At 34.2% G+C, this 72,089-nt stretch overlaps 3 protein-coding genes across 3 annotated transcripts in view; all 3 read right to left on the minus strand.

Annotated features, from left to right (window-relative positions):
• LOC128547491 (CD209 antigen-like protein E) overlaps positions 1-1,756 on the minus strand; it is a 2,983-nt gene extending 1,227 nt beyond the window's left edge. Inside the window, exons 1-3 of the mRNA XM_053520426.1 lie at positions 1,645-1,756; positions 1,106-1,191; positions 830-914 (exon numbers count right to left, since the gene is read on the minus strand). Of these exons, the coding sequence (XP_053376401.1) occupies positions 830-914; positions 1,106-1,191; positions 1,645-1,756 (283 nt within the window). The remainder of the gene's footprint in view (positions 1-829; positions 915-1,105; positions 1,192-1,644) is intronic.
• A 27,784-nt stretch (positions 1,757-29,540) lies between these two features.
• On the minus strand, positions 29,541-36,076 carry LOC123533102 (uncharacterized). The gene is made up of 6 exons (XM_053519240.1): positions 35,680-36,076; positions 32,902-32,989; positions 31,321-31,497; positions 31,016-31,092; positions 30,571-30,664; positions 29,541-29,965 (listed from the first exon to the last, which is right to left on the minus strand). The coding sequence occupies exons 1-6, from the start codon at positions 35,986-35,988 to the stop codon at positions 29,745-29,747; spliced, it is 966 nt and encodes a 321-aa protein (XP_053375215.1). The 5' UTR covers positions 35,989-36,076; the 3' UTR covers positions 29,541-29,744.
• Positions 36,077-51,937: 15,861 nt separating this feature from the next.
• Positions 51,938-55,008, minus strand: LOC128547492 (lactose-binding lectin l-2-like). Its single transcript, XM_053520427.1, has 5 exons — positions 54,879-55,008; positions 54,362-54,447; positions 54,110-54,197; positions 52,146-52,280; positions 51,938-52,047 (listed from the first exon to the last, which is right to left on the minus strand). The coding sequence occupies exons 1-5, from the start codon at positions 55,006-55,008 to the stop codon at positions 51,938-51,940; spliced, it is 549 nt and encodes a 182-aa protein (XP_053376402.1).
• Between the last annotated feature and the right edge of the window lie 17,081 nt (positions 55,009-72,089).

The raw sequence follows: 72,089 nt of genomic DNA on the forward strand, positions 1-72,089 counted from the left end.
GGACCAGTCCATTTCAGAAATTTAGCAGGGTAAAGGTTAATACCTACAACCAACGTTTCATTTGATTAAATAAATTATGGAGGAAAATAGTTTTCTTATTTTAAATTGCAGTGACCATGACCTTTACACGTTATACCAACCACACCTTGTTTTTTCTTAAAAATGTCATTTTTCATTTTTTAATATCAGTCAGAATTATTTGCATTATGCCGACTCCATTTATTTCCTATATGTTTTGATTTACTCTTGGTCACAACCTTGTTTATCGTGAATCTTCTATATCTCGTGGCTGCCCTTGTGTTTTTCTTTTAGGTATCTCGAGGGTACGAAATAATTAATTTATTTTTATCCGGTTTTTATTTGTTGATATCTCATAGCTACACCGGACTTTTTATAATTTATAATTAGTTGCCTCAATACAATATTAGAATACAGCCGCTTATGTTTCAATTACATGGGACTTATGTTAATATAGAAAATCAATTATTTAAATGTTACATACACCGCTTTTCAAGTAATTACACACAAGTGTATCATTGAAGATTTCATGTGAACCGCCGTATAAACACGTCTGCGCATGTCTCTAAATTGTTTTTGTACTTGCAGATTGTGTAAATGTTGAGCTCTGCTCAACCCAGGGCTAGAAGGCGTGGACGGTAGCATGCATTTCCACTATCGTCCATGAACAGGCTGAATCAAATCGAGCCTGCAGCATTTTCATTTATGTCGTGTTTAACGACCTGTGGAGTTTCCACTTTAGTATAAGACAGATTTTCAAACTCAACATGGGTCCACAAACTAACACGTATACATATAGAAATATACTAACCATGTACAATATTGTCCGTTATAAACAACTGTTCTTCCTGGTATTTGATGTCAACCAGATGTAAACCCATACCGTCACATGTCGCCTGCAATAATTGAAATCTGTATGCTTTAAAACTAAAATCATTGGTACAATTTTATTGAATTTTGCATACATTCTTGTGCTCTTGTGGTAAAACTATGATAATTAATTATGCGCCTTTACATGTTCCTTTTATAATTAAAATATTATTTTTTCCTTTACATGTTCATTTTATAATTAAAAGATTACACTTACCTTAGCAGATTCCCAGTCCTGTTCCATCTGGACTAGTTTGTAGTATGTGTTATTGAGTTCGTAAATGTCAGTGCCAAAAACAGCTTCTAAATAAGGTACAAAATGAAATGACTATAATTATGTCATACCTTAAAAATAACTTATTTTTATGAATATTATATTATGCGAATTGAGTTATATCTTCAATGTTTTTACTTCGATTCTCCTTAAAGAACTAGCTCATGCTTGATTTCACATATGATATGAAGAACATGATATTGTGGTTTGATTTACTGTTTAATTATCGATGTAAAAATATAAAACTTATTTTTGTTCTACACTACGAATTCCGACCGAAATTTCGCAGTCACTTTGAAATTGTGATGCTACCATATAACGGCTTAACAAAGCTTTCATTTAGATTTCAATTTTTAAAAGGTAAAGTTTCAAAAATATATACATCAAAATTTCCCCTTTGATTCACTTATTTACTTTTAAAAACTAGAGTTTATTTTCTTGGTTTATAGAATTAAAAAGGAGGAACGGCTAGATCTACCTACCAGGCAAACATGTTAGCTCAACTGAACTCCAGGTTCCATTGTCAAGGCATGTTGATGTCAATGGAACCTTATTTTTCGTTTTGTAACCCTTCATGCATATATACCTGATCATGTTCCCGATTGAGAACATGTTTCCGAGGAATATCGCATTTTCTTTGTTTACGGGCGGTTCACATCCTGAAGTCAGTGTAAACGAATGTTTCAATCAAAGTAAACGAATGTTCAAATCACCGTTTACGAATGTTTAAATCATTTTGGAATTCTATTTATGTAAAATGTATTTATCTTTGGGGTTAAGTTTGCTAGAGTTTAAGTCAGTCTTTTTTTTTAAAGAATTTTGAAATTATGTATCTGATGTCATGTTATAAAACATTTATTAAATGACTAGCCAGTCTTAAGTAAAACTTATTTGCTCTTTCGTCTTTCGGACGAATAGTTTCGACTGTTGAGCAGTAGATAATTCAATATAAGTATAACAATCTTTGACGCTTATATAGGAGTATACGGGATATATTTTCATTTTCATCTAATCACAGTGCAGTTCAGTAATTTAGCTTATATTAATGAATTTTATATGATTCGCTCACAGATCACAAATTTTGTCGGGCGAAAGTGTAAATTAATCAATGTATTAATAAATGAATAATAAATACAGAACAACTATTTAATGTTATTTGACTTGCTTGAAATTAATTCATTTCACATTCACGTTGACCTTACCGGAAGCGAGACAAATATCATTCGGATAGTCTTTGTCTTCTACATTGTTGCAAACTCCCTGTCTGTTACAGCCTTCACACACAGTGTGCTCATCCTGCAATTTGAACATATGAGCCGTGCCTTGAGAAAACCAACATAGTGGCTTTGCGATCAGCATGGATCCAGACCAGCCTGCGCGGATGCTGTTAGCTAACGGTTTCTCTAATTCCAATAGGCTTTGAAAGCGAACAGCATAGATCCTGGCCAGACTGCGCGGATGCGCAGGCTGGTCTGGAACCATGCTGGTCGCAAACCCACTATGTTGGTTTTTCCATGGCACGGCTCATATGTAAACAAATAAAATACCAAACACTACATAAAACAAAAATGAAATTTACATAATTGTATACATAATATACATAATGTCAGACGGATGACAAATAATCACTTTTTAAATCGATATCAGAAATAATTGAAAACAGGAAGGATTAGCACCGAATTTCCTTGCGATGAATCTACTTACGTTTAAGAAGGAAAGTGCAAGACATAGGTTTGGCAAATAGGTCATAACATTTATTTACGTACGTGACGTATGAGTTAAAGCAGCATTTATTTATTTTACCCCCGTAATGTTTTGAAACAAGTTGCGCACAATGACTGTTTTCTAAGAGCAGTAATATCACGTAACAAGTACATTATTTTCCAAAAAAAAATTCTACGAAATGATAAGATGATGAGGTGTTTGTTATCGCTATGAAAACAATATGACTAACTTTAATATGGGACCGAGACCGGCCAAAATGTTTGTCTTTGATGGCTTTGAAAAAAACGAACCTACAACTTTGCGTCCTTGGTGGGTATAAACGAAGCTGTGGATTTGTTACAAGAATTATATGTCAACACTTTTTAATATGTGAATTATTGAAATATTAACGCTGTTTGATTCTAATTTGTTTTTATTGCATAAAATAATTATTGACTAGGTATCTCGTTCTCCTTATTACTTTTGCAACTGTAAACAGTTTTGTACATTAATTGTCGGTGCATTCTTCGTTTGTAGTTATTGATAATGTTTTTCAATTGATATAATTTTCATAGGTACATAGTTACACTATGAGACGTCTTTGCATTCAAATCAACCAATTAAGCACATAGGTAATGCATCTACAGATAGTCTCTGAAAGGCAGGTCAGAATTTTCCTATTCTGTATAACAATTGCTTCACGCAGTTGGTAGATAGATTTCAAAACTATTTTAATACTAACAATTGTGTTTAATTTAAAAATCTTAAAACAGGTCAAGTACCTGCATTTGAAAGTTGCCATTATCTTTTTTTAAATACACTAAATACATCTGAAGTCTTGAAAAATCAAACTTTAATCAAATCCTACGTTGAAGATTTTATTTTCACCGGAACGTGCAGAACTACTTTGATACTGAAATATCTACATATATTTTGATTTGGTATTTGCCACGAAAGTCAGTCAAACTTGCTATGTTCTTCGTTCGTTTAAACGCTTTGATATTTAAGCAACACAACTGAAACGTTTTCATATTTAAATATTCAAATATATTTCAATATTCATATGGTAAAGACCTCCTTACCATATTCCATTCCCTTTTATCTCCGGAATAGAAACCTGGTTTCACCTCCAAGTAATTTTCATTTGGTAGACTTTCTTCGATCCTTACACCAATAAGATAGCATACTTCAGCTCGATGATGATAATTGATGAATTTACAAAGTGTTCTCGTCTTACACGATTCTTTACAGTCAGTTAGTCCTTTTTCTGTCAGAATGTCGAAAATGTATGCATTTGTGTTTACAGTATTGTCCGTTTTTATCCGCCTGGCAAAATGAAACTTGTCCCTTTGCTCTTCATAAGCAAAAGAAATGCCTAAAATCCAGCAAATTGCAAAAATGAAAACACTCATTCTTTTTTTACTTCTGTCACTCTTAAATGCTTCTGCAGAAATATCGTACTCTGAATCATTGAAAACAGCCATCAGTTCGCTCATTGATGCAGTAACCTACTGTCTAATCCAAAGTTTCAGTAACAAGATTTTTCTTGATTACTCGTTAAATTGGCAAACGTTTTACTCTAGATCATTCTAAAGAATTTTATTAATGGTAAGAGGAACTTTAAATTTCTTCAAAATATTTTGATCAATTTTGAAAATATTGGGAAAAAAAGCGCATTTTCCATTTTAATTTTAAGTCAATGTGGACATAAAAACGTTTCAGATTTTCCCAGTAGATTGAAACAAATGGACTTGTCGCGGAATCGTGGAATGTACACGTTCGTTTGCCTTGCTAGGTACGTTGCCGTATTGATGCGGAGATTCTTTCGTATACATTCTCATTCCTACATATATTTATGACATTATTTTATAAATAAATGAATAAAAGATCCTAAAACTACCAATCTAGCATAATAAACAACTTGTTTTCTTGCATGTCAGACAGGATTTTCCAGTCCTTTTGCAGGTGCAGGAATAACTCGTCTTACACCCTAGAGTGTAAGATTACTCGCGTGCTGAAATTTATGAATGAATGCGTAAATTCATACGATACTATAAATAGAATAGTGATTAATTGAAAAGCCTTCATTTTTACTTCTTTTTTAATTGAAGAATACGGCATGCAAGTAAAAGAATCTATCACTAGTTGAAGATGCAGATCGAAATATCTGACTCTTCGGTAACTCGGCAGAGCTGCGTTACTGCCTAACCAGTTCTCCTTAAGCCAAATATTTTTCTTCCACACCTTCAACCTGCGAAAGACTCTGATAACCTAGATAATACAAAATAAAGCCGCAAGTACCAGTGAACGAAAGCCCTGTTACGGATCTTGTGGATCACACTGTATGAATTAATGCTTCACTAAGACATTAATAAATATTGAATACATCTAATTTGTTGGGTTCTTTTCTGTTTCAGGGTTCAGATATCGTATATGACTGATATCAGTTATTCTTTCTCATCTTTATTCAATCATTATGTGTAGATTAATCAATATTTCTTTATTCCAGGAATAAAATATCCACAAATACAATTATGTTGCTTACCAAGTAATGGCGACCTTTTAGACTTCTTGTTTTTGCTTTAATTGCTTCATGATTATTAATCTTATGCTGCATTAAAGTACTACGAAATGGATCGTTCTATGAGAATAAACAGCTATTCATTTTGTGATTTGTTTTAAACAAGTACTGTAGAGATATGAAGAATTAGTAAAACATCTTATGGATAATTTTACTGTGTTGAATTTGTTAAAATTGCACATACCCTCTGGCATACTATTTACATTCTACACTGACAAACATTGGCCTCCATCTTGTGGTGTTTCATAGTTTAATACTAAAGTGCTTACTTTAAATGGAAAACCTACGGGTCAAGATGCAATAGCTCCATTCATAGCAAATTATATAGTTTTGTGAATCTTTTAATAAATAAATAAATATAACACAAGGCGACTGCTCAGGTGATTCTGTCATCCAGTAAAACTCTTGCGAAAAGATAAAACAGAACAGTACAAACATTTTGATTACAACCTAAATTTATCAGAAATTCTGTTAAAACACTCTTACGCTAGAATGACGTCACGTTAACGTGCGATGACGTCAAAGTTTGTGTTGCGACCAAGAAAGAGCGCTGTCCTGTTTCAAAACGACTTTACTGGAAACTAAATAGGCTAAATGGCTACTAAGGATCAGAAAATATATCAACACTTCTCAAAGTCTGGAGAAAATACTATGTTTTGGCAGCATGGTTTTTAAAAGCATGATAAAATCTACAAACGCATCATTCAAGAAACAAACAATTGATAGAAGAGAAGCCTATCTCGATGAGGCTAAAGTATGTTTAAAAATACTTGCACCCCAAAATTCATAATAATAATTCATATAATCTTATTAATCCTATTGTATAAACATATAGCATGGTGTATTTTGTCATTTTGACGTGTTGATATTAAAAAAGTATGATATATGAACCCAAGTGCATAAATATACAAATATTTGCATAACAAAGAGTTATGCATGAAAACTACAGACTATTAAATGAGCTACCACCAATTTCAACTTATTCCGTAACAAAGCAGTATCAGCTTATCAATAATTCATAGCATATGGAATTTATGTGCACATCTCGGTTGCAAAAGCAGCAATTAATGAGTTATTTTATTACATATTAAGAATTACAGCATTAAATAATAATATGTTATTAGATTTGTATCGAGAAATATGCACGAGTTCCGCAGCGAAAATATTGCGCGTCTTCAAGAGAGCGTAATATCATTCCGTTAAAGAACGAGTGCATATTTTTCGATGCAAATCTAATAATCTTTATATTACATACGCATCTAAAAATTACACATGTGAGTTTTATAGTTATGATTCAGATTTGTTCTTAAGCCTGTGTGAAATTGAAAATATTACCATTATAGAACTTTTAAACTCGACGGCATATCACAAATGACGTCAAACACCCGATATGAAATTTGAACGTCGATATGGAAAAATATTGACGTTCCAGATTCCAATATAAACTTAACGGAGTTTTGAAATGAGTATGTAATAATATTTTTTCTAACTTGTATTCGTTCAAAAATTCAGGCGGAAATATTTTCCTTTCAAAATCCACATAACCTTGGTTCTGTGGAAATATCCAGGTTTACTGACAAATGATTTTTGCATAATATTCTAATAATTAAGTAAACAGAATTCTAATATGACTGACAATCAACCTTGTTTAATAATAGAGATATACTTTTTCATATGAATCTATTTCATTAAATCCTTTTTAGAAAGCGGTATTACAAGCATTAGAATATATGGGATCGGAAAAAAGCAATTTATATCAAGTAATCAGATTTTCCAAAAGCTAAAAAAAAGGGTAATTGGATATCTGAATGTCAGTTGTAAGAAGTAGTATTCAGCAAAGTATTTATCTATTTAAAGTCAAATGAAGGACCAAAAACAGCAATAGCCTTTTTTAAGTTTAAAAATCTTGAACTTTGACAAATGGGTGTAATTGGTACATTTCTCGAATGCAGTACGTGATATAATGAAACAGTTTGTATACTGTGATAATAAATCCCATCAAAAGTTGAATTGAAATGGGAACAAAATTTAAGTCTTTCCTCTCACAGTTGGACAAAATTTGGATGACATTTATAAATCTATTGCCCTCGAGCACGGAATATTTTCAATGGAGATTTGTTCACAATGTTATTTTCACGGAACACAAAATTATCTTAATGAACAATCTAACGGGTTATGCAACATATGTAAAACGAAGATGGAAAATTAAACATCTTTTTTGGGAATGCTGTGATATTAAACGATTATGGATTTTGTAAACGAAATATTCATTTAATTCTGCCGAGGAGCACATTACTCTCGATTATTCAGATAGCACTAGGTATAAGTACATTTATTCGAAAAACTCTAACGTTTAAATACTTTCATTTTTGAAACGAAATTTACTACTGGAACACAGAACGAATTAAAATTTTCAAATGTTAAGCATGGAAGTGCTGTGATGGAAAAAAAAATATATCAAATGTAAAGATTTATTTAAATTTCAGATTTAACAAAGAAGATATAAAAGTTCTCAAAGAATCAAGTTGATATGATTAAAGGGAAAACCAAACAGCTTGACGAGTGCGTGCTATGTTGATCTTGCATTCTTTCGGTATATATACACATGTATCTAACTTTAAGATCCGTATTTTATGTTGATCTGCATTCTTTCGAGTATATGTATTTGTAAGAGTCGGTACTTTAAAACGCACCAGGTCAATATATCTTTTTTAAAACTATCCTAAACACAGAGATCTGTTTCGAACTGTATTGAACTCTATGTTAGGGAAAGATTTTTTGTTGTTGATTTTTTGTGTGTTTTTCAAAAACAATCACAATTAATGTTACCATATGTACGGGTAGTAAGAACATTCTTGTAATCTATATGATTATGATGCATTGTGAACGTAAAACCTTCATAATTTGCATGTCATGTTATGTTACCTGTTGTTGTAAATAAAATAAAATAAAAGTAAAAAAAAAAAAAAAATATGACTGACAATCAGCACAACGATATCTAGCTCTATGTACGCATCTAAAATAGTACTTTGAACTTTGACCAAATGATTTACTTAATAGCATATTTAAAACGAAACGTCATACATTGCACAACTATCACACCCTTTGTGGCTCTCTTTGGAGCCATATTCTCCGTATATAGCTCCCTTGCAAAACTTGGAGCTATAAACGGAACATATTTACTCCGTTTCGCATAAGCTCCCCGGTCCTGTTTTGCAACATTGACCACGTAGTTGTTAATCCATTTAATTACTTTAAGATATTAAATTGATTTCTGAAAATTGACTTAATGTATAGAATAGTCCGTATCCACAGTCTTCTTTCAATAATGTATGACGATTTAGTGAAAAACGAATACAGAGCGACAATGCCAATCTCGGCTATCCACTTCCATTTTCATATGAATAAACATGAAGAAAACAGAGCTGGAATGCCAGTCTCGGCAATGGAACTTTAATCTTTCATAGTAATCTTGAATGCGGAGTTTAGCTACCGGCACCTGAGGGTCATGCTCAATGTGTCGTCAAGACATTTTTGTTAGACATAATTTGTTCGCATTTACAGATAATGACAGACCGGTTAGAAAGTTTAAGTTAACGTAACGTTGAAATATCACGATATCGTAGATGCATCATCGCTTGTTCTTGATCTTCACTGGAGCAGATATTGGCGTTATTCCTGGGCAAACACACATTCAGGATTTTTCTGTAGAGGCCTCTACACATACAAATCTAGAACTCTGTCGATAAAATACGAGTGCCTCCACTTTGTCACTTTTTTTCACAGAAGTAATGCATTGATATTCTCTTTTGAGAACTCGTGAAATTTGATTTAAATCTGGTAACTGTTTACACAATTTCGCATATGATAATCAGGATAATCAAAAACTATTGGAAGGGTCGTAAGTTAACTACTCTTAGCCAGTCAATACTTCTGTACAGTTTACCACTGATTTCTTCATTTCGTCAAGGGATTTAATTCTGTTTGTTTGTTTGTTTTTGGTTTAACGCCGTTTTTCAACAGTATTTCAGTCACGTAACGGCGGGTAGTTAACCTAACCAGTGTTCCTGGATTACCTGTTCTCCGCAAGTAACTGCCAACTTCCCCATATGAATCAGAGAGGGAGGACTAATGATTTCAGACGCAATGTCTTTTATCAAATAATCACGGAGAACATACGCCCCGCCCGAGGATCGAACTCACGACCCCGAGATCCCTAGACCAACGCTCTTACCTACTGAGCTAAGCGGGCGGGCTGATTTAATTCTGTAGATACTGGTCCGATACAAAAATAAAGTCGTCATTTAAACCTATAGTAGTCGCAACTTGACCTCGATGGTTGACCTTAGGCTGATTATTCATATCGATTATTTCATTGTAGAAATAAAGGGTGCTTGGGTAGCCGTGTATATTTATATGGAATTAGTTTGTATACAGTGCAGCATCAAAGTATGTATACTTAATTTTGATCAGTTAAAACTTTCTAATACACTAATTTATATTTACACAAATTGATATTTCCATTTTCTCATGCAGGTCGTGTTTTTTCAACACTCCTTTTCAATAATAGATTTTGCCTCATTATGTATTATAATACAAAGGTCAACCATCGGGGCCAAGTTGCGTCCACTATACTTAACATTTATTTCAAATTAGGTGACTTTCACATAGTCCGGATCAAGTATGTATTTGGACTAATCAAGTGCTACAACTGGCTGTCCAGATACAAAATAAATATTAAACCAAGGTGCCTAACTTCATTTTCAGTTTTGTAAAGTTTGGTGATTATCAATCAAATGGTACCAATTTTTGCGACGTTTGCACGCACGTACGCACGCTCACTGTCTTGCTCATTTGTACACACGGACAGAGAAGAGTAAATCTTTATGCCTTCCTCGCTTCCCAATGGGGATGTAATTAGACGTCCAAAATAATACTCTGCAACAAACAAATGTTTTGTATATACTAATTGTTATAGCATTTTAATCCATATTCAGATCTGCACATGTTTGTGTTCCTACATACCTTCTCTATAGCAGGGAGCTATATACGAAAACGTAATCCGAATATAACTCCCCGGGTAGCTATAGCCGAAGGGAAGCACATAGGATGTGACACAACTGTCTTGATTAATTTAAACACATACTGAGTTGGTTATGCGCTTTGCAGAATAATTCGCCATCATTTAAGCTCAAACTGAACTCTTCCGCAGGACGTTCTCATATTACCATTTCCGGTCCTGTCGAGTATAAACAAAGGAGCGTGACGCCCTCCTGAAGTTATTACGCCCAATGTTTTACCACCCATCGCGTATAATTAGTATTGAAACATGGTTTGGCTATAACTTATTAAAAAATGATTCTGAAATTTTATACAGAAATGAGTAAACCGTTGCTGTTACTGAACAACCCTTTTGAAAAAATAGAGAAAATCAGAACGGTTATTGTCTTAGTTTCATTCACTTTATCATTTTACAATACCATATTATATGTCAAACCTTCTACAGCCTTTACACACTATGTACTCTTCCCGCAAAGAGATACTGTATGCAAATAAAATATATATAACAATGCGTAAGCTGCATTACAGTATATTGGAAAAGGCAGTTTGCATAATAAGTGTTCAAAACAATTGAAAACTTGATAGCATGTTAAATATGTAATATGATATTTGCTGTTGGAATGTTTTTCATTACATTTTATTCCGATTAAGTCTTTCGAAGGCAAAATATTCTAAATAGAGGTCAAAATGCACGTATACATACATCACGAATTTACCGGACTTTGCTCTTGCAAAACGGGCTCTGAACCAACGTTTTATCAGTCTATTCACCTTTATGACATAGAGCATATGTACAACTATAAACGGTTCAACTGTTTGGTGAGTAATATGTCTGCATTTTTCAAAAAAAAAAAAAAAATAGCTACTTGTAGGTAGTGTTAATGTTCATTTTACAAGTACATGTACGTATGTGGTCGTAATAGTGATACTGTATAATAGTTGCGAATATAAAACACATGATAAAAAACAAAATCATGTAGTTTAATGCTCATTTTAGTATATTTTACATTTTTATTCCGAAGCTGACGTTTAAGGTCCGTACTCCTTACTGGATCCCTAAACTACACAAACCCTATTTAAAGCTCGATTCATTGCTAATTCAAGGTACTACTGTAAAAATAGTTCCTTTCTTTTGACATTTTGCCTATCAGCAATAAATGACCGCTTGCAGAATTATTGCTCTAAGGTATACAGGAACCCAGGTGTTAATCTATTTTTGTTCATCATGAATTCGTGAGATGCTATTAAAAAGCTATTAAATAAACACTACAAATGTTCAGCTAGAAGTATATATCATTTGTCTACCATATAATCATCTGCTAGCTTTAACTGAAAAAAAAATTGCAAGAGAGAACGCTAATCATTTAATGAAACTAGAGCATATTTTTCTAACAATAAAAGATAACAAAAACACATTGTGATCAGGTTTTTGAAGCCCTGTGGCTTTTGTTAGATTACATATTTATTAAATTTGGCGATAAAACATACAGACAAGATAAACAATTTGTATCCATACGGGAAAAACTGCACCCCACCCACTGCTCATTTATTCCTCTACTCTAATCATCGATATTTCATGTGAGACACAGTTTGACATTTTTAAGCTTTTAATGGAACATCGAGGTACCTTGATGATATTTATATGGACAGAAGTTGTGAAACACACGTATCCAAAAGCAAAAGAATTACAACTTAAAAAGACTAATTCTTCGGATTTAGAAACGCCATTTTTGGGCTTACATTTAACAATCGTGAATGGTAATTTAGAAAACAAGTATTCTTATGATAAAAGAGACTATTTCAATTTTGAATGTTCTCCTACCTGGATGGGAATGTCCCTCCAGCGACATTTTACTGTGTCTATATTTCACAACTTACTTGTTTTGCAAGGGCTTGCTTAAAGTAATAAGATTATAATCAAAGAAATCTATTACCAAAAGGTTACCGGTATCATAAACTACAGAAGGCTCTTACAAAATTTTAGAACAGATCGTCTGTACCTTTAAAGCCTTAAAACACTTCCAAAACTTGATATTACACACTGCTTAGACTATGATGATGTCGTGTATAAACTACGGAAATATAAATATAATGCTTATTTCAATCATGTTAATCAAGTAATTGTAAAATATGGAAAACAAGGACATATATCAAACAGGGATTGCCATGCTCCAAAACCTTCGCCCCCCCCCACACCACCCGCCCCCTCGCCCACACACACACGCACACGCATTCAATGCAAACACGAGGACAAAACGAACTAAATTAAATACAGGAACACAGTGGGGCACCGCCTTAAAACGGTCAGTTGCAAAAACACAACTGGGGAGCTTAAACCGGTTTATGGTGCGCACCCAACCTCACTTTTACCTCTACCATGTTCCAAAGACACGGGTCTGTGTAAATAAAATTAATCCCCGCCAGGAGAATCTCTAACACACGTAATAGAAACAAAAAGGCATGTAAAATACAAAAATGCTGCTGTATAAACATATAAAAACAAACCTTAAGAACAAGTAATGTATGTACTCAATGCCTTTACAGAAGACAGAGCAACAAGAGAAACATCCTAAAGGGCCCGACGAAGCAGGCCAGAAGACAAGTATCAAAACAGTTCAGGCCTGGTGGGATTTAAAAACTGCTTATCATAGAGTTCTCCCCCTCTTCCGTCAGACGCAATCAAAGAGGGAAGCGTAGTGTCCAACTGTAAACGGGTTGAACACTAAACATGCGAATCATATAATGCGAAAATCGTGTTTGGTGACTGGTCCCTCTATAGCTAGTTGCTACGCTTTCTTGTGCGATGATGCGTGCGCCCGTATTTGCGCCATTGTGGTTTGTTGTGTACAGGCTGCATTTTTGGAGCTTAGCTTTTCTTGCTGAATATTCATCATTCTCGTCGTTTTTCAATTTCCCCACACACCTGACCCAATTCTCTACTACTTACTCATATTTTGTATATTGCAGATAAACAAAAAAGGCTTGTTGTTTGGTTTTTGAAACAACACGTCTCCTATATCTGTCCAATAAAGTTTCTTTTTGTTGCGGGCCTGCTTTAGAATGCATAGCTCTCTGACAGAGCACCCAAGTACTATGTGTTTCTGGAAAACCTACCCCTCTGTTTTAATTCAGCGATTAGATCATTTTCCTGTCAATATCTATTGCATTGTATATCTCAGAAATACATACATGTATAGATCTAGTTTGATGGACAGCCATTTATGCGTGTATATTATAATACGGTCTTGTTACAAAGATTAAATGAAGAAGCAAGACATTTGCCATAGGGTTGATAAGAGACAGATGTATATGTTCTCCGGCCAACATGCAATAGTATTTTAGTTGATTTGCTTTTCTTGTCTTTTTTTCGGTGGGCGAGCGGGCGGGTTAGTTATGTCGTTTTTCTTTTCATAATCAACAAATAGAAATTTGAAATAAAAATACAAAATAATTCTAGAAAATATTTGAATTGTAATTTAATGCATAACTTCTAAACAAATGGAAACCGATAGTTTTATACAAATCTGGACCTATTATAAATTACAAGGACTTTATTTTACGAAATACTCGCAACTGGTTTCAGCATCAATGAATGCGTATATTTAGTAAATAATTTAACTGACTTACATCTCGGTATTTTACTGATAACGTTTTTCGTTATCAACCTAACTGTATCATATTAAAACAAGCCGTAGTTCTGCTTTATAAAGTTTAGGGAATATGACCCAAGGCGAACGAATGAAAAATGCCTAACAGTTATAGGGTAAATGAAGCTATTGATTGGCAATATATCAAATGCGATTTCAATTTAATCACCGACCATAGCCTATGAATTTTGCATAAGTATTGCTGTTCACAACAAAGAATAACTTAAAGCATATCACAGATTTATCAGTAAAGGTCGGTGACCCTGAGATAAAATCAACAAACTGTGTGAGGAGTATCGGGCAGATTTTACACTCTGTTGAGTAACAGGTGAACTCTATACATAGATCTGAATATGCACAATTCCGCATAATATAGTACTTGGCCAGTGTTGCCATCGCAATCTTTGTGAATTGCTTGGTTATATTATGATTAGAAATATGAAATGCATTGTTAGATGGTATTCGAAAATCATATAAGAAACACTAGAACATATTTAGAACCCGGCAGCTTGCATTATACTAGTAACTAGAACGTCTCGCTATAGTCGTAATAATCCTGTACAGAAGGAACTCTAACACATTCCTGACCCACTCCTACAGGATTCAACAAAATGCAAATAAATGACATCATTACGGGTTCTTTGTATCAAGAAAGAAGACAACTTGCAATTCGCTTTGTTCCTTAGTGGTAACTTCATTTTGATAAACTGGGGAAAACAGCATACATTGATTAACCCTGATCATACTGGACACGGTTGATTCCGCCTTTGCGACTAGTGTAGATTCTGATCAGCCTGCACATCCATGCAGTCTGTTCAAGATCTGTACTGTTCGCCATTCAGTAAGTATCTTTTTTGATAAGCACTCATTTTAGCAGTTTATGGTACTGCCTTGTTTGAAAGATGGACAAGTTCATTATAGAAATTTAGCAGGGTAAGGGTTAAACTTGTACTTGTATATCAAATAGTTATTGTATGATGATATGGTAAATATCCCAGTTTATAGACCTGGGGCTCTAGGTTATATTCACCAAGGTCAATAGGTCAATGTTTATTAATTAACTATTTGAAATATTTCTTATTGATTAAAACAAATTAATAAAAACTTACTTAAAACAAACTTTTTTACTGGGTAGCAGCCGTTTTATTTTTTACCTGGTGGCGCAAATTTATTTACCAAAAGGCTAATACAGGTTTTTAGAGGATGTTGCGGCATATATATATTTTTTGAAAGTTTAGTGTATCCAGAGCAAAAACAAAACGAAACGACGAAAATGTACAGTGTTGTTGGAAACTTTTATTACATAAAATGTGCTAATAACAAGTTAAAATATGTACAATTTCAAACAGTTTGCCGTGTATTCTTAAATTTTTTTAACAGTAATGGTACATATCAAACGTAAAAATGTTGATATTTAACATAAAAACTATTGATATGGAAAGAAGCTGGTATTATTCGTATATGTTTTGTTTATCAAATCATCAAGGCCTTCGAGTGCTTTGTCGTCTATTTTATCATTGTTCAGAGTCCCGTTGCGCAGGAAATGAGGCACGACGGCGCTAGCCCGAGTGATATCTAAGCATCTGAACGATGAACCGTGGTAAATAAGAGGATAAAGCACAAGAAGGCATAAAAATTGTTTGTTTTCATTCTTATAAGATCATTGAAATTATTGTTGGACTTCATTTAGCCGAGTAGTAAAGAACCGCACGTAATGTAGCAATTTGACGTTTTAATGCTCTGTTACCGGTCTGAACGTCAACCGTTGTTTATCATTTAAAAATTCAAATATGAAAATCCATGCACATTTCCATTAAAACACGTAAAATATGCGTCTCGCCAATATATCATTTGGTGCCTTACAGGCGCCGAGAAAGAGTGTTACCACATTTGATCCACTAATTTATAAAAAAGACGTTTCAGGATCAAAATGATATAACATACATGTGCTACATTTAATTCAAACATACTATATCCATCAGCAGGCATGCAGAATAACTTACTAAACGGCTACGCACTCTCAAGTTATTACGCGGGATGTGTTACTTCCCGTATTTTATTACTGTTAAAACACTGTTACGTGTAGACGTCACGTCTACCTTCCGCTTTTGGCGACACACATGGGCCATGAAATAGAGCTTCAAATTTCAATCTGCATGTATTTGTTTACATAAAATACATATTAGAATCGAAATATGATATAGTAGAACGGTGTTTAATCATATCTCAACAATATGAATCGGTTATATGCCGCATGTATAATTCACTCGGCAACGCTCTCATAAAATTATTCCTCAAGCGTATAACCTCATGGAGTTGTTTCGATATGTTAAAACATAACTCTGCTATTTATTATTTCTTAAATATACATAGTTTAACATGCAACCAAATAGAGCCATGTAAGAAACTGCCTTGTTGTAGATAAACGAAACAAAATTATACTGTTTGATTCACCTTATCCGTGATAAAGCTTGTCCTTAATTACTCTTTAAAATGTCATTTAGTCTTTGAAACATCTTAACATTCCAACTTTGCATTTATATGTCTGTGGATTGTTATAAAAAATCAGCATATCTTAATTAGCAACAAATGCAACAGGTTGATATGTACAAACTTTGAAAATTTCGAAAAATATCAATTCACACATCAAAAATTAAGGTATTCTTAGCTAATAAAATAGAAAATGTCAAGGTATTCTCCAGAATTCAAGAAGACCTTACTACAAACCACCATGCCTTTAAATAGATGTATCACTTATACTTTAATCTTGTAAAATAAAGTTGCAATTAACAACAAACCCTTTTACGGATTTGATGTTTAAAACAATAGAGGCAGAATTCCTATACAAAGTGTTCGGTGCAATTCTAAGTTAAACACAAAAACAAGAGCATTTTGCTAGCTGTATAATGTAGAACAATCTAGATGACATCAAAACACTATTAGATACTTCTGCTGTATCCTTTGTAAGAAAGGTAATGACTAGAATCAGCTATACAGTCAACAATAATTAGAAAGAAAAGGGATCTGTTTTATTGACAATTTCAGCGGTTGCAAACCATGCATTTCATATTAGATCTAAAATTACACAACCTTTTCCATTTCCGTTGTATGAATTTTCTTGATACATAAATTTCACATAAAGTATTTAGATGGTAGCAAACCAAGAGCAAAGGTCTTCCAAGAACGGCGCCTTCCCTAATCGAAATTCAGCAGTAGTCCATGTATGGATGTGTAAATATTTCCATAGTTAAAGTGTAACAATTACACAAGATAAAAGGTAAGAGTAGATTTCCCAGAAGCACAGAGCACGCCAAAAACAGCCATATAGCCATGCTTCGCAAAGTAGGCACATAACAAAAACATGCTGTAGCGGAAAAATATTATAGACGGGCTGCTCCAAAAATCTAACAAGAACATTTTAATTATATGCAAAAACGAAACAAAAAAGAAGTGGGGATGGGTAAGGGGTAGATAAAAAGGACGGATGATGGGAGGAATGTGGAGCAAAGATGAATATTCAAAAGGGAAAGTCACATTCCTTAAACACAGTAACCCTTCAACGTAAACTACATCAGCGATAACATCCACGTACAAAAGACAAACACACACACAAACAACTAACATACTCACAAGAAAGAAAAAAACAACATTGTGTCACAAATAAGAAAAAAACAACACTAAGGGGCACCGTCTAACACACACACACACACACACACACAAACAACTAACATACTCACAAGAAAGAAAAAACAACACTGTGTCACAAATAAGAAAAAAACAACACTGAGGGGCACCGTCCAACACACACACACACACACACACACACACAAACAACTAACATACTCACAAGAAAGAAAAAACAACACTGTGTCACAAATAAGAAAAAAAAACAACACTGAGTGGCACCGTCCAACACACACACACACACACACACACAAACAACTAACATACTCACAAGAAAGAAAAAACAACACTGTGTCACAAATAAGAAAAAAACAACACTGAGGGGCACCGTCCAACATACACACACACACACACACACACACGCACAAACAAGCAGGAAAAATGGCCAAACAAACAAATAAAGAAACACATTAGCGCACTGTCATTGAACGGACACTGGCAAAAACACCCCTGAGGGGGTTTAAATCTATTACTGGTACGGACAAGACCTCACCCTTAACACGCACTATGTTCCAGAGATAAATAACGTTGTAAATGGCATATAATCCTGCCAGGCGAATCCTAAAAAAAGAGTAATTGTAACAAAAGTCACGATATGAAAACCATAACACATGTACGCTTTTGTATGCTTGTGTAAAAAACATACATGAAAGAACTTTGTATATAAATATACTTAATGCCTTTGTATAAGGCTGAAAATACTGGACAAACAACGAAAAAAGGCCAGAAGATAAACGTCAGTCCAAGTTGGGTTGTTGGCTTAAAGGAAAGACCATTGCATCTTCTATCTCTTACTACAGCAATAATTAAAGAGGAAAGCCCAGTATCCACTTGTAAAAGGACAGAACACCAAACATGCGGTGTGACTCAAAATAGTCTGATCATAAACTCTTTAATATTTTTACGCTTTTGCCAACTAAATTGGAATTGAAAAATAACCCAGAATACTACAAAGTTTTAAACATCATTTCCACAATAGTAAGGTTTTAATATGCTCTGATGCAGCAGTGTCTTTAGATTACTATTAAATTTCAAAACCGCTATCCGAATTTCGATAATAAAAATTATTTTCACTTATTTGAACAATAAAGAATGGCTATTGTTATATACATACTGTATAGGATATGCTAAACTAAGAGAGTCAAGGACTTGTGTTCAGGCGTTCTACATCTTCTAGATATTTTCATCCTTCATACGTTTATATGTCCATTATAAAAAAAGGTCAGAATTTTGACGTTCATTGTATTTATAGAGTGATTTGATAAATGTTTTTAGATGAGAGTTTAAATTGCATCACGTTTTTTTATCATAACACACAGATAACAAATAAAAAATATTAAAATATGAACACTTCTTCTGTTTTGTACGATACCGTGTGTTTGTCAGCTATTTTTGATCCACAGGAATGTTTTGCAATATGAACCATTTTGCCTCGATTTAGTTTCATTGTTTACATGTTAAGAAAAGATTAATAAACACGAAAATTGCGGATGAATATATCTAATTCTAATATGATCATATCAATGCTTTAATCATCACAACGATATTATGCTGACGTCAGGTCGACGTAATGTTTATCGAGAAATAGCGCCTTCAAAATCGTTCAAATATTTCATATTTTACTTAAAAGCATATTTGATAAAACTGTCTTAATTAATTTACACACACACGGAGTTGGTTATTAGCTGTACATTAAAATTTGCCATCATCTGCGCCCTAATGTATTTGATAAACGACATTGTGTCTGAAATAATTAGTCCTCCACCTCTGATTCATGTGGGGAAATTGGCAGTTACTTGCGGAGAACAGGTTTGTACTGGTACAGAATCCAGGAACACTGGTTAGGTTAACTGCCCGCCGTTACATAACTGAAATACTGTTGTAAAACGGCGTAAAACCCAAAACAAACAAACTATTTCGCAACACGTATTAGCGGTTCCGGTCCTGGCGTGTATATACAAAGGAGCGTGACGACCTACTGTTTGGCGCCATACATGCGCCAATAAACAGTTCTATCATATTTTACCTAAATTTTACAATAAAAGATATTAGAATCGAAATGATTTGTAGCGAAACCGTTTTTGAACACTATTTATCACTCGGGCGGTTATACGTCGCACGAAATAATTTCACCAGGGCTGCGTCCTCGTGAAATTATTACACCGACACGGTTTTGCTATAAATTATTTCTTGAATGACAGGGTATAGATACATGTCAAATATAAAAATATGTAAGTCATCTGTGAAAATCGAACAATTATACATGACGAAAATGCTACGTAATGCTTATAAGTAAATGCTATGTAATCAGTTCCGCAGCAAAATCGCGCATTAGCAGGTCCACTTTCAAAGTAATACGAAGTTACCAAGTAAAGGATCCTACTTTCAATAAAGACAAAACTTTACTAACAAAAATCACATTTCGTTTTTTTTTTTTTTTTTTTTTTTTTGTTGTTTTTTTTTTTTTTTTTTTTTTTTTTTTTTTTGTTGCTGAATTGCTTAATTAATATAAAGTAATTAAAACAAACGTTGTTTTTTCATTTATTCATTGTTAAATTCATTGATGCATTTCGTTTTTGTGTTATTTGATTTATTCTTGATAATATATGTCATACAATAAGTTTAAAAGAAAACACAGTATCGCTTTTACACCAATAAACACAATACATGTTTGTGTTTCACGATTACACAAAACTGATACACAGTTCATTACAATCTCTATGATTTAATAATAACAGGAGATATCACAGACTACAAAACTAAACTGTTACTGTAAATATTTTGAACTTGATTTTACAACTTTGAAAAAAATAATTGACATATATCACAGGTTGACCCATTAAAGTTTTTCAACTTATTTCCAAGGTGATCACTTTTTATAAAAGTGTCAAGAGCCCAAAACACATCTACCAAAATGCCAAAACCATTCACAATGAACATGCACGCGTACCTCTAAGGATTTCTCAAGTAAGAAGTTTCCGCCGTTACGTGACTGTACTCAGATGGTTCTCACCCTTGGAATTTTACATCTTTTAGACTAGTATGTAATGTTTCTTTTTTCAGTCTAAAAGTAGGTTGATTTGAACAAAGGCAAAAGCTTTTGCGCCGACATTTGACTACGAACTATATTACAGTAGTAAAAATTGACAATATCTAAATTGAAGAATTGCGGTATTAGCGGTTTTTTGAAGAAATATTTTAATTTGTCTAAAAAAAATCAAATTATCACACTACTGTTTTGCGAGTTATTCTCTCAAAATCACAATCTGTAAACACTTGCTCCAACTTCTTTTGGAAGTGAGTTAAAAAAAAGAGTTAATGATACTTTCAAGGCGGCACTAATTACCGGAACTATAGGAGTTCTAAATGTATTCAAAGAAAGAGGTGACTCGTTGCAATATTCTTTAATTAATATGGCTTCATGTGTTAAATAATTATGCTATCAAACATGCTCAACAAAATCAAACCTGAAGAGATATATGAACAAACACAAAGACAAAATTCTCCAGTGTAAGAAATATAATAAATAATTCTACTGAGCTGTTGAGCTGATATTGCAAAAGGGAAACCTTCATTGAACAAGGAACCCAGTGGTATGTCCGAAGTGTGGAACGCTTTTTTTGAACATACATTAAGAATCAGCACTGATTTCAAGTTCTTAGATAAGTGGAAGCCGTCCTGCTTGTGCATGTATTCAAATTTAATATACTTCAGTTTAGTAGCAACATAAGGTATCTTACCAGAGTTGAGCGTCAAACATCTTTTTTATTATGCTGTTCTTATGGTTCGAACTTCTTATCACTGTTTTGATAGATAAATAAAGTGAATAAAGGTATGTTTCTATTGGAAGTTGATCTAAACGAACACAGAAGAAAATCCGAAGATCCTGCGTTACTGCATGTTGCAGTCGCTGATCCTTTAACTCCAGCGTTACCGATCAGTTCGGTCATGAATCGCCATACATCGGTCTTCAAAGAAATTTGATTTATCATTTATGACCAAAAAAGAAACAAGAATGAAAACATGTAACAAGAATATGTGAGTTAATATTGGGAGCGGTAATGTAGTTAATTTGCCGGATAACGTTCTGGAAATATTGCTTTTTTCTGAGTCACGGCATTGTTTTCCTGCTATTTTCGCATGATTTTCCACAGTAATTGAGAAAAGTGCTTAGATTTGCTGGAAAACGGATGGCAACGAATATTTTACAATGTTCGGAGCACATCTTGCGCTGTATGCCGTCCTTGACAATAATTTCTAAATAACTGAAAAATACAATCTTCTTACCCCAAATCACCAAAACCGCTCCTTTTGATCCGAGATCATGCGTTATTGTTCCGGTTTTTCAAAGTAACGATAGTACGCGGTAATAAAGCTTCTTTTAACTGATTAAATTGTTCATTAGTAGTTGATGCGGGTGGTCCTTTATTCTAGTGGTAACACGCTTGACTGTCAGTCCGAAAGTCCGGGATTCAAATCTCGGTCTAGGCACTGGAAATGTCTGTGATACATTTGAGTGTCTCCCACCTAACTAAGAGGCCAGGACTAGTTCTTACAAGAAAAGACGGCTTCGAGCGTTAAAGAACCAGCGCATTTGAACGTGTTTATCATGAAAATAGTGCTATATATATATCATATATTAAATAAGTTCTTTACGTTGTTCTAAGTTACTGTAGTTTTGTCTTTGTGTATTTTTTCTTTTTAAATGTGCAATTACTTAGTTTTTTTTCATATTTCAGTTGGGTTGTAAGTAGTAGCATGATGTCTGTCTCTATTTTGTTTTATTTATTTATTTATTTAGTTGCTATTTTATTTCCTTTTGTTGTCACATATCACACTTTAGGTTTATAAGAAATTAACTCTGCTTAAAAAACTCCTAAGCTTTCTCGTACTTTTTCTCAAAATACGTTTTGAAGTTTTTGTCCAAGTATTACAATTTTTTTATTTCAACTACTTTCAAATGATTTTTAACTTATGATATTGCAAATTCATTAATATTCTTGAGTGGAGTAATTTTCGTGGGATTCAGAGTCAATACACAAAATTTAATCCCAACAAATAACTGAAATTACAACTCAATGGCTGAATTTTATGAATTTGTAAAAGCCAGCTTAGAGTAATTCCGCAAGTGCTCACGAAATTAAGCAAAAATAAGTTCTTGTCAAAATACAAAATACTGTTAAAATCTTAGTTGTCTATCCCATACATAAAGCTTTCTGTCAAAAACGTAACTTACGAGTATTTTATGTTATTTTTTTTACAATGTATGCTGCTAATTATTTCTTGAAACTTTTTTATTTTATGTGTAAAATAAAAGGTTCATTACGTTACATTTGCTTATAGTTAATTAAGTTATACTCTTAAAATATAGTTTTCTACTTCAAACTTAAAAAGTCTTTGAAAGCCATCATTGAATAAAGAAATCTTGATTTTATGTAGATATCTGTTTACAGATTACGCGGCATTTTCCAGAACACCGCCTGTCATTCCATTTGTAATCAAATTTAGATGAAAGAACCACACAGTTTTGTTTGTTCCTTGCATTGTTGGGTTGATCGGGTCCCCAGTGTATGTCTTCATTGTCAATAACTGTTCCATCTAACCATATGAACCCACCATTGCTTCGTGTACCACCGGTCCAGTAATACCTAAAGTCTATAAAGTAAAGTTATTTCTAAATGAAACAATTTCATCAAGTTTTTTTACCAGACTGTTATTATTACCAGTGATACGTTTAATATTCTGTTTGTTATGTGTAAATTCAAGCTTATTCTAGTATTTGTTAAAACAACATTTTTGGTTTAGTAGCGTGAAAAAGTCGGTTTGATAAGTTCAGTACCAAAAGCAATAGAAGTTATCGCACTAGTTGGATATACAGAAACAAACATAGTGAACAGTTAAGATAATTTTTTGTGCCTGAACAACAAGCTATAATGTAGACGAGTATTTAGTAATAAATAATGTTACAAGTTTTCGTGATCTCTTAAAAAAAGATGATAGGTAAGGGTAGAAAACATTGTTTTCTTACATTTCCTTTCAGGGACCCCAATATCTCCTTTGGCTTGGCAGACTAATAAACGAAATTACCTTTATTTCTCACGTGATGCTTTCTATTGGCTTAGTAGGTGTTCTGTCTTCTTACTATGGAAGTGAATTCAAATATATGCATCTTAGGTACATGAGGTTAACAACAAAAATAATAATATCTAGCAAAATATGATCCACCATAAAAACCTCGTAGGAACTTGTTGATACCTACGGACTGTATTTGTCTATCAAAAGCATGAGCAAAACATTCATTCGTGTGACAGTTCTCTCAATAGAAAGCATGCAAAATGCCAAAGATTTACAGCTACAGGAAAACGTGTAATCCTTGTGAATTATAGATGGCATGATTAACATTTTACAACTTCAAAAACACCTGAGGTATTTAAGCATCTCAAAATGGATTGTGCATCACCTTATGCACACGAGAACACACGCTTTAAGTTACACAGTTAACGTTTAACATGAGGTAAACATAATTTTATAGACTTTGCTTTAAAGACGCACGCTCAAGATAACTCTGTTTAAATCCAGTCTGTACCATTTGTGTGGAATAAAGAGCAACAATGTATTAAAGTGTTTGATTTTTACCTTATTTGGCATAAACGATAAATAACTATATAATGTACGAATGGTTAGTTGTCTTTAGTAGCACGAGAGTCATTTAGTATGGGCGGTGCCGGTTTTGCTGGCTTGAATAAAATCAATTCCAATTTGTGACTATTGTCACCTTCCCTAAAAGTCCGTCCACAGAGGCACAAGCAACGGCTATTAAAATCGACATTATCGAGCTTCTTCAGACATGATTGCTATCACAGTGAAAACAGAAATATTTTTGAATAGAAATTTGTTTTTGTGCTTTGTTTTGTGTAATACACGATATGCCATGTCATGAGCACTTAACAGTACCTACTGACTATATTTTTAGATTTGTTTTTGCCATTGGTGAAGTCACATCTTTATTGCGCCACTTTTGGTACATTTCATTCATCATGTACCGGTTTGATGAAAACGTTACTGATAACAGTTAATTGAGAGCACACCGTATTAGGCTATCTCTAAGTGTATTAGTGCAAAATAATTTGTATTCTTATATGTACAAGGACCTAACACTTATCTGACAACATTTGGAAAACAAAGCATGTTTGGGGAGAGATCTACTGATATTTATTTTCATGTGCTTGCGTTATCCCTTCATATTGCATACAGTTAATTTAACATCAAAAATTTGTTCTCCTCGCTAAATCATTCAAGTCATTTTCAAGCATAAATAACTGCAAAATAAAACATCAGATATTGTACGTTACCTAATAATCTAAAATTATTTCGTTATAAAACGTTTCATTTTAGATATCCCTTATTACTTTTGGCAGAATACAAAAATTGTCCGTTTTCCAAGCGCAGCATACAAACTGAACAAATAAATACACTAAGTTTATATATTGTTCATGTAAATTGATCGCTCTATTATATGAAATGATTAAAAATCTAAGAAAAGAAAACAAAATAGTTTTCAATATTTTTGCCCTCATCGTTTTTTATCAAAATATTTTTTCAATATAGATAAAGCCTGACATTTCTTATCCATTTAGATAATAAATCAAGACCTCAAATGCTGTTTTTTGCAGCGCTTTATGTTGTTTACATTTTACATTGCTTCTTGCAACGTTAACTTGAAATACTAATAAGTTGACACGCCGTTGCAACAATAACGGTAACATCTTACAAACAAGAGGGCCATAATTGTACCTTGACTACTAGTATTTGACCTTACATATATGTATGACACAATGAATTATGAATAGTATCATCTGTAACATAGCAGGTCAAGTGACCCGGAGAAAGGAATACCCGATGTTACCTTTCTGTCCAGTGTTACTTTCTGTCCGGTGTTACCTTTATGTCTAGTGTTACCTTTATGAATCGATATATCCTTTATGTCCGTGTTACCTTTGTGTCTGGTGCTACCTTTATGAATCGATAGATCCGTTATGTCCGGTCTTTCCATTATGTCTGGTGTTGCCTTTATGAATCGATAGATCCTTTAGGTCCGGTTTTTCCATTATGTCTGGTGTTACCTTTATGAATCAACAGATCCTTTAGGTTCGGTCTTTCCATTATGTCTGATGTTACCTTTATGAGTCAATAGATCCTTTAGGTCCGGTGTTACAGATATACGTCCTGTGTAATTTTTATGTCCGGTATAACCTTTTTGTCCTGTGTTACTTTATGGCACAGACAAAATTAAAAATACTTACTATCAACATTTGTTATAGTTTCAGTTATGAATTTCTGTTCATCCTTGGACTTAATATCAACTAGATGCCCACCAAAACTGGAACAAGCGGCCTGGAATAGTTAGAAATAATACACTGAAGAATTCCCTTTAACTATTATTTAAGGCTAAGACGCACTTAGTTACTGAACGAATATAAGGACGACCGCTCCTTCATCCAAAAAATTAATATAATACATTTTTTTACATGAATGCTTAAAACGTCATGATGTTTCTTTGACGCCTTTTACCACCAGTGATATATGTAAGAATATGTTTAAACCATTTAAAATGTATGAAAGAAAATATGTGTTCGTTTTACACGTAAGATCATATATCTTTCAATAGTTAAATCCAGATGTAATATATGCTATGCATCTCGTAAAAATATCATTCTGTTGTTCACTCTGTGAAAGATGTTCAGACATAACATTGAAAGAAACAATATTGCTTTCAATATAGTATGTTTAATTTCAACAATTTAAAGGCACTCGCTACGGTTTTTCTGGACGGGTCGATATTTACCCCAACACCGTGCAAATTTGGTTTCGATGTAGCTCACTGCAGTGTTGGTGCGGTCTTCTGCGCATGCCCGGAAGTGATTATCTAATGTCGCGTACGGCAAAAATTCGCAAATTATTGTATGTTCGCATGCATTTAATGTACAAAATGTATAATATACTGACTAAAGGTTAGGATAAGTATCACCATGGTTACAAAATATATACATTTAAAGTACTTTTAGTTCAAATTGCTTCAATCCGACATATACTGGAGTGTGTTATTTATACCAACGCTCCAACTCTGCAGTGAGTCACAACTGTTTCTAATCCCGGACCGTACCCGTACCGTACATTCGTAAACTATAGGTTTTGTTAAAAAAAGGCGGAAACTTTCATCGTTCTATGCCATCAAAATGCTTCAGAAACACCTTAAAATCCGATTATTAAGAAATCTGCCGTTTGATAATTTTATATATACATTTCTAAGTCATTTGCTCAAACACTGAAAGAGTATTTCGTGCCAACCTGCGTTGTATAAATGGCCGCCACACCCCACCTCGTTGTAATTTGATTTAAGCGAAATTTAATATGGTGACCTATCAATTTTCTTTTTGCTTTAGATTAGGTAGACATAACCAAAGGTGTGTGCAGAGTTTGATTACATTCTATTACGTGAAACTAAATAAAAAAGCAGAAGTACCAACTTAAAACTGACAAAAATATGCAAAAATAGCCCTTGGGTCTGCTGAACAAGTATTCCTTTCTTTACAAAATCATGTTCTTTTGATTTCTCTGAGCATGTTTCAAATAGATATGTTGTTTTCCGTTATAAAAATGTTTAGATAATCAAATTTATGCTGATTATTGTACTTTATTGAAATATATTTTAGGATTACAGAAATTTTGAAAAATGTTTAAAACAGCACCATATCTAGGGGCAAATTAAATTGAAACGAAACCGGTGACCTAGTATTTTTATTTCATTTTTCAATACATCATAACATGATCTTTTAATACAAAACATTTCATCAAAATCTATTATTGAGAAAAGAAATACGAAACTGTAGCGAGCGTCCTTAAGTATACATACTTCGGCTAATTTCCAGTTCATAGCTGCTCGGATTAATTTGTACGAAGTCCCTTCGAATTCATGCTTATCTGAAACTGTTAAGAATGTAAATGAAGCGAGTGTCAACATAACTTTTTCCGAATTTTATTTTTGAACTGGTGGATTTTTGCTTCACAATCTAATTTATGGTAGCTGTCTTCGACCTATTTCTTCTTGTCTTTTTTGTCATTCACACCACTTAATAAGGAACGATATTTTGCTAAGTACTTGTCTTCTTTGTACCGTTTCAGCGCTCGTGCCATAACGAAACAACGAATTGAATTTTCGTAGTTTTGTTATTTCGCTCTGTGACAGAACAAGAACTACAGCGAAATATCGTTCTTATCTTGTGACATTGGAAATTCAATGACAGGAATAGAGAACGATAATAATGCACTCTACGCCCAAAAACTCTTTCGTTACGACCAGGGCGACAGAACGAGGCAAAGAGACAATGAGGCTAAATATGACCGCATAAACTTTGCGCTCTGAAATAATTGTGGTGGTTGTTTTGTTTTCGTTGGTTAAGGAATAGTAAACTGGGAGATTTCTTGAAATGAATTGATGCATGCAAGCCACAGACAGTATGGGATAAGTATTCTTTTCATTTTACAGTGATAAATCAGTTTTATTTGCAAGTGTTTGCAAGGTACTTGTTTATCAACGACACTAAGTGCGCCAATTTTCCACGGAAGATTAAAGTTTAAAATGTATTTAAATCTCTTAAAAATCTATTCTCCGATGACTTGCTACAAATTGCCAGAAAGAAAGGCAATTATCACTATTACCGCAGCAGGTTCGTTTTATTTTGGTTTGAATGTAAGGCCCTTTTTTTCTTCCAGTTGGTTATTATTTCATATATATTTAGGAAGTCTGTAATTGATAAGCAGGCTTTTGGAGTATTAATGATTTTTATCTTTAATATTATTCATTCTACTTAATACGTTGGCGAATAATAAATCGATGATGTAGGTCAGTGGGAAGATTTCTGCGGGTACCACGAAATGCTCATGACGTGACTTATTATACATTGAACAAAACTAAGCACAGGATGAAATTTGCTATTCGAAAATATTTTTTACTTTTCGCCATTAAATCACATTTCTGTTAACAATCGTGTCTGGAAGAAGTGTGTAGTGCAATGGATAATTACGCCGATTTTTAACACAGGCAAAAGTATCGGACCTGGGACAAAAAATATGACCAGTCTGATAAAAGCAGCAGAAAGGCACTCGTTTTCTGATAGATATTTCATGAACAGTTGTGATCGGTCTCATTTTGTAACTAAATACAAACGTGAAATAGTAATAGATCTAGATAGTTTGTGTAATTTTCTGGAGAATTTATTTCACAACGGTCTGGGAAGTGAACCCATTGCTCGCTGGCTCGGATCTCGAGATTTTATTGAATCTCGAAATTCTAGCCTTCAGTAGACATATGCATCTTTTGAAGGGGTCTCACATTTCACTACATATTTTTCATTTTGGACTCATTCAGGATGAAAACAAGGGTTATTATCAGTCTGGTCATATTTTTTCCCAGCGCTGGGCCAGGTCCGATACTGGTGCCTGGGATTTTAAATAGCCGTTGCTTGTGATTCTGTGGACGGACCGTCAGGGGAGGTAACTAGAGTCACGGATTGGGACTAATTGAAATCTAATAAATGAGTAAAGAACTCGTTTTTTTGTTGTTGTTGTTGTTGTTGTTGTTATTGTTTTGTTTTATTTTTGTTGTTTTAAGCGTCACATCGACATAGTTTAGGTCATATGGTGACTTTTCTAGCATTTGACGGCTTAATCTATATTTGAAAATAAATAAAATATATGCTTTAATACATAGCTGTTCATTACTGAAATTGCTGTATCCAAAGAATCAGAAAAAAAATCTAAGACTTAGAAAAAGTCCTCCCAGATGCCCTTCTTGAAAGTGACAACTATCAATAGGCTTCATTACTAGCACATTAAAACTTGTCATTTATGTAAGTTCACAAATAACATGACATAGTCTTGTGCATCCTAAGTCATTCCATCTGTAACCGTTAGCACAGCTGTACATATTCACACAGTCCTCGCCCCCAGGGGTAGAACTAGGTTCGTTCGTATCCCAGTTTGTGTAGCTAGAATTAAGAGCTGTTCCATCTAACCAGCTGAACACGTCGTTTATTCGTCTACCGCCCGTCCAGTAACAGTAGAAATCTGACATAGAATACATGAACATGAGATTTGATATAACAAAGACATATTCTCATGATATCTTAGTGAGTTGGGTTTTACGGCGAATCGACACAAAATGGTCATATATCGCCGTCATATATCGCCGATCATGATATCTTAATTTTGTGGTCCAAGTTGTTTGCCTGAAGTTACGAGCTGGTACCGGATAATATAAGCTGTATGATAAATCCGTTTCAGTATAAAATAATATGTGTTTATTTACTATAAACAGAATCTACTGAAACTTATACCTAAAAAACAAAGTCAGCAAAATATACCAACTGCATGCCAAAATGATCCTTAAAATAAATTATAAAACTATGTAAATAAATAGTTCTTGTATGTTAAAGCAATCTTGCGTTTTAATGAACTTATCTCAGATCTCATGATCAAATACATTTCTTTCTAGTTTCGCGAGGATTGCTTAAGAAATGAGGTATCAGACTTGTAAACACTAAATTGTTGACGGACGGTGGACGGATGGGGACGGGCGAATGTGATCAAAATGCAGTTCGTACGCCGCTCATGTGACCTGAAAATTAAGCAGTAGCGCGAAGGCAATGCTTGCTTTGAATTAAAATACTCACTACTGTTAGAACGCTTTAATGTGTATTCTATAGATTTCTGTTCATCTTCAGTTGTAATGTCAATCAAATGTCCACCAACACTTGAACATTCTTCCTGGAATAATTGAAATTATAAGCTAAAAATATCATCAAAGACAGATATGTTTAAGATAATATGTCTGTCATTTATCCCGTCGGTCGCGGGTACCAAACTCACCGCGTTAATGTTGCGGCCAGGACTCAGAACATAGAATGATTCAAATACGCTTTAAGTTGTTCCATAATTCGACAGATATTAATATAGCAGATATTAATATTAGCTTACTAAATTCACGGTTGTGTATTGACTTCCATTTTGTCTAAACACTAGCCTTCATATCTACATAACATAATGTAACACTAGTGATCATTATTTTGTCTTTTCTCTTGCTGGTGTTTTAAAATGAATTAATAGCTATATACATACTTTAGCAGCATTCCATTCCTGTTCTTGACGGATAATTTTGTAGAATCTTTCCTCGGAGGACTTGTAAACGTCATGTTCTAAAAAATGAAAACAATACACAGAAACATTAACATATTGCATCTCCGTGGCAAAGCTTCGGAGAATTTAAGGTGTAAACAAGTTCACAAAAGTTCCTTAATAAAGGTAGGTTTCCTTTAAAAAAGATGCATAAAAAACCTTTAATGGAAGTGAGTATAGCACATTTAACGATACATGTATGTGAATTTCCGAGGCTAAACTGTGTTTTACAGGAAAGAACAACCTACCAAGCACGCACTCAATGTCTACTGGAGTCCACGTTCCATTTTCATCGCACCTTGATGTCAACGTAACGTCCTTCTTTGATTTGTAAAATTTCTTGCACTCATACTTGATCTTATCCCCGATGGAGAACATGTTCCCCAGGAGAGTCGTATTTTCCTTCTTTTCCGGCGGTCCACATCCTGTAAAATTGTTATGTAATGACGGTTATTGCATTTAAAGCCAAAAATAATAAATTCAAACTAAAGACAAAGACGAAGAATTAAATCAAATACCAGACCGAAAGTTTATGAAATAATCTTTCTACCTTCACGTAAGAATGTAATTAGAATATCAAACCAATAATCTCAATTATTCATTTACATTCTAAAATGTTATGAATGTATGTAGGACTTTTTACACATTGCTCGGTCCAACGAATGTGGTGTTATGTCTTCTAAAGTAATTCCCAAAAGTACGAAAGATTTCCGCAAGTTTGAAAAAACGTGAAGTCATCACATGACGTCATTTGCCGTAATGGACATTATTACTATCGATCTAAACATCAAACAATATATTTCTTTTGTCGTTGCCAAATTTCTAAAAATAAGCACACTGGCATACTTAACTTATGGCCAATTTGTAAAAAATTTAAATCTTCATTTTTTTCTTTATTTGTTAATATCGTCAGGTTCACGTAAGCCTTTTATGGCCTACACTATATGGAAAATTTTCAATTTGTTGATAATTGATAAAAAATGATACATTGTTTGCCACCAGAATGTATATCATCTTTACTCTTTTTTTAAACATGATTATCATTTTGTTCGAAACATGCCACTTAATATTGCAGAAATGAGAGAGTTTGGAGAGTATGTGCATTTTTGCCATATTTAGGTCACACAGGAATATCTTTAGTAGTGTTCACACTCATAAACAAACAAACAAATATTTTGACCATGACTCCAGCTTCTTTTCGCAAAATTTATGGTCAGTTTTTAGTTGTGGTCGACAGCTGTGCCCATACTTAAAATTTTAGATTTGTTTAGAAATTCGGTTAAAACTGAATGTTTCCCATATCTGTAATGTTGAAATTGTTTTCATTTACATCAGATAATGTCTTCAATAATGAATAAATTGTAAAATGATAAAAGAATACATATGGATGAAAGACAACTTGGAATTTACTCCATTAATAGAGACTTTCAATTTTTAGGCTTTTTATTTTTTGGCAAAAGTGAACCTTCTCTAACTAAATCTTTACCAAATCTAGGGGGAAATCTCTGCTGCCATTACTAGGTCAAAGGCGATATCTGAGCAAATAGATATTATGTGAGGTCTGTTGATTTTAGTATTTTAGATGAAATACGTTTTTAATTGTAAGCATTTTTCTTTTATTTTCAAACAAATCATCGGGACAAACTCTGCTGTTACAGGGTCAAGGGAAATAATACTATATGTGAGCAAAGGTCATGCGCTAATTAATAATTATGTGAGGTTTGGTGAATCTGGCTTAAACGCTTTTTGAATTAGAAGCGTTTTCATAATAGGGCGGACGGACGAAGAACAGCCGAACGGGCAACTAGGAATAACCACAACATATTCACCAGAGTTAAGACATCTAGAGTATTTGCCGTCACCACCTTTCTTGCAAACGTTGTAATCACCGCAGTTACCACACGCTTCATATCCTGTCTGCAAGCATGTGAAAGGTAAAAGAATGTTTTAATATTTAGAAATGATAAAATTTCGTTGGGGACTAAATTTCATGGATTTCATTATAGTCTGATGCCACAAAACTTGACCCCAATGAACAAAATGTTTCCATGTTTTCCGCAATTATCCTGATACTTGAAAAGCTTTCGTGCCAATGCCTGAAAAGCTGATCGTCTATGATGTCGTTTTGTTACGGTATGTTGTGTTACTGAAACTGAAACTGAATACTAGTAGTTTGATTAAACGCCTATTTTTATACAATGATATATTCAATGGCGTTGTACATAATAATAATAATAATTATTATTATTATTATAACAATATTAATAGTGACAATAATAATGATAACAGCTTTATTGTAACAAACAGTCAAATCCCTTGGTTAATGGAGCCATCATATACTATTTGAGAAAGAAATATTACACCCTACCCTGCCCATATAGCCTTACCAACAAGTGTGTTTAATTAAACAAACCTTGGAAATATAAATGTTGAAATGTAAAACCTTTTACAAAAATTTAAGAACTATCACCTGCTGTTTTCGCATAATAAACAGTTATAAACAGTTTAATGTTAACGCATGCGCACTGTGTAAACCTCGGGTATCTTTTTTAACCTTGGAAATCACTGTAGAAGCGCGACGTTTCTCGCCGAGCTTTCAAATACAAAGTGACATACAGTGTTGGAAAAGTAACTGTTTGAGCAGAAACTGAGTCAAATTGATAGTTGTTTCAAAGCAGAGTGTCAGACTTCTGTCCCTTTCAGCTAAATGCATTCATCAAGGCATTGTTCCAAACCATAACTGTTTGATGAATGACAGTCTGCTTCAAACCAAAAGTCTCAGACGAATGTCTGATATCAACTAATTTTATATAAACCAAATAATTCTTCAAACTTTGTATAAAACCTCAAATAATGACCGCATAGAACAATGTGAAATGAATTAATGATTTTATTCCCCCCCCCCCCACTACCCCCACGCCCCCCAAGCTACTTAACCTTTGATTTGTTATTTGAGTTTTTCTCATGCCGCTTAGTCCCACCTAGCATTCTCCTTAATAATTATTCTTGTCATTTTAAGAAGATCGCCCTAGCAGGTCTCTGGTCTGAGACAATACATTATTTACCTGACTTGATTTGATACTAGTACCCTGGCGGCATTCTAGTTTTATAGAGCCCTTCAACTTAGAGCTTTACTGAGGTAGCATTTACCGCGATTTAATATAGCCAAAGTCCCATTAAAGCTATATTTCTATAATTCAATAATTAATTACTTCGGTTTACCATTAAACGCAGCTTTTCCATGTTGTTTTTTTTTTCATTTAGACATTTACAATTGACGCTTTTACAATTGAAACCGTATGAGCGACTCTGTCAATAATTTACAAGGTATCAATCTTGTACATTTTTCAGTATAAAATCAAACATAATACAATCGCAACTCTTCATTTCATCGCAAACATTTTGATACTGTTATATGAAGAATTTGTTGAATCGAAAGATAATGTTTTTCTTGAAAAGTTCAAGGAAGTGAATAGCTTTTGTCTCTTTGAAATTGAAATAGTTTCTCACCTAACACTCCTCGGAACAAAAGAGGTATGGATCCGTAACCCTAGACAATCCTGTTACGGGTTGTCTATGGGTACGGACCCCCTTTTTCCAGATGTTGTGTGTTATTTACTTTTTAAATTGTGTTGCAAATAAACAATCAAAAAGATTTAATCAGTATTCAACTAAAACTTGAATCTAAACTATTTATAGACACCAGCATTCGTCCGATTGTTAACATTTTCATTCGAACTTTAATAACCGAGGAACACCAAATAAATAACGAGAAATCGAATGGAACAAAATAGGTTAGACAAATTGATGTTGAATTATGTTTTGACAAACAATTTATAATAATAATTATTGAAAGTTTGATACTCTTGTGAATTTTTTATCAACAGTTTATTTTAAAATAAATTTAACAGCACGGAACAATACTACCATTTTGAGTTCCTCGCTATTTTTTTACATTTCGGAAAAGTGTAAATATTTGGGAGAATGGTGGAATCTGTAAACCATTTTGATTAAAGTTGCAGTATTAAATTGATTAAGTCTTATTTGATATTTAATTTTCTACCAAATTAAAGATGTAAACAACCCATAATATCTGGAAAAAGGTGGTCCGTACCCCTAGACAACCTCTAACAAGATTGTCTGGATGTACTGATCCGTACCTCCAAAATCAGATTCTAGAGGTACGGGTATTCACTAATACAATGTTATCATTACAACAAAAATGTGAGAAATTCTAGCAGATGAGAAAAATGCTTCAGGATAATAATTATTTTCCGAAAGTTTACAAAAATATAAAAGAAAATAAAGCTTTTTATGATAAATAGTTTGATACGAATCCATCAACGAATCAGTAAAATACTGAAATACCGTGCGACTTTTTATTTTACGATGTAACATGTGGTAATTATTTGACGATGAAATCAAATCACACTAAGATACTTAAAAAAAAATAATTCCTATTCCTATTACTAAAATTTGAGTTCTTAATAATGAATTATAAAATGAATGGCATCGTCTTACGTTTTAAGAAGAAAAAAAACTTACAGAAAACATGGATCAAATATTAATACTTTCCTAACACACATGCTTCAAAAACTTTATCTTACCATATCCCATTCTGTCTTATTTCCGAAGGTAAATCCCAGTTTCTTCTCAGGCAAAATGGTGCTGTTTCCCTGAATGAGGTAGCAAAGTTTTGCGCGATTGTCGAAGTTGAAGAATTTGCATTTTTTCCTGGTTTTACATGATTCGATGCATTTTTTAATGTCTTCAAGTATAATCATTTGAAAAATTTGAACGTCCAAGTTATCGGCATCGTCCGTTTTAATCCAGTGTCCAGATTGAAACTCTTTCGCCCATATTTTGATTGCAAAGGCAAGAAAGATTCCTAAACAAACGCCGTGGAAAGATTTCATTGCAGTCCAGTTGATGCAGTAAGAAATGTTCGACCGGTAGGACTATCTTCTATCTAAGAGGAATGAAAATGCAGTATCTCGAAGTGAAAACCCACAGTCAAATGATCGTTGCTAACTTGATTTTATTGTTCAACAAATAAATATTTAAATAAAACATGGTTTCCATCCAGTGACTTGCAAAATTATTCAATGTTTTGATTTTTATTGAATTCGATGGTTGAAGCGTTTCATTTCATATCTCATTGTTTGATTTCTGCTGAAATCATGGCTATTTTAATATTTTCAAAAAAGGATTTGTTTAGACAAAGTCCATCTGGAATGCTTTACATAGAGTATTAAGTTAGAATCAGAGATAAAATACAATGTATATTGTAACTCTTTCTAGAAAGTGCTATTAAAGAGACTTTTATGGTAGAGGTATTTGTTTTGATGCCAGTCTAGTGTTTGTCATTTAGTAACTAGTGCCTTCCCTCCTTATCCGCACAATTTGAATGTCCGTCCGTCAGTCAAATGTAAAAAATGAAATTGAATTAGTTAGTCATGGCTTGAAAATTTTCATTTTATTGACGAAAGTGGAGTGCAGACATTCTACACATCAATACACCGTACTTTAGGTACTAATCATGTAGTCGAAATTTTGAAATATTAGAGAGATTGCTATTTCATTCATGTACATGACGTGTAGGTGCACGTGTAGTAAATCCATATGTAGACATTATAAAAATCATCTGCTAAAATATTTCCGATAAGTTTGAAAGTGTATCACTTCGCTTTCACATGTAAATCTGAACGTCTAATGCTTTATTTTGTAATAAGTTGCAATATTCAGATATTTTGACACCGCAGACGTTTATAGAAATAAAGAAGGGAATCTAAAACGTACTCGTACTTGTACATGTTTGAAATTGCAAACTCATCTCTCTCTCTGTCTCTCTCTCTCTCACTCTCTCTCTCTCTCTCTCTCTCTCTCTCTGCTTTATGTCGACCCGAATTGATATGTTTAATTTACAACATTCTTTTAACAGACATGCCTTAACGGAAGAAATTTCATTGTTCGACATCACATATTAGTATTTCAGCATTTAATTTCGTAAGTTCAAACACAATCACCACTTGTGGAAATACCATTTTCGAAGCTCAATGTATGAAATAAAATTCATCTTACACAAAAGAAAACAAATTTTCTAACACATTGGACAATTGCAGTAATTTAGTGAACAGAATTAAATTTCAGATTTCAGTCAGCTGGTGGCAAGTGATATCTGCCTTTGCAAACAACGCAGACCAAGATCAGCCTGATTATGGTCTGCACAGTTCACTATTCAATCAGTAAGGTTTGAAACGGATGTGACTTTTTGACTTAGTGCTATAAAAATCTCGAACAAAAAAGGACAATTGTAAACTTTAAAGTATGTGTTGTTGAAGTAGCATTGCTTACTGACACAGGAAGTAAGTTGAGTATTCTCAAACGAGGCTGTACTGTAGTAAACAAATTTGCTATATGTTCTTTATAAAATTAACAATCTTCTGAGAGCTGTAACACAATCTATTTTAGAAATGAATTACTAGCTTTATGTTCTTGAATGAACCACAAAACACCCAGAAAAATAGGGGTCATATATCTTCTAAGAGAGAGGTCAACACTATGGACTATCTTCCAAACTGAGAGCTAAAATGTGGGTATGAACACATGTTTACATTTCTATAAATACAAACAAACAATCTCCTTGAAAATGCTATAAGAATGTCAAGTATAGGTCCGCAATGAAATAAAAACAGGAACTGACTTGCATAAAACATAAAACTTTAGCTGAGAAAAGTTTCTTTCCACCATTATCTGACTAGCCAGGAAGTGCTGCTTGATTACCCTTTTAGTACCATTGTTCCTTGAATTAAGTCAAAACAAAATGGAAATATATATGTGTCGTGAAATCAGGTCCTAAATTCACAACAATGGACTTTCGTGCCGTTAACGGGACTTCGGAAAATTTAATAAGCTAAAAATTGCTGTGGAGTTAGAAATCGCAGCAGTTGTCAGGACAATGCCGAATAAACATGACAAAAATTTAGAGCTATATTACAACTGCAAATACAATACGTATGGAAACTGACTAAAGGATGCACGGACAGGTAAATCTGTTTTTGTTTTCGTCATTGAGCATTTAGCTAGAAACAAGATGGTGGCCAATATGGCGGCCATGATAGTAATAAAAAATTACAGGTAGAAACATCTGCCAGACAGACCTTCAAACAGATGGAGAATGTTGTTATTGTTGGTTCGGCAATCTTTTACATAATTCGTCGGCAGGGGAATGGAACTTTATAGATAACATCAGAATATACAAGTTGTCAACAGTGATGCAGCTGCCACAACAAAAATCTACCCTCATTGTATCAGAGAATAAGAAGCCGCTGAGTGCTATCATATGTGACGATCTGTGAATTAAGACATCATTCCCGAACGAGGCCAAGGGTATACAACAAAATCTGGTCATATGTACCCCTTACGGAAGGTGTCAGAATTAGACGTTGAGGACATGAGGACAACACATGAACAGGCGGACAACATCCTAGCTTCACAAATTGTTCTTGTTGTAAACGAGACTAAACTGGGAGGACCCATCGTGGCCGACAGAACGGATGCATTTTTTCTTGCACTTTACCGTTTCATGGTAAACAGCGTGTCTATTCAGGTCAAAACGGAATCGCCCATTTAAGATAGAACCTTTGGCTGTTGGTGCCAGTAAGAACGTAAAACATGATCTACCAGGAGCTTAAGCGTTATCTGGACGTAATACTGTACGCCTCAGTCACAATCAAATGCATTTTTTTGTTTCACTTGGGGTCAAAAATAAAACTTTGTAAAACTCTTTTATTTTGAAATGTTAATTTACCATATACCTTGGTTCTACAAAAACAATGGTAGTTGTCGCTGTCTGATAGTTCGACAATATTTTTTTTTCGATATAAAGATGAATCTTCAGGGAAAAAATAAAACAGACATGACCATTTTTAAAGGACTGTTTTATTCAAATAACTCTTTGAGACCCAACAAAATTGTTACCACATGATAAGGTACATAAAAGTAATGTAGAAAACCCAAAAAACTAATAAATTACACAAAGATTTGTAGTTATTATCTTCTTTTGAAGTTCAAAATTTTAGAAATTTTTGTTTTCTACTTGCTTTCAGTTTTTGCATACCTTTTGAAATGCATTTATTCAACTCAATTATGTTATTTTCTGAAAAATCAGTCATTTCTCTTTAAATAATGGTCTCATTTTTGTGATTACGACTATGTTTGGCAGAGATATAGCAATTTTAAAATGAAAGCCGAAATTTACCCAAAAAGTCTACGGACAAGACATCATCGCCAAGTGCTTTCTACATAGGTTTTAGAAGACAATATTTTAGTTCTGTTGAACTTTTTATGTTTAAAATGATCAAGAACAAGTAAATAACAAACAAATTTAAGAAAAGAAGTATAATTGACGGTCTTCAGAATGTGTCTTCGAATAATTGAAGGATTTGAACAACTGTGACTAAATCAAAATGTCATTATGTGACAAGTTCTGTGCTATTGCTTACATAAATTAGGACTAATTGTTTTCATATTTCACTATATACTAAAAATAATGATACTTGGAAGGATCCTCACTGAAATAGGCTGTTAAAAGTCTCCTTCAGCTAAGTGTCTAAGACATTTGACCATAATTTCTGTCTAAAAGACAGATAGAGTAATAATGTTTCTGATCAATGCCCATGCATTTAATGGGCTTAAGAACTGACCTTGCAGCCTGTTATGTACACCATTTAGACTATGTTTATTTATCCGTAATAACTTTTAACCTTAACTAAACAAAATAAACCACAATCTTCCTGAAATTGGATGGTGGAAGAAACCATCTGACTAGACTTTGTTGAGGCAAATTATTTACATGCTGTTATCAACCATATCAATCAAGAAATGGTAAAAAAGTATAAACACACAGTTTAACATGAAGAACTCTATGAGTTCATCTAAACATGTTCATTAAAGTAGAAACACTAAAAAAGTAGTAAGAACTTGTTAAACTTATAGCTGAGAACAACATCTTAAAAAGATTACAACTGTGTCTTAAATGGAAAACTAATGAAACAAACTCCCTTGCTTACTGCTTAAATAGCTGTATGTTGTAAAATACTCATATGACATTTATTCTGTGAGATCCGTAACTCATACTAATATTTTAAGTAGTCCTGCAAAATAAAATTCCTGTGAATTTTAACCTGTTTACAGAATAATTAAATGTTCACTGTGATAAGTTTTTATCACTTAGTTTTGAGTCAGCTAATGACTTACATATTATGCTTTTTTCTTAAAATTCCCAAGATACATTCTCTTTTTCTAGCCAGTAATATTTTTGATTAATATTGACCTTTTTCCATTATATAAGGTAGTATGACCGGAGTCAAAGTTTTTTAACTATCTTTTTATCACATTTACTTCTTTTTTTCATGTTATCACCTATATTAATATTATTTTCTTGGAAAAATACTGGAACAAATGTTAGTAACTCCAATCGTAAATCAAACTATAATTTCAAAATTCTAGTCCTCTGCCTCTGATGCATGTGGGGAAGTTAGCAGTAACTTGCAGAGAACATGTTTGTACAGTACAGAATCAATTAACAATTGTTAAGTTACATAACTGAAATTCTGTTGAAAAAGGGCATTAAACCCCCCAAATACAAATCTAAATAGCGTTCATTTTTGAAAGGGAGAAAGCTGCAAGGACACTACAGTAATCACTAGTAAATGGCTTGTACCGGTAATTTCTTTTTTAAGATGATTTAAACTGCTTCAATTTTATGTGATTTCAGTCAGTTACAGAATAAAAGTTGATAGGCAGATGAATAGAATGAAATCTTGAAAACCAATCACCATTATATCTTGGCCCTGAAGAGCACAGAAATATGCCATCTTGAGTGGATTGTAACAAAATGTTTAAGTTGAAAGTGGACAGCCCACACCATGTCTAACAATAGATCCATACTCCACTAGAATATGACCAAATGTCAAATGATTTTGCTTCTGTCTTCTCATTCTTTCTGTTTTACTACTAACTTGTAAAAGATTGTGGTTTTTTTTTTGCATTTCAGAGTCTCTTGATTTATTTCAAAGAACTCTTGATATATTTCTAAGGTCCAGTGCTGGTTTTTATTGAAAACAGAAAATATATTGAATAGTATTTGCGTAATGTCTTGTCCGTAGACACCCTCATTGCATGCCTTGTTTTTGCCATAACAAAGGGAGGGTTAGAAAGAAATGTATTATTCCTTTTTTGATAGCTTTTAACATTTATATAAGTCATGTATAAGATTAAAACATATTCTATATCCATTGTACTTCTCAGATTCAGATTGTACACACAAGAATAAATGGGTAACATTTTGCATTTGGAAGAAGTAAGTTACATTAGAAATATATTTATTCTATATTTTATATAAACATTAAGTGTGGTGTATCATTGTAACTTGATAAATAGCTCCAGTATGATTTTATAAATGATATTTGTCAAAAAAACCTTCGTTTCTTTAGTGTCTACGGACAAGACATGTGTCTACGGACAAGACATTTTGCAATTCAACAACTATTTATATCTATATAACCCAGTTTAATTTCATCTAATGTTTATCAACTCAGACACTATCCTAGCAGCTTTCATACCAACAGTGATTAAACTCTAATATTGTATCCTTCACAAAGAAAATAGGTGTCTACGGACAGGACAAAAAAATTGGCGCATTTATAATTGTCTGTTCAGAGTCAAATTTGAGGAGATAAGAAACTTCCATCTGAAAGAATGCTATTATTTTCAGAAGAAGGTAGACTGAAGTTCACACAGAGACAAATAAGACAGTAAAAAAAGAATTATTTCATAATGAAATCACATTATCTGATATGGGGAAGAGCAAAAAGGCAAAATATAAAACAAAACGGTCATGTCAGTCTTCAGTACATATCTTCTGTTGTGGGTGACACAGACAGTTAAAATAACTTGCAGCTGAAAGAAGACGAATTTTCCTGTAAACCAAACAGCACAAAAAGGTCTTGCTGGTTCAGGTTTTAATTAAAATGAAAAGACAAAAAGCACATTTTTTAAGGTGAAACAATATAACGCTGAATTTTGGCCTTTTTTCTGTTATTGGTCAGCATGGCGTTCGTTTCATATGTACATCAGCTACCTGATAGTAGTTTTACCTGCAACTGGGTAGTGATATGTAACTCCTGAAGTGCTGAAGACAGAATATATAAACATGCACTTTTAAATTTGGGTGTATAACATGGAGCACCCAAGAAGTATGCATTTGATTGTGACTGAGGCGTGTAGCATGTTATCATATGACAGGAAAGGGTGCAGCCATTAAAATTATTCTTAAGTATGGTAAATGTTCCATCAAAAGGTCGATTTTATAGTGCTCAATTTTAGTGCACGATGTTTTGTGCTTTTGGAAGAAAACATATCTGATGTAACGAACAAAACAAGTTGTCAAACAAGGACTGACCAGTTAAAGTTGAATAGTTCAACAGAAATACTAAACATATGTAAGCGCCGTCATTTTCGTGTTATACTATAGACGTTTTATATTACATATGTTCCAGATGGACGTCAGCTTATAGAGTCACACTACCATGTTTTTATAAAACGTTTAAAGTTCCATAAGGCTTTAAAATTTATGTTAAAAACAGATGAAACAGCTATCCATGTAGAAAGCGAAAGTTTTATATCATTTAACGGGAGATATGAAAAATAATACCACATGCAGAAAACAAAATCACCGCAATTGATCATGAAATATTAAATTACGGGTAATATCACAAGCACAGAAAATAAAAAAAAAACGATCTGGCGCACACTTGGGAATAATATTATGATGTGTTATTCCAGATAGATGGGAAAGTTTGTATTGACCGTTTTTGCTAGGTGTAATAAACACTGATACATGTACAAGTTCTCAGGCATGATACGGTGTGTGTTTGTGTGAATGCGACGTGCATGCGTACGTGTGTGCGTGCCTGCGTGCGTGCATGAGTGCGTGTGTATGTGTGTTCGGGTTTTGCATTTTAACACTTATTCAGTTATATTCAGCCATATGTCCAACTTTAAAGATTTGCCTCTGTCAATGGAATAGACACATGACATGATAATCAATCCACCAGGCCGTGCGACAAGCGAAACAGCTACTAGTTCAATTTTTATAATTTTTGGTATGACCCGGCCGAGGATGCTACTAGTACCATTTAAGGTAAATGGGGGATAGACGATCCCAACAGGGGATAGTCCCCAGACTTCCTACATGCGAGGAAGACACTCTGTCACTGAATCAGCGCTGTATATACGGTAAGGTAAGATAAGGTAACACTAACTCATACGTTGGTGCAGATTCGATCAATGTTTTCTGGAAAAACTGAAATATAAACTTATGTTCAACATAAAGTTGTCAATATTACCACTAATATATTATCAGACCCAGCTTTATATTACTGGATTAAGTATCGCCGTATTGACAACCGGCTCTGACGCACCTTACATATTGTATTTGGTTAAGCGTTTATGCCTGTCATATGAACACGAGCTGTGATATGAAATTTTACAGCATTCTGCCTTCTCGACTAAGGAATTCATACTGAAATTATTGTTTAAGTAGACATTTAAATATATCAAATTATCATGAAATTATTGTTTAAACGCACATTGAACATATCAGGTGAAATATAGCCTATGAATTATACATAAATCTTTATTCCGAAGAATGTATACAATGGATAAGATCGGATGTACATATGCATAATGCACGCTCTTACGCGGGAAGGGATTAGATTTCCCCCGTAATGATCACTGAAAGAAAACAGATATTTATAATGCAATCGTTAACAACTTTTTTCTACACTGGGCTGAATATCAACTACTTAATGAAAGTTTCATGAAATAAATAAAGTCAGGGCAGCCGGTTTTATAGGGCAGTTCACTTCATATACATGTATGTTTCTTCAAGCGTTCAAAGACAGTGCCATTATTTTCAACTTGTTTTCTATTCGTACCGTTTTTTATTATGTATTTCAAATTGCATATTGTTGGTGTTACCACCTCTTCCCTTTTACATACCTCCGCGCTTTTTTTACCCCCGTCCCAGTCTAAACCATTCCGCCGCTGTATCTTTCCACTATAAAATATATTTGCGGATGGCCTGCTTTGCAATGTGTGGCATGTTCAGTGATTCCAGGGAGTCTATACTTACTTTTTTATTTTTGATGTATATTTGGTATAATCAGACAGTTACAACATTGCATTGTCAGTTACTTTAAATACGAGGCGTTAAAGATATAGTACATTGTATGTCCGTATTTTGCTAAAATATTTTATCATAAATTATTGATTTGAAACCAAAAAATCCACGTCAAATATACGACATCGTAATTTAAATTCAATACTCAAAATTGGATAGAAGATTATTATTGTAAAACGTAATCTATTTATGTGATAATACGAAACCTGAATATGAGGAAATGTAGTCCATCAGTTATTCTGTACATATTGTTCATAACTGAACAGATCATAATTGAACATGTCGTTCATAATTGAACATACAGTTAATATTTTTTTTAAAAACGTTCCCCGCCATTCAGTGGAAATAGACATATGATAAAGGGGCACGGGTTTCCAGACACAATTTCATTCTTGGGCAAATCGACCGCATTTTGAACATGTTATATGTATCTTGTATGATTTTGTTTAATGCTATATATATATACTGGGTTTAACTAAGTTACTTCCCTTTTACTTTTATAGCTCTACATGTTCCAAATATATATTTCCTTAATATATAATGCAGAAATTTTATTTTGATTTATGTATTATTAGCTGGTATAGTGGTTACTTATGTTAGTTTTTTTCAGATTTATGACAAATTTACATAATTTACAAACGTGATTGTTTATGTACTTATGTTTCGAGCAATTTCAGTTATTGATTTGTAGGCTGACATTTGTGCTGCTTTGGCAGATGTTAGTTACTGCATTCCACCTGGTTAAGCATGCATGGGCCTTGGTCTGCATGGAATTAAATTACACTGATTACAACATAGCAGATAACTTTATTTTTCTTTCTCCACCTGATACGGTATATAGCAACATATTGCTGCCTTCAATTATTGTACTGACTCACATAAAACTCTGCTGATCCTACATCATATTTTACTAGAACAGAGCAGTCGAATTGATTAAAATATGCTAATTTGGCGTGCTCAGGTGTTATCTATTACTGTATATTCCGGCAAACAGTTTGTTGTAAGCAATTGCCTAACTATATATCAAACTTGAGAAAAATGGTGTTGAAATAGTTTTCAACAGTTGAATTTTGGCATGAAGTGCCAATGCCAACTGATTGTCGTTCCTCCACTTCTGTTTCTTAATCCTAGGCAAATTCGAAAATAACACAAGATTTATTTTAAGTCCGTCAGTACATAAACAAATGTTTTTTATACTCATTGTTTTGTTATGGTAGAATTGGCCGGAGGCTTCTGGTCATCTGGGACATATAACAAGGCCAATGTATGTAATCAATTGTCTAATAAAATTGTAGCAATGGCCTTGACCATTATTGTCCCTGTCAGTATGGACCTGTTAATTAACATGCATGCTTGTCAATAACGTCTGTACCTGAATGACTATGTTCTAGCCACTTAACTGCAATTATATAATAATAAGAGGTTAATAATTCGCCACGGTGTGGCTCCTAGAAACAATGCCATACCTCGTCAGGTGTACCGTCCATAACCATTTCCTAAGATGTTTTCATTACTTATTATAGTAAGGTATAACATACCCAGAAGGTTTTCACGGCCAGACAAAGAAACATTGAAAATTCTAAAGGATTATGATATTTTGATTTACAGATCTGCCAGAGGTGGTAATAATCAACTTACACGTAATTGGGATATCAATCAAGGGATTTAACTGGACAGCATTAGAACATTACCTGAGGCAGTTTCAACTGTAATATCAACAGATAGACCAAAGCACAAGAAAAAAATCAACAAAGAAGTGCTTGATTCGAAAAGAACAATGAATTTATCCCACATAAAATATGAAACTCAAACAATAGTTAAAGGCCAGAAAAATATAAAAATTTGTTGCATTAACCCAAGATCCTTGAAAAACAAAACGACAGTCTTCTGTGACTTTATTATCTCGAATGACCTAGATCTTATTGCTGTGACTGAGACATGGTTAGGCACCTCCATCGATAAAGGATGTCTAGGTGAACTGTTACCTGATGGGTACAAAATCAAGCATGTGCCACACCCTGGTAGTAGGCGTTTATAGATCGGTGATAGATGTAAAAGTAGTCTCTTCAACTAGTGACAATACTTTTTCAACATTTGAACATATTGAGTGTAATGTTAGTATCAACAACTACACATTGCTCATGGCCGTTGTTTACAGACCTCCTCCATCAAAGAAAAATGGTCTGAATGCAAATGATTTTCTGGATACCGAGTGGCCAGATTTCTTATCAAAATACGCCGCAGTTGACAAGAATATCATCATAACTGGCGATCTGAATTTTCATTTAGACATTCCTTCTGATCCTGACACCATCAGATTTAACAGTGTGTTACAATCTTGTGGCATGTATCAACATGTGAAAGGGCCCACCACGTTTATGGTCATACCCTAGACGTGGTCATCACCAGAGACATAGATAAAACAGTATCGGCAGTAGTAGTGACTGATCCTGGGTTATCAGACAGCTCTGGAAAAATAGCCAAGGACCATTTCGCGGTAGTGTTTAATGCACTGGCCGCGAAACCCCCTCCGGTAAAGAGAACTGTGACATACAGGAAACTCCGTTCGATTGACGTTGATACTTTCAAAGCTGATGTTCTATCATCCGATCTTTTGAATTTGTCACAAAGTACATCAGATGCAGAAACTCTCGTCTCATTATACAACAGTGAACTTTCAGCTTTAATTGACAATCATGCGCCTTTGTGTTCAGAAACCATCACATTAAGACCATCTTGTCCCTGGTTCTCGGAGGAGCTCCACGACGCCAAACATTTGAAACGTAAACTAGAACGTAAATGGCAGATTTCAGGACTCGCCGTTTACCACTTAATGTATAGGAACCAATGCGCAATCGTTAACAAAATGTTAAAAAAAGGCAAGAACTGATTATTACTCAGAGAAAATAGAATCAAGTGAACGAGACCAAAAAGCTTGTTCAAAATAACGAAACATTTATTGAACGGTCCAAGTGAAGCGGCACTTCCACCAGGCAAGAACCCAGAACTACTAGCACAGGAGTTCAGCGATTTCTTCATAGATAAAATAGAAAAAATCAGAACTAATATTGCATCCCAGGATCAGAATGAATCATTCACTCCAGAAGACGGACGCATATCACTATAGTTTCAGTCCAGCAACAGAGGAGGAGGTGAAAAAGCTTTTTCAAAAGTCAGCTAAAAAATCATGTGAATTAGACCCTCTTCCTACATGGCTCTTGAAATCTTGTATAAACGAACTTCTCCCAATATTGACGAAAATTGTTAAACACTCTCTAGAAAGTGCAACCGTGCCAGAATCATTCAAAACATCACGAATAAGACCATTGTTAAAAAAGCCAAGTCTTGACCAAAACACACTCAAGAATTACAGGCCTGTTTCCAATCTGCCATTCCTCTCAAAAATCCTTGAGAAAGTGGTAAACAGAAGAATTGAGGAACATCTGACAAACAATCAATTACATGAAATAAACCAGTCAGCATACAGAAAATTTCATTCAACTGAAACCGCGTTGTTAAAAGTTCAGAACGACATTCTCGAATCCCTTGACAAAGGTGACGTCACAGTACTTGTGATGTTGGACCTGTCGGCTGCATTCGACACCATTGACCATAACACCCTTCTTCACAGACTCGAATTTAATTTTGGATTCGCCGATAAACCCCTTCAATGGGTGGCATCATACCTAACAGACCGCTACCAAACAGTGTGCATCGATGGCAAACTATCTGAACCAGTGCTTATGAAATTCAGTGTTCCTCAAGGATCTGTTCTAGGCCAAAAATTCTACACGATGTACACAAAGCCAGTCGGATCCATCTGTAGAAACCACGGTCTAAACCACCACTTTTATGCAGATGACTCCCAACTCTATCTATCGTTTAAACCAGTTGGCCAAGCATCAAAGGCAGCCACAATCACACGAGTTGAACAATGCCTAAAAAAAACCATCTCATGGATGAATTCAAACATGTTAAAATTGAATGCAGACAAAACTGAAGTCATTCTTTTTTCAAGTCAAAAACATTCCAAACATGTTGAAAATCTAGAACTGAAAGTTAGGGAATCGAGCATAAGACCATCAAAAACTGTTCGAAACCTTGGTGCTACGCTTGATTCGAACATGCGCATGGACCATGTTAATTCTGTGACTCGAACATGCTACGGCCAAATACGACACGTTGGTCATATTCGACCATATTTGACAACTGAAGCCACAAAAACCCTGATAAACTCGCTTGTGACCTCACGATTAGATTACTGCAATGCTCTTTTGTACGGCGTGCCAAAATCAACAACGAGCAAACTACAAAATGTCCAAAACACAGCTGCACGACTTATTACGAAAACAACCCGTTTTGAACATATACCACCAATCCTTAAAGATCTTCATTGGCTTCAAATACAAGATAGAATCAAATACAAAATTCTCATTCAAACGTTCAAGGCCTTGCATGGACAGTCGCCGGTGTATATGAGAGACTTACTGGAGGTGTACCTGCCAACTAGAAATCTGAGGTCAGCAAGTGCAGCAACAACCCTTGTGCCACAAAAAAGTCGACTGGTTACCTACGGGGATAGAAGTTTCAGGGTTGCCGCCGCAAAACTATGGAACTCTCTCCCCGACAATCTCAGAAAAGATTCATCACTTAATTTATTCAAAAGAGCTCTCAAAACACACCTTTTCAAATTTTTCTACAACACATAGATACCAACTGTGACTGTTTCTACCCATAATAAATATGCCATTGTTATTTTTGTAATACAGAACTACGGCAAGTCATTCGTCGCTGACGAAGATCTCTTAACTGTACAATTCATCATGTAATTAACTAAATTGACAATTCATCTTTTATTTCATCATGTCACGTTTTTAAGGGTTATGACGTTCTAGGTGTGTGTTTTCGCAAGACTTGAGTTTCACTTGAAGTGTGTGGTATTTCTATCTAATACAGTACATGATGGCACCATTTACCGGGGGGTTGAACCACTATATGCAGCCCGTCTGGGCGTACCAGATGTTTAAAGCACTGGTATTGGCAATAGGGGTAAAACGACCTCAAGAGGAGGGGTGCGGTCATGGCTGTTTGTTACAATAAGGCTGTAAATATTACCATTGTTCATTTATGATATTGTTGTAATAACTATTATTTTTTATTATTATGTACAACGCCATTGAATATATCAGTTTCACTTTTGTGATTGCATATGTCATGTTTTGTTATTTTCCTACATATCTGCGATGTGTCACATGTTTAATTGTAAAGCGCCTTTGAACGTATATTCCATATGAAAAGGGCGCTCAACAAATCTAGTATAATAATAATATAGTAAATAGGTATACAAAGAATTCTTTAGTGTTGGATTCATTGTGTCAAAGCTTTGTCATGTTTGTAAATTCATGTTAGATAAAAACTCATTTTACCAAGACTCGACGACATATATCCCTTTTATGTCGAACCACCGTAAAATCCAAAACTTTCTCTGATGTCGCAAAACGGGTGTTGCCAATGCTTGTCACAAGTTGGCCCGTTTTTTCTTCCAGCTCGTTACGAAGCCACACATTGTAAGACAGAAGCATAAATGTCTACCGTCCATGAGCTGGCTTAGTCAAAAACAGACTGCTCAAATGTGTAAAAGGTTTCCAGTGTGTTTCTATAACGCAATGGTACAAGAACAGTGTTACATGTCACACTCAGAGGAGTGGCCAGTTTTGAACCTAGGGCAGTGAAGATAGTCAAATCCTAATTTCACAAGGCTCCGGCTTTATGGCTCGGGAGAAAAAAGATTTAATACATGCCTATAATATATATATATATATATATATATATATATATATATATATATATATATATATATATATATATATATATATATATATATATATATATATATATATAATTGAAAGCGCTTGCAGTGAAAAATTAAAATTATTGAAAAACACTCAGAAGTCTACTGTTGTTATTCCTTGGAAATATAAATATTCATATGAAAAGACTCGGCACAAGATGGAAGTCTATAAATTAAATAAATAAAACGACTTCACATGCCTTTCTAACAGTATTAAAAAAATACAAACTAGTTTCGCCTATCGGCTCATCAGTGTACATTATATATGTCACATTCAGGGGCGTGGCCATTTTTTCAACCTAGAGTAATACCTTGAACAACAATGGTAGTGAGAATCCCTGATATCAAATGCCAAATATCCAGGCTCTGGGTATTACGGCTTCAAAGTCTTTGTATATAAGTCTATAGTACATACATGTCACATCCGGGAGCTTAGTCATTTTTCACCATAGGTCGATAATTGGAACAAGTTATAATAAAAAGTTCAATCCTGATATCGCATGTCAAATACCAAGGCACTAGCTATTACAGATTCTAATAGGAAGAAACTTCTTTTATATTCCTATATTTTATACATGACATACACATGGGCATGGCGATTTTTGAACAAAGGGCAAAAATTTGAACAATTACGATAGACAGTCAAAACCTGACATCACATGCCAAAGAAACAAGGTTCTAGCTATTATGGATTCTAAGAAGAAGATTTTCAAACTTTCTTATATACAAGCATATAGTAAGTACATGTCACATACAGGGGCATGGCCGATTTTGACTTTAGGGCAATTACTTGAAAAAATTGTCGCACAGGGTCAAGCCCTCATATCATATGCCAAATATCAAAGCTCTAGCTATTATGGCTTCAGAACATTTTCCCAAGTTTCTTATATACAAGCACATAGTGAATACATGTAGCCATTTTTAACCTGAGGGCAATCATTTGAAAAAATTTAGTTTAGTGTCAAACCCTGATTTGCCTAATAGCAAGGCTCTAGCTATTTTTGTTTCAAAAAAGAAGAATTTTAAAGTTTATTATATATTAACATATACGAGTATATACATATGACTCTCAGGGGCGCCGCAATTTCTGACACTAGGACAATAATTTGAATAATAACGGTAGAGAGTCAATCTCTTATAAGGCTCTAGCTTTTATCGTTTCAGATACGAAGATTTTTAAATTTGATAGCTGAAAACGTTTTAACCGTAGTGACCCATATGTCATATGAACTGGAACCATTTGAACAACTTGGAAAGAGGGCCAAAAAGAGATCATCTGTGTAAAGTAAAGTTTCATCAAAATCCATTCAGGAAGAGATCTCTGTTAAAGAAATTATTGACGACGGACGGAGTGCACGCACGCACGACGGTCACAGTTTGGTCAGAATAGCTCACCATGAGCACTTCTTGTCTGAGAAACAGAAATAGTCGATATCAGTTAGTAAGTAATATAAGTTTCTTACAATTACTTAAATATTTGATGAAAATCCATCAAATGGTTATAAAGCTATTGTCTAAAATTAACTACGTAAGGTATGATAAATCAAAACCTCTCATGAGTTCTTGCACTTTTTGTTATTGCCATCTACCGATAGGTTCGATTTCATTAAATTATTTTAATTAGGAACAAGGTTATTTTGTGGACATGAATTTTAAAAAAAAAAATCGTAAAAAAGTATTGATACATACGAAAATTATTGGCAGTAATGAAATAGTTCATGTTTATCAGCTCTTGTCATTCATCGTATCATCTGCGGAATTTTTACAGTTATAATGGGCAAACATGCCGTATTGCTACACCACCTTCTGCTGGTGACGTACCCCTTTCTGCTGGTACACCCCTTCTGCTGGTGACGTGGATAAAAGATTGACGTAAATCTAAAGAGATATTTATATAAATTCACAAATAAAATAACACGGGTGGCTGCACGGAGCATCGTTCCACATGTAGTAGTAATATTTTAAAAGATCCACACAGTCCTCGACTCCTGGTGTAGAACTAGGCTGTCCGTCATGCCAGTTCCTGTAACCGCTGTCAAAGGTTGGCCCATCCAACCAGCTGAACTCCTCGTTTATCCTTCTGCCACCGATCCAGTAGCAATAGTAATCATCTGAAATTTTAAGTACAGCACACAATGTCTCTTTAATCTAAATGTTCGTTAATAATACAGCACTTGGCAATAGAATTATTGTTCTCTATTATGAATTATATCCAAGGTTTATCAAAACTGACTTCGGTTTCTATTAAGTTTTAACAAAATTCCTAAGATTCTAGATCATGGAAATTGTTGTAGTGTTTTTCATGTAATGACCTCCCAACTATTTCGAGATACACCGCATGTTTGGCAATCTGACTTAAGCTCTCGATCTTCCTAATAGGTAGATCTGATGACGGCCCATTCAATTTCATCTTCTTTATATCAATTGGATTTCTTTATTCACACCAATCTATTTTTATTTGAATCAATCAGAGGACTTGTTTCAACAAGGCTAAAAGGAACTGGATTCAGATTTTGGCTAAAATCATTCTCCTTTAGAATAAAAGTTTCATCATTATACGAAAGATATTATTTCTAAACTATTTTTTAAAAATGTGAAATCAAGATTAAATCACGTCCCAGACGGAAATCGAACCCGGGCCGCCGAGGCGATAAATATTTCCCTGCCTTCTTCACCAATACACCAGAGGAACACGTACTTATTGCATTGCTGGTTAAGTTTTATAATTCAATCAGTTAACCTTACAAACGGTTTTCAGCTTTAAATATAAAAACTAAAAAAAAACCCGGCTAATTCTGTAAGCTTTCTTATTAGATTTATAAACCCGTACGCGATATTCACATATATCGAAAACTGGAATCCCAGGTTAAATATAGATTTAAAATGTTGAAAGCAAGGACCCATTGGTGATGGTAAGTCTCAACAGTCTGTCGTCAGATCAAATATTCACCCTTTTACAATTGGACGTGAGTCTTTCCTCTTTGTGTGCGACTGGATAGGTGAAAGACTCCATGATAGGCAGGTCTTACCGCCAACTAGGACTAAGCTGCTTTGACGCTTATCTTTTGTCCTGTTTCGTCGGGCCTTTGTGGTATTTTTCTTGTTGCACTGTTTTGTGCAAAGGTATTGCATACGTGGGCATATGGTTCTCATAGTTTCTTATATATATTTTACTGAATTTTACTTATTTGAACTTTCTCAAAGCTGTGTCCGTTTAGTTCTTTATGAGAATATGTGAGCAAATAAGCTAACCAATGATGATTTGCCACTGTCTTTCTTAAGGCGGGGACCCACACCAGCCTTGTTTCATCACAGATGTTCCCAAAGCAGGGCCACAACAACAGTGTGCTTTATCACTGATCTTCCCAAAGCGGCGCCTCGCTGTGTCCCTTATGAGGATGTGTGCTGAACTAAGCTAACCACTGGTGTTTTACCACTGACCTTCCAAGCGCGGGGCCCCACGGCAGTAATGTTTTGCCCCAGACCTTCCTAAAGCGGTGCCCCGCTGTGTCCCTTATGAGGGTGTGTGCTGAAATAAGCTATCCAGTGGTGTTTTACGACTGACCTTCCAAAAGCGGGGTCCCACGCAAGTGATGTCTTGCTTCAGACCTTCCCAAAGTGGTACCCCGCTGAGTTCCTTAATGTGTCTGTTTTGTCTTGTTGTCTTTTTGTTCTTTTGTCTGTGTTTTAAGTGTATATGTTTAACACATACATACATACGATGCTTTGGGGTTGGTTCTTGCCTGTTGCGTTCTGGGAACTTATTACTCAAGACTACTTAAGTTTTTATAGCTTTTCTGTACATACTTAAACATTTTTAATTTCAGTGCAACAGGTACTAACTTTTACGCAAAACATGCACCTACAAGTATATTCCTGTGAATAACATAAAACAATTATATTAATCATTGTTTTAAAAATAAAAACGTAAACAAATTACCTGCATTTTTTATAATATCAACCATGAACTCATGTTCTTCTTTAGACAAAATGTGGACGAGGTTTCCATTCATTTGGTAACATGATGTCTGAAATTAAATGAAATATAAATGAAAAAGAAAAACTGTAGTAAATATTTTCAATAAAAACAGGCTGCGAACAACAGAAGTGCGTAGAAATTTTTTTTTTAAGCTTTACTATCATATTTATTATTTTCTGTATCTGAACAAAGTATTTAAAACAAAATATGTACTTTAGCTGTATCCCAATCTTGTAGTTGTCGCATGAATTTGTAGAATTTGTTGTTGAGTTTATAAATGTCTTCCCCGAATACAGCTTCTGAAACAATTAAAACATTACAATGGTTAACCATTTGAATATGTCCATGATGGGAAGATTTTGTTTCTGTGCGCTTTAGCATCAAACTTGTTCGCAGTAGAGGCCGATCAGATAAACTTTATCTAGACGATATTTATATTACTAAAACGGTGGCGGAAATGTACTTGTACTTAGCATCATATTATCTGTTATCAGATTTTCGCAATAGTCAAAACTTTTGAACTAGAATACCGTAGTGTATGTAGTTTGTCGAATATAAAAACGATTATACTCGTGCGTCAATAACACGTATGCTAAGCCGTAAAGTCGTAGAGAGAAAATGTAAAAATGAAATACCTTTCACGTACTAAAATGTTTGTTAAACTCCACGGTCCATTTTTTCATTAAGCAAGCAAAAAGAAGTTCAAATTGTAATGTGTAAAATAACATACCAGGCAAGCATTCATCCTCCACTGAACTCCAGGTTCCATTTTCAAGGCATTTAGATATCAGTGGAACAGTCTTATTTGTTCTGTATCCTTCATTGCATTTATACTCAATCTTATTACCGATTGCAAACATGTTTCCAAGGAATATCGCATTCTTCTTATCTTCAGGCGGCTCACATCCTACACTCGGTGTGAACGAATGTTTTTATCAATGTAAACGAATATTTCAATTAATGTAAATGGATGTTTTAATCAGTGTTCTAGTAAACGAATGTTTCAATCAATGTAAACGAATGTGTCATTGGACGTTTACGCGACATACTTGAACTGAATTTAATATAATGGACTTCTAAATGAATTTCAGAATACATTAAGATTAAACACAGGTTGAGAAAACTGAGATTCAGGTTTTACTGAAATGAATCAATGTTTTTATTGTGCTGACTCCATGAAATATGAATTAGTGATTGCTATAAATCCTAAGTGGTTGTCTTGGAACAAAATAGACCGGGTATAACAGGCATGTACTATGGTTCAACAACTTTGTTTATTAAAAGTAACACCGGTAAGAATTGAAATACAAACAAGTTGGACATTGTTTTAGGTCAACCAATCGGGTACCTTATAATTGCTAAACTCATCTTTATGAATGAGATTTTGTCTAAATAAAATAAGCATACGCAATTTCGAACACAACAGTCTGAGCTTCCACTGATGTTTATTGATCACCTGCGAAACATCTAACTTAAAACAAGAGCTTGTAGATCACGAAATGCCCTCTTGATGTATTCAATAACTGCACAAGGAGAGAAAAATTATTTGATCACTGAGCACTGGACCTTTTACCTACTGATCTCAAAAGCAATAGGGGTCATTTGCTGGTAATGATCATTTTATGATCCTAGGCCTAAGCTTTCTTGCGTTATCATCCGGTAACCTCCATGTCAATTTCGAAGATCATTGGCCAAAAAGCTATCATTCGGAAACGGTTTAACTGTTCCGGTTCACAGTGACCTTGACCTTGGGCCTACTGATTTCAAAATCAATACGGGTCAATTGCTGGTCATGATTAATCTGCCTCTTAAGTTTCGTGATCCTAGACCCAAGCATTCGCAGGTTATCGTCCGGAAACGGTTTAAACTGACCCGAGTCACTGTGACCTTGACTTTCGACCTACTGATATCAAAATCAATATGAGCTATCTGCCAGTCATATCCAACCATCGTATCAACTTTCATGATCCTAGGTTCAAGCGTTCTTGAGTTATCATCCGGAAACCGATTGGTCTATGGACCGACCGACCGACAGACAGACTGACCGACCGATATTAGCAAAACAATTTACATTTGTTTTCCACCTATAAATGTTTCAAGGCTGTAATCTATGCGAACAATTCGAAGAATAACTGTTATGGTAAATGTTCTTAGTGTATAACTACAGCTGAGTTAATTAATTAAGATACCGCAGTGTAGCCGTAATTGTTCGAAATAAATTGCAAACCACTCGTGTTACTGGTTAATTCTACAAAAGTGGCACAAATATTGTAAGATATATATGTCATTTTCTTTTTGTAATGATATACTGAAATTCTTTATCCAACTTAGACCAGTTAAAATGTTTAGCTTTGATTACCCAACTGTAAATAAACATACAAGAATCGTTTGTTTCTTTTTTTCTACTATATGAAGATTTCATTATTTTAATTTTTAGTTCTGAGCAGAATGGCTATCTATAACCTGATTTGTTTTAAAAGAATTAGTACATTAGACACCGTTTCATATAACGAAATATTTGGACGACCTTTAAGATTAAATTAATCAGGACTGGAAAAAGCCATCTGTCAACTGCATGAAGCGTTTAAGAACGAAATGGGAACATAATTCACATGCACCTCAGAAATTATCTGTAGGCGGACTCCTCATGCCGCAAACTTGATTGACGCCTCATGATGCTACACTATTTTTATGAAGTTTATATAAGGAAGACATAATCAATTTATACAAATGAAGATTGCTCCGACCGTTCGAAATGTCGTTTTCATGTGTAAATTAGCTAGGAGCACGGGTTGCCTTATTAATTATCATGGTATGAATATGAAATTGAAACAAACGTCGTTTATGCTTAGAGAATATAGGTATATTTTTGTAATATATTAACAACTTGTTTTCGCATTACGGACGTCAGAACCTTTTGACATATTAACAGTAGTTATATTTCTATAAAGCGATGATAACCACATTTGTATCGTTTACAGTTGTAGAATTATTTCTTTTACACCACTTACTTTATCTCTACTATCTTTTACACTACTGAAAATGCTCCTGGTGTGCGTGGGTAGAGCAATAAGTTAACGCAACTTCAAAATGCGCTGTTGACAAATGGTCTTATCTCCATCACAACAAATTAACCCTTACCCTGCTAAATTTCTATTATGAACTCGTCCGTCTTTCAATTTGGACTGTAGCATTAACTTTTAAAAAAGGGTACTTACGAAAAAAATACAGACTGAATGGCGAACAGTGTAGATCATGATTAGACTGCAAGGCTGCGCTGGCTGCTGTGCAGGCTGATCATGATCTACACTTGTCGCAAACGCAGAATCAATCATGTCCAGCATGATAAGGGTTAAGAAAGAATGGTCAATGATGATTCTGTTCTTATGATTCTAAAAAGACTTACCTGAGCTACTGCACTTAGAATATTTTCCTTCACCATCTTTTTTGCAAACGCCGTATTCATTGCATTTGTCACAATCTTCATAGTTTTTCTATCAAAGAACAGAATAAAATTTCGACTGAACGAAAAAAATAATGTTTCTCCATTTTGCATGTCTTATTTTGTTAACACAAAACATTGCAAAATAATTTAATACTGATATTTTCATTGTAGTATTTTCATTGTAGACAAAAGTATTTTGTCTTCTATTCATACCTACAATTCAATGAACCTTTTTAAAATGCCCTTAACTCGGGATACACTTTTCTTATACGTCTAATTATATATAGTATTACAGGTGGTTCGCTTAAACGTCTTATATCACTTGTCTGCGGGCTGTGCCATACCAAAGATGAGGGAGAGATATTGCGAAAGAGCCTGTATTATTTCTACACACTCTCTCTCTGTTTGATGTCATCATGTGTGTCTATAATAGCCTCTACTTCTGTATTAAAAAGTGCACTGTCCGTCCGTGTGAGTGTGCGTGCGTGCGTGCGTGCGTGTGTCTGTGTGAATTCTTGTTCGGGCTGTAACTTTAACATCTACAGTAAACCTCGCTTATAAGGAACAGCTTGGGACCTCTAAAAATTGTTCCTTATAACCGAAGTTCCTTATATCCGTATAGCGTACTAGTTCCTTGTAACCGAGGTTTGTATAACGAACACAATTTGTATAGCGAACACTATTTGACTGACGTTTGAAAAGGACTATGTGTTCACACTCCGGGCCGACCATGAATCAATGTTGCGAGTCTAGTACCGGTCCTTTCCTGGAGAGATGATAAGGTAAACTGCCTGCCTGTTTATGACTGAAATAGTGTTGAAACACGGCAATAAACCTTAACTAAGCCAAAATGTACGTCGGTAAGAATTACCGTAATTTGTGTTTATTTTTTCTATCTTCTTTTTTTTAGAGAGCACTACATTATGACTCTGAGATATGTTGCAGTTACTCCCCTTACCTTGCTCGAGTGCATGTTATGAGAATAGGCATCAATACTAATACAAAAAATGTTCAAATTTTAATTACAAGAATCAAAAATGTTAAATTAGACAACCCATTAAAATCTAAAAGTAGGGTATTTATGACATATACTGCATTACGACTAGACAACAGCGCCATACATACGGATTAAAGTGTAAATTATACCTATAGTTATGCAATTGTCCATTTTAGCACCTGCTATATTTTTTACAATTGGAAATTTGATAAACTGGACTGTTTGCCATTGTTAATGACGCGTAATTAGCACATTTATTTAGGACAGTATGACCGTGACCGTCACTGATTTTCGTTCACTATTGTCAACATGAAATACCTAATACATGTAGATCTTAGCTCTCGAACGTAATCTTGAGTAAATATAAGTCTACTATCGTCTTGTATTTGGTAAATGTTAATGATATTATATATTTTCTTTTTATCGTATCCGTGAATATCATAGAAATGAAATAAGTTGTGTTTATTCATGCGCATCAAAGCGCCTGAAAATGCCTACGTTACTCTTTATTCTTTATGTCTGTTCGCTATAACCGAGGGGTTATTCGGGGAATTTCGTACTTTGGGACTAGAAAAAGTGTTCCTTATAACCGAGTGTTCCTTATAACCGAGTTCCCTATAACCGAGGATTTTTACATTGAATAAAGAAGGAATTAGATCGGGGAATTGAAAACTGTTCCTTATAACCGAGTGTTCCTTATATCCGAGTTCCTTATAAGTGAGGTTTACTGTAATGGGATTAGAAAATAATTCGACACAAATGTTACTTAGAGAAGGTGTGTCGCGCTTATGAGCCGAGTCTCTCAGGTCAAATTCTGGTGTGTGATTTATTTTGTGTCCATTTACATCGTTTTAGCGCATGGAGGGTTTTTGAAATAAGTTTGCACAAATGTTAATCTTATCCCAAGGATGTGTTGTGTCAATGTCCCGGATGTCTTGGGTAAAGGTCAAGGCCACCATTTTACATATAGGTTTTCGTCTTCGTAATATTAAGCGAAACGGTCTTGAATATATTACATTATAAGCCTTGTCACCAAAACAAACAAAAATCTTCAGATCATCCTGTACATGCTCGACTCATAATTTAACTACCAAGCTATTTTTCTCGTAATTGTTTACTTACTCCTTTGTCGGCTAAATCAGGACCATGCTAAAGAGCATCTATATTTTTTGCAAAATAGATATGATATTGCTTTAGTGACAGTATTAGATGAGTTAATGTGTTCACCATATTAAAATGGCGTTTTGCATGATTCATCGAACCTTATTTCCTATATCAGAAACATCAACAATTAGATAGAGGGAAGCAAAATAAAACCATTTTTGCATGTGACTGACCCATCCCTGATCCAAGTACATCGTTTGTGAAATACATCATTTTAACTAGACACAACGTGCTTTTATTGTCAAGAAATATGTAAGTTTATGTATGACCTCAAAATATATATGTCCTGAAAGTATTTAAGTAAGCCATTCCATTGCCCTAGCTTTGTTGTTGAACAGTCGTGGGATTTACCGCACGCCTAATCACTCTTTTTAACGTGTACTTCCTCCTCAAAAATACACATGAATTAACATCTTTGTATGTATTCATTATCAAGCGGAAGCAGTCTTTGGTCCATATCTCCATACGGAAATATGAAATATTTAGAATGTGAAATAAATGAAGCATCTTTCCGGTATGAATGGTAAAGTTTAACATGCACCAGAGTGGCATTATAAATCGTATTCGCAAAATAACTTTAAATCAATATGATTGAATAATAAACACGTAATCTCTCTCTTACATGAGACTGTTTTATACATAATTCGACCATATTTAACACAGTGTTAAGTTTACGTTTAATGATATGAACCGCGCCATGAGAAAACCAACATAGTCCATTTGCGACCAGCATGGATCCAGACCAGCCTGCGCATCCACGCAGTCTGGTCAGGATCTATGCTGTTCGCTTTCAAAGCCTATTGCAATTAGAGAAACTGTTAGTTGGTCGCAATTGCACTATGTTGATTTTCTCATGGCGCGGCTTATATTAAGATTCAGAACATAAAACCCTCTACATACAAATCAACCCCATAGTAACATTTTGTAACATATTTTCTGTAATAAAGTAGCTTTGCATATCTATACATACTCGTATTTATTAGATTAGATTGTATTCAGTTGTACATACCTATATTTAGAAATATAGTACTCGGAATCAAGGCTGATAATCTTGTGACTATAATAACATTTTCTTTTAGAATATATTTCAATTATGTCCACTTCTGATTTTATGTGCGCAATTAATTTTCTTCTAAAATGAATATATTCCTTGGTTGCTATTAATATGCAGACTTTTCTGTATCTTATTTTCAGTACTATTAACCCAAATGTATCTTAGACAATTGCAAACTGACTTTTATACTATGACCTATTGCGCAGAAAAATGTATAATATGAGGGGCTAGTATATACAAATATCATGGGGTGAGCAGAGCAAACATATTATGCGAATTTTGTAAAATTGCACATACTAGTAGTGGAGAGAGGAAATATTTTCTGATTTTCATTTCGGAACTTAAACATTTCTTTGACTGAAATTGCCTACGAATACGATCCAATGACATTTATTTTTAATTCTTAGACATTTCTTAAACTGAATACAAATCAGTACTTTTTATGTCTTAAACTTGGACCTTTCCAAAATTGAAATATTGCCTCATCATATGTCCTTTCTGAGCCTGACGTTTTATATCAACATGCAAGTATAGACATCTGTCTTCTCTTCTCCTCATACCTTGACATTTCTAAAAAAAACACTAAATATTGCTTCATCATACAATCGTCGCGACCTCTTTACTGAACAGAGGGCCATACAATATAAACAGGATTATTTTGCACAAAATGCAACATAAAATCCACTATTTATGTGTACATACACTTTTTAATTGAATTGAAGTAGTGGAAAAAATTAAATGGTTACATAGAATCCCTTGACTGTCTTTTGATATTTATATACAACATACAGTCAAACCTGTGTTAAAGATCACCTCTGAACAGAGACCACCTGGCTTTAAAGACCACATGTTTTGTTTCCTGTTTTAACATTTACAGTGAATTTTAACTTGTGAATAAAGACCACCTCACAATAAAGACCACATTTTGGCTCTCCAAAGGGTGGTCTTTATAGACAGGTTTGACTGTATATGCCTAAATGTAGCATAAACTTCGAAAATATACCATTAGTAATATGAAATAAAAGCTGCCAAAAATATTGAGGGGACGACGGTAGAAGCCTTGTAACGAAATTAGTGCCTGGCAATCCTTCATCCGAATCTAAATTGTTTTGGCATATTATTAAGTTCTAAGAATATATGAGCCGCGCCATGAGAAAACCAACATAGTCCATTTGCGACCAGCATGGACCCAGACCAGCCAGCGCATCCATGCTGTTCGCTTTCAAAGCCTATTGGAATTAGAGAAACTGTTAGCGAACAATATGGATCCTGACCAGACTGCGCGGATGCGCAGGCTGGTCTGGAACCATGCTGGTCGCAAACGCATTATGTTGGTTTTCTCATGGCGCGGCTCATATAAAACTAATCTCACCATATTCCAGTCTCTCTTTAGCCCGAAACTAAATCCTGGTTTCTTCTCTAGAAATATTCCTAGGTCATAATCAACGCTGCCTTTGGAACCAATGTGGTAGCAAAGATTTGCTCGATGATCAAAGTTTATAAATTTGCATTGTTTCTTTGCCTTACACGATTCAATGCAATTTTGAACCTCCTGCATTATTATCATCTCAAACACATAAAGTTCGACATTATCTACAGTGTCCGTTTTAATCCATTGTCCAAAATGATGTTGTCCTGCCTGTGTTTTTATTGCTATGGCAAAATAGATGGCCAAACATATTTTGTAGTAAGATTTCATTATTTGCAGGTGAATTTGATTTTTATTAATCAGAAATATATTTGTTAAAATCTAAGACGTTTACAAAGGATATAGTGCCACTTCAACGTGACATGGATAAATGTAAATTGCAAAATTGCAATACTCAAGAAATCGATTTACAAAGCATATTTGTTCAAACTGAGGTTTATTCAAACGAGACAAGCGTTTCTGAGGCATGACATTTTACACAATTCGCTTTATGCTGAAATGATGAATATTTGAACTATCAGGAAAAGATCATCATTTTTTTCTGGTATAAACTATGAAATGCTTAATGCAAATTAAGACGCTTTTGATGCAGATACACGTCTAAGTATCATGCTGTGTTTTTTCTAAAGTTATTATTATCAGTTATTACTAATACATTTCGCAGTATTCTTGATATTTTTTAAAAGAAAATGTGTTTGTAATACGTGTAAGATCGAGATATATTTCACTCGTGAAACCAATCAGTAATAAATGAATATGAAAATATTTGCATACAAGCTGCAAGAATGAAATGTTTGCCATAAATTTATGTTGCGTTTTTTGATTTTCTTTAATTTTCTTGAGAGGTTTTTGCGTTTTGTATGGTTTAGATCTACAAGGGCACAGATTGCCAGATTTAATGGTGAAGGAAGACCCGAGGTGCCCTCCAAGAGTTATTTCAGGCATTGGCGGGCATCCTGATAGTTGAGAGTAGATAGTAATATTTTGATTTAAACTACTTAAGATTTACATTGGTCAAATGTTCTAATTAAAGACACATTGTTAATTGCAATTAATTTCTTAGATGAATTTCTTCTTGCTCCAAATAACGAAACAGGTATGTACTGTAGATTATACCAACATATCTGCTTTATTTCTAAACGACGAAACACTTCTTTGAATAATTTCAACTAAAATTTAAATCTTTGTTCACTGTGTTAATATATGCCATACCGAGTGAAAACAATGAAGAAAGCTCAATAGGAAATGCCACATTAAGAAAGCGGAGCAACCCGTGCAGCACTTCACATGGAAATATGGGTGTGTGAAACAGTATAGATGTACAAAGGGGCTAAGCACATGTACACAGTAACGCAAACGAATGCAACAATAACAGGGAAGTAACAAACAGACACAAAACATGCATGTTAAAGGAACAAAGTAGGATGCCGCCTTGAAATGGTCGATGACAAAAACACCACTTGGGATATTAGACTTACTTACTGGCGCCAAATCTCACTCTTTAAGCCCTACCAACAAATTAGCTCCATTTTTCAGTTTCCGACTCTAACGTAACATACTTCAGAATTTTCTAAAGGTATCCAAGAGTAGAACATTCTTTGAGGACAGAAAAGGTATTACTGATCAAATGTGTAGATTTGGTGAATGGACTATTTGGTATTCAGAGTTTTATTGTTTGCTTATACTCCTGAAAGAAAACACTCTTCTGGTGGTAGTAATATCTCCTCGCTACAGAAAACTCGGACAGCTATAAAAGACACATTTTCTATTTAACTTTCATACTTCTTGCCGTTTAGTCTCAGACCACTGTGTTTAGATTGTAATAAAAAATGTGTCGAAAGACTAAAACGACAAAACCGTCCTCTCTGATAATTGCTCTAAGTGTATCCAAGCGTCAGTTATCTTTTTCCGATTTTATGAGTCGATTTTGGCTATTTCGTCAACCTCTGCTACTTCCAATCTAATTGATAGATCAACTGGTCTTAATTCAGTTTTTTATACGGAATTTTATTTATGAAGAAAGTAATGTTTGAATGTACTAATTCCTTTAGTGAACGGAAGTAAAACCTACCTACATTTCTTCCACAATATGTAATCTAAAGAGTAAAGGCAAAACAGAGAACTTTTATGGCATGTAACTCAGTATTTTTAAAGATGCCTAACTCTGCCCCCTTCTGTTTCAGAGGCAAATTCACTTTGAACAGCTAGAAATCACTTATCAAATGGAAAAAAAAATCACTTTTGTACAATAAATCAATACTACGTCTTGATTGTTTGTTTGTTTGTTTTGGGATTAACGCCGTTTTTCAACGGTATTTCAGTCGTGTAACGGCGGGCAGTTAACCTAACCAGTATTCCTGGATTCTGTACCAGTATAAACCTGTTCTCCGCAAGTAACTGCCAACTTCCCCACATGAATCAGAGGTGGAGGACTAATGATTTCAGATACAATGTCATTGATCAAATAGTCACGGAGAGCATACGCCCCGCCCGAGGATCGAACGCACGACCCCGCGATCCGTAGACCAACGCTCTACCTACTGAGCTAAGCGGGCGGGCTCTAATACGTCTTGAAAAAAAATGTAAAAAATTACTAGAAAAATGAATATAAGGAAAAGAAAATTGGTCCCAGTGGGGCTTGAACCCATGTCCCCTATAAAATTTAAGTCAAAGTAGGTTTTTTGTAGGACTTGAATACTCTTCAAAAGGAGGTACACTATTACATGGTAAAACCTTAAACAACCCTTTTTGATCCCTTTCTTTACCCCACAACTCATACTTTATATACTTTATATACCTTTAGGCTTCACGACAGAGTGCTACTGTATATAAGGCAGATATAAACTATCTAAAACATACAGCTGCAATGTTGCGTAGTTACCGTTCCTATCCTGCAGTCAAAACTGCCAGAACAGCAAGTTAGTGCATTAATGAAAAACGAAAAGCTTCAAAAATAAACACGTGATTCAATACTTATATTAATGAAAACCTGCAATGTCATCAGATTTTATGCTTAAAGAGAATTTGTTGCAAATTAACTAAATGAAACAACACACACAGTATATAATCATGTAAATATAGACAACTTTTCTCACGTTGTTGACTTAACAAAGTATATTAAATTTATTGAATTGTACTAAACCAACTTGTTCAACAGATAACAATGGTCTTTGATGCTATCGCTTTTTGAGCTTTCCGCCCGCTTAACGCAGTAGGGACAGCGCAGGTCTATGGAGTATGAGCTTGAGAGTTCGATCCTCTAGCGAGGCGTATGTTTTCCGAAACGATTGATTAAAGACACTGTTTGCGAAATCAATCATCCTCCACCTCCGAATCATCTGGGGAAGTTAGCAGTTACTTTGTGGAAACAGGCTAGTATTGGTACAGAAACAGAAATACCAGGGGCCTTTGTGGCCTAGTGGTTAAGGTCGCTGACTTCAAATCATTTGCCCCGCACCGGTGTGGGTTCAAGCGTCACTTGGGGTGTTGAATTCTTCATGTGAGGAAGCCATCCAGCTGGCTTACGGAAGGTCGGTAGTTCTATCCAGGTGCCCGCTCATGATGAAATAATGCACGGAGGGGCACCCGGGGTCTTCCTCCACCATCAAAGCTGGAAAGTCGCCATATGACCTATAATTGCGTTGGTGCAATGTTAAACCCAACAAAAATAAAAAATAAATAAACAGAAAAACTGTTAAAACGACGTTAAACCCAAAACAAACAATTTTATTGTACGATTAAAGTAACGTTGAGTTGCAATGTTTTAATAAAGACATTTTTCCAAACAACTATCAGGCCCTAATTGTACATCACAATAAAACGTATGTTTTTGCAAATATTGACTTACGGCATTTATGACGCTGTGGGGAAGGGAACAGCAGTCAGTTAATTACAAAAAGCTTAAACAATAAGGTATCAAGCTGACACTTCTATTAAAATGTTGTTGAATCAATCGCTTTAATGAATATAAAAAAACTTTCCTTATACGGTTGTTACATTGCAAAATTTTGTTGTATTTTGTAAGTTTACGTTCAGAATATCACTTAAGAACTGTTTATTTGCCATTTATGCATGTGTTCAGACATTTCAAGTATTCCTGGAGACTTTTGGGAAACAAACGAAAATGATCTTTGATCAAAACAACAAATTAAAAACTTCCGAACGGCCAGAAACGTAACTCCTTCGTTTCAAGTGACCTCGAATGACGTTAGCTATAACAGAATGGTTATCGTAACATTCACCAATTCTAAAGTCCGCCAGTGTTTATATGTCAACCGGAAGAGATATATTCGTCCAACAAAATCTTACCGAATACAGAGACTAGTTTGCCTCTGACGCCCATAAGCTGGTACGTGCCAAACAGGTCACAAAAACATAGGTCGCTGGCTACAAAGTGTTTGCATTGATGAAATCAGTTCAAATAGATATAACAGATATGGATATAGCATTCCTCAACTAATTTTCTAATTTTCATTTTTTTTTTCATTTTTGATTTCGATAGTTAAAAACTTAAGAATGAGATTAAACTAACAAATAACTAGACACAAACCATACCTCAGTCACACCCTATCTTCATAATATGTTGTTTTTTTCTGTTAAGGAAATGAATTAGTATTACTTTTCAATGAAGGCTTGTTTTCAGATCTTTTGCTCTATATTGATTGTAAACTTGATCGTATGTATGTGATTATGTACATAATATATCAATAAAATACTGTTTAAACAGCCCTTCTTGTCACAAAATATGGGATGTAAAATGCTGCATTGCATAGCTCTTGTTATTTTCTTTTACTTGCCACATTGTAATCTTCTAAAATTAAAACTGAAGTGAACATATTTCTGCAGTCTAGGATGATATAGAGTGAAGCCAAATGAAATAAAAGAATTTATCATCAAATTAATCACTCTAAACTATTCAATATGACTTTCGTCAAAACTTTCGTCAAATGCAATTAGTGACCAAGCACCAAAGGGGTGAGAGACTTACCGTTTTAGTTTTTACATGTTTAAATAGTCAATATGCAGTAATTTAGCATCAGCTATATATACTAACCAAACATAAAATTGTATGAAAAATAACGCAAAAACACATAAAAATTAACAATATTGCACATAAAATATGATAAGCCTTGATACAATTGTCATAAAGCAGTTTGCATGTACTGGATATACCCTTCCATGTAAGTGGTAGCATACAATTCGTACTGTAGCTAGTCACAACAAGTGACACAAACATATATGTTAACAAGATATGTATAGTAATTTTTAAATTTTTGAATGTAAAATTCAGCATAATATGATTTTAAACTTTCTCATATTTTCTTGTCCTTTGGGATGATGGAGTCCTGTCAATGTTTATGGATAAAAGTGTTCTGCTGAAGCCGGTGCTAGGTGTTGTGCGGTGTGTTACACATTTCAGTACTTCTCATGAACATACTTAGCCAAACCGGATCTGTTATTATAGTCGCTAGGTTGCGATCTATGCTTCCAAAGTCAAGAATAGTATAAGCAAAAAATAGTTATGGTGTAAAATATGAGTAATTTGGTTACATAAATGTGTTATAGACATAGGGCTATAGACTTCAGAAAATAAATAAATTTTATAGTAATTTGTTATGTAAAACATAATTCGGGAGTAATAAATGTGTAATTCAGTTACGAAAGAGTACATAGTATTTATAATTTATATACAGTTGACAGACCAAATTACTTTAATCTATAAATATAATGGCGTTGACAGGTCGACAAGTTGACAGACCAAATTACATTAATCTATCAATACAATGGCTTTGATAGGTTGGCAGGTCGATAGGCTGGCATACCAAATTACATTAATCTTTAATATAATGGCGTTGGCAGGTTGACAGGTTGACATTACATAAACATCAATTACATAAACATAAATTTAAAGTGCGTTTGATAGGTTCACAAGTTGTCAGGTCGACAGGTTGACACACCTAATTACTCAGACTGCTGGAAGGTATACAACTCACTGGAAATAGGAGGATATACACATACAACCGTCTGTCACAGTAAACAGTTCAAAGCCTAAGACGGAACATGCAGTTATGGATTAGAAGGTGTATGGGGCCTAGTTAAACTCAAAATCAAATCCATGAAAGGAATACTTCATGATAAAATAGACGCAATATTGCAAGTATTTACATACCGCCATAGGTACGGCATGCCAAATGGGGATGTATACTAGTACCATATTCTGATGACTGATATCGCAAAACTCAATTACAAACAATCATAACAACAAATTATTTTGAGAACGTCAACATTTCAGTTACCTACAAACCTATAATCTCTCATCTTGTCAACCTATCGACCTGTCAACCTGTCTACGTGTCAGCTTGTCTGTCTATGTGTCGACCTGTGTATGTGTCAACATGTCAACCTGTCAACGTGTCAACCTGTCAACTTGTCGACCTGTTAACTTGTCAATCTGTAAACGTGTCAACTTGTCAACCTGCCAAATTGTCAACCTGTGAACCTCTCAACGTCTCAACCTGTCGACCTGTCAACCTGCTATTATTAAAATAAATATAATAAATATAAATTTAAGAACCGTCGAGTTACGTTATTTCCTTATTTTTATTTATAAAAATATATTTAATATTATTTTTTATATAAAATATATAAATGTAAACGCTTACTAATACTTTTTGCTTATACTATAATTGGGCCGGATCTTTTTATAGACTTTATATTTTAATGTTTGTTATGGGTACTTCCATTTCTTTCTGATTTTATATTGCATAGTTATTTTTGCTGTATTTCTTTATTTTTGAATGTCTGCTATGCAGCGTTTGTTCTTTCTACATCTAAACATGTTGAAACGTTTACTCGTACTCTCTTTTATGAAGTAAAAGATACAATAAAACAAACAGTATGTCGCGTGTGTTATAACCTTAACAATCATGAAAAACTTCTCTTTCCGAGATAGAATCTGACAAGCATATAAGAGGAGATCTGCTATTTTGTAGTTGAGTTATTGCGCAAGTTCACAAATAACATAGCACTGCTTGGAACATGGTTTGTCATTCCATTTGTAGCCGCTAGACTCTATGAGAGTGACACAATTCTGAGAGTCGCGATAGTTGTTAGGTTGATTATTTCCCTAGTTCCAGCCGTTGCTAGCAGCAATATCTGTTCCATCCAGCCATACCAATTTACCATTCCTTCGTCTACCTCCAGTCCAATAAAAATCGTAATCTGTGATATAAATACCAAAGACTACTTATCATTATACAAATAATACATGTTAGGACCTTCTAACATAGAAAATAACATGCAATAACATGATGTAAAAAAGTAAATATAAATTAAATAATAACTATATTAAAGAACACAGTATTTAGAACTTTGGTCCAAGTCGTGGCTAATTGGTCAGTTTCATTTCATTTCAGTCTGATATTACGTCCAACTCAACCATGTCTGATCTGGTATGATCATTAGTGACTACCAGCCAAACAGAATTTGTTACAAGTCAAACCTTTTTTGCTGCTAGTATTACAAATATCTAGTGAAAAGATTTGTGCTTTGAGTTTATTTCGCATAAAGTCTGTCGAAAAACAGCTATTCAGTATATGCATGAAGCGCTTTCCTGTACTGATCATAACTGAAATACTGTTGAAAAACAGCATTAAACCCAAAAACAAAAAAAGAAACCCAGCAAATACAGGAAAAGAGCGTGTTAAAAATACCAAGGAAATGCAATTACATTGTTCTGGCTCCTTTTTAAACTCTATTAAATAGCTTTAGACCCAGTTACCTATACCTAACTTGACATATATGCTAATCTAACGGTCGTAATAATATTTAACCTTTAGGCAAGTGATTCAGCCTTTGCGACCACTGCAGACCAAGATCAGCCTGCACTTCCGTGCAGTCTGAACATGGTCTGCACTGTTCGCTATTCAGTCAGTAAACTTTTATTGAACTCCCCCCTTGAATAATAAGTGGTACTGTCCAAATTGAATGATGGACCAGTCCATTTCATAAATTTAGCAGGGTAAAGGTTAATACCTACAACCAACGTTTCATTTGATTAAATAAATTATGGAGGAAAATAGTTTTCTTATTTCTAATTGCAGTGATCATGACCTTGACACGTTAAACCAACCACACCTTGGTTTTACTTAAAGGTCCTAAATGTCATTTTTTTTATCTTTAATATCAATCAAAATTATTTGCATTTTGCCTACTCTATTTATTTCCTTTATGTTTTGATATACTCTTGGTCACAACCTTGTTTATCGTGTATCTTCTATATCTCGTCGCTGTCCTTGTGTTTTTCTTTTAGGTATCTCGTGGGCGCGAAATAATTAATCTATTTTTATCCGGTTTTTATTTGTTGATATCTCATAACTACACCGGACTTTTTATAATTTATAATTAGTTGCCTCAATACAATATTAGAATACAGTCGCTTATGTTTCGATTACATGGAACTTATGTTAATATAGAAAATCAATTATTTAAATGTTACATACGCCGCTTTTAATGGAATTACACACAAGTGTATCATTGAAGATTGCATGTGAACCGCCGTATAAACACGTCTGCGCATGTCTCTAAATTGTTTTTTTTTACTTGCAGATTGTGTAAATGTTGAGCTCTGCTCAACCCGGGGCTAGAAGGCGTGGACGGTAGTATGCATTTCCACTATTGTCCATGAACAGGCTGAATCAAATCGAGCCTGCAGCATTTTCAATTATGTCGTGTTTAACGACCTGTGGAGTTTCCACTTTAGTATTTGACAAGTTTTCAAACTCAAAAGGGGTCCACAAACTAACACGTATACAGATACAAATATACTAACCATCATCATGTACAATATTTTCCGTTATAAACAACTGTTCTTCCTGGTATTTGATGTCAACTAGATGTAAACCCATACCGTCACATGTCGCCTGCAATAATTGAAATCTATATGCTTTAAAACTAAACTCATTGGTACATTTTTAATTCAATTTTGCATACATTCTTGTGCTCTTGTGGTAAAGTTATGATAATTTATTATGCTCCTTTACATGTTCATTTTATAATTAAAAGATTATACTTTTCTTTACATGTTCATTTTATAATTAAAAGATTAACTTTCTTTCACATATCAATAGATTACACTTACATTAGCAGAATCCCAGTCCTGTTCCATCTGGACTAGTTTGTAGTATGCATTATTGAATTCGTAAATGTCAGTGCCAAAAACAGCTTCTAAATAAGATAAAAATGAAATGACTATATGTCATACCTTAAAAATAACTTAATCTTAAGTATATTACATTATGAGAATTAGGTTATATTTTCAATGTATTTTGATTCGAAGAGGTTACACATATTCTCCTTAAAGAACTAGATCATGCTTGATTCTCCAGTATGAATATAATATGAAGAACATGTTATTTTGGTTTGAGTTACTGTTAAATGATCAAAGTAAAGATATCAAACTTATTTTTGTTCTACACTACTGAATTCTGACTAAATTTCGCAGTCAAAATTATGATGCTACCATTTAATGGCTTAACATAGCTTTCAATTAGATTTCATTTTGTAAAAGGTAAAGTTCCAAAAATATATACATCAAACTTTTCCTCTTTGATTCACTGATGTACTTTGAGTCTGATCTTGATTTACATAGGCAAAAATTAGCATAAGGACTACATACCAGGCAAACATTTAATCTCAACTGAACTCCATGTTCCATTTTCAAGGCATGTTGATGTCGTTGGAACCGTATTGTTTGTTTTGTAACCCTCCATGCATATATGCCTGATCTTGCTACCGATTGAGAACATGTTACCGAGGAACATCGCGTTTTCCTTGTTTTTGGGTGGTTCACAT

The sequence above is a fragment of the Mercenaria mercenaria genome, chromosome 12 (genome assembly GCF_021730395.1).
Source record: "Mercenaria mercenaria strain notata chromosome 12, MADL_Memer_1, whole genome shotgun sequence".
NCBI lineage: Eukaryota > Metazoa > Mollusca > Bivalvia > Venerida > Veneridae > Mercenaria > Mercenaria mercenaria.

Excerpts from the sequence above, each read along its gene's own strand:
- LOC123533102 (XM_053519240.1), bottom strand. The coding sequence starts at position 35,988 with ATGAAATCTTTCCACGGCGTTTGTTTAGGAATCTTTCTTGCCTTTGCA. Across the intron at positions 32,990-35,679 it reads ATAAGACAGAATGGGATATG|ACAGGATATGAAGCGTGTGG; the intron begins GTAAGATAAAGT and ends ACATGCTTGCAG. Across the intron at positions 30,665-31,015 it reads AGGAATGGAATGCTGCTAAA|GAAGAATGTTCAAGTGTTGG; the intron begins GTATGTATATAG and ends CAATTATTCCAG.
- LOC128547492 (XM_053520427.1), bottom strand. The coding sequence starts at position 55,008 with ATGTTTGCAATCGGTAATAAGATTGAGTATAAATGCAATGAAGGATAC. Across the intron at positions 54,448-54,878 it reads GGAGGATGAATGCTTGCCTG|AAGCTGTATTCGGGGAAGAC; the intron begins GTATGTTATTTT and ends TAATTGTTTCAG. Across the intron at positions 52,048-52,145 it reads TACACCAGGAGTCGAGGACT|ATTTACGTCAATCTTTTATC; the intron begins GTGTGGATCTTT and ends ATATCTCTTTAG.